The following is a 72089-nucleotide window of genomic DNA, read 5'->3' as shown; positions in this document are numbered from 1 at the left end:
AGGCGTGGAGCGCACGGCAGGCCCCGCCTCACATTTTAAACATCATACAAGGCTATCGAATCCCGTTTATACAAAAACCACCGCTGAGGAGGTTAATTCAATCCCGATTTCCAATCGACCAGTCTCCGGAAATAAAACTGGAAATTCTAAAAATGGCGGCTCAAAACATCATCGAACCTGCACCGAGCCTCACTTCGGGTTTCGAATCACATCTTTTTCTGGTGAAGAAGCACGACGGGTCCAACCGTCCAGTTTTGAATTTAAAGGCCCTGAACCGTTACATGAAACCAGGCAAATTCAGGTTGGTGAATATGTTCAAAGTTCCGGACTTTCTACAACCGGCCGACTGGATGATGAAGATAGATCTCAGTCAAGCTTATTTTCACGTACCTGTTTCGGTCTCTCATCGTTGCTTCCTGCGCTTCCTTGCAACATCCCCGGTCAGCAGTACTCCAACCGTATGGCAAATGACCTGCCTACCATTCGGTCTTGCGACTGCACCGAAGACTTTCGCTACCCTCACCAACTGGGTGGCACTAAAACTCCGGGCTCAAGGTATACGAGTACTTGTGTACCTCGACGACTTCCTGCTGGTGAACCAATGCCCGCGTACTCTGCTAGCACAGGCATCCTTCGCGAGGGCCCTCCTTCGCGAGCTCGGCTGGGTAATAAACGACAGGAAATCGTCCAGGACACCGTCACAAGGTCTGGAATTCCTTGGTATTCAGTGGAGTACAGCCGAAAACTTGAAATCACTGCCGGTCAAGAAAATTCACAAACTGCAAGCCTGCATACAACGAATGCTCTCCAGAGTGGTCTGGACTACTCTCGACCTGCAAGCGATGGTTGGTTGGTTGAATTTCGCAAGTTTCGTCGTTCCCTATGGCCGGCTCCATTTTCGGTACCTACTAAACCTCATGCAAACATCAGTCAGGGAGGAAATCCCCATGGTACCGACTCCTCATGCTCTAGAGGACCTCAGTTGGTGGAAGGCCAACTTAGCAACAGACAGCAAAATCTGGCCCCCACAGGCCACTCACTTTGTAGTCACGGACGCTTCAGATCTAGGCTGGGGTGCGTATGTGGACGGCCGTCATGTACAAGGTCCATGGAACAAGAAAGATTGCTCGCTCCCGTCGAATATGAAGGAGCTTCTAGCTATCTTCTTCGTCCTTCAAGAGCTTGTCCCGCAGTGCCCTGGAGAGACGGTGATCGTACAGAGCGACAATCGCACTGCCCTAGCTTACCTTCGAAACCAAGGGGGAACGCGATCTCAGAGTCTCATGAAAGTCACCAGGGGGATCTACGAATTCCTGATCAAGTATCACATCAATCTGAAGGTGAGCTACATACCGGGGCCGCTCAACGCAGTAGCGGACAGCCTATCTCGATTCGTGGGGTTGCCGGAGTGGCACCTGCTGCCTGCCGCCTGTCAGATAATATTCGACAATTGGGGCACCCCGACAGTCGATCTCTTTGCTTCACGGACGGCTCACGTAGTCCGCAACTATGTCAGCAGGGACCTACGCGACCTCAAAGCACTCTACCACGATGCTTTCAGCAAGAAATGGTCATTCAGCCTAGCATGGGTCTTTCCACCACCATGCCTGATGAATCAAGTGCTGATGGCCCTAAATCAGGCACAAGGCAGGTACATCGTCGTCTGTCCTCGATGGGAGAACGTACCGTGGAGAGCAGACCTCAAATCGCGGAAGCTGAGCCCACCGTTTATAATTCGTCACCTACACAAAAGGCTAGTGGACACAAGGACACACCTGCCACCCCTGCAAGTAAACAGGCTAGTATTGGAGGCATGGTTGGTACAGGGTGGGAGGACCTGCTCCAAGGCTGGTGCCCATCGCAACGTGCTCTGATCGAAGCCAGCTGGCGGCCATCAACGCTAAAAACATACAAGCAAGCCTGGGCCAAGTGGACAACTTGGTGCGAGAGCTCTGGTACTGACGTTAAAAACCCTAACGCCAGCGATATTTCAAGGTATTTGTCATGGCTCCATAATCAACTCGGACTCAAGTAAAATTCTATCCTAGTACATAAGAGCGCTGTAATCAACTTCTGCAATCCTCAAGACGCTTCGTCGCTTGGTTCACACGTCTTAATAAAGCAAACTCTTAAAGGTATAGCAAATACGACTAACAATACAAGGTCGAAACCAAAACCACCAGTATGGAATCCCCAGGTAGTCGTAGACTGGTTGATGCATAATAGTCCCGATGTAGACAGTTTGTATGATGTATCCAGGAGATGTGCCATCCTTCTACTGCTCGCATCAGGGAGGCGCATCCATGACCTCACGCTGCTCTCGGTTGCGGAGGGAAATGTCTTTATCGAGCAGAACACCATCACATTCTGGCCCGTATACGGCTCAAAAACAGACTCGCTGACACATCGGCAATCAGGCTGGCTGCTAACCGGTGGTGCGCCTACTAGCGTGGACCCGGTTCACTGGCTAACAATCCTGTTGAAGCTGTCCGCGACGCGGCGGGCACTGGGTGGAGTCACCAGCTTATTCGTGGCTACAGCCGGCCAACCGCGCCCGGCTAGCCGCACTATCATAGCTGGATGGGTCAAAAGCGTACTGCTAGACGCTGGCGTCGCCGACTCGCCTGGGTCGGTTCGCTCAGCGGTGGCGTCACTCAACTGGGTGCAAGAGCAGCCTCTTGAAGAAATACTCGCCAGAGGTAACTGGGCCTCGCAAAATACGCTCGCCACTTATTACAGAAGACCTCTAGCCCAACCTCTAGCGAATGTTCCTTCATTAGCTTCCTCATTTAAGCCGGCTTAATAATAGATATTATGTCATAATTCATATTATTCATCTTGATTGTATACCGACACTTTCTTAATTTGATTTGTAATAAGCATATCTAATGCTTTTTGTTTAATTATGTATCTTTAGTAATAATAAGAGAATAAAGAAGTATTTTCGTTTCTTGTTCCTTGTTTATTTACATGCAGCTTAGCATCTTACACATACTTACTTTGCTTACAGCAACATTGGATTGATAGGCACATACTTTGCCTAACATCACAATACATAGGTAGATTATCGGTTGGCATATAGAATTTTCTCCCTCACCATGCGATAATAAACACATCTCACCATAAAGTTTCCTGGGCTCCAGACGGTATGACAGACCGTATAATATACGTATTTTTCCTTACATAAAAATGCTTATTATACGTCTATACCGTCTGGAGCCCAGGAAAACATCTTCTGCATGGTGATGACGCAACTGAATGTTCAACTGTCATCGCGATATATTTATAACCTAGCGAAAGACACTGCATTTTAGCGGGAGAAAATGTTGCCAACTGAAATATTTTCCGCCATTCGCACTCGAGATAGTCAAATGCCTATCACCATAAAGTTTCCTGGGCTCCAGACGGTATAGACGTATAATAAGCATTTTTATGTAAGGAAAAATACGTATATTAAATCAATGCTGCCAAATCGAATATTGGGAAAAGAAAGTAGTGTTCTGATATTGATTTTACGTATTTATTAATAGGCAGCAACCCATTACCATACCACTATTTATTTTCTCATTATCGGAAAGAGAAATAAAAATCTTGAAAAAACTTATTTTCAATAAAAATTGCCTTCTTCCAACTGGCTGCTTTTCTTTTTCATAACCCATCTTTCAGACAGGATACACTCCACGCTGATCCACACTTTTTGTAGCAGTTTATCACTAACTGAACAGTAAGTATGGAGAACTGTCAAAATTTAGGGACACTCAACTGTGCCGCCACCTACATTTGAGCTTCTAGCTTTATCCTCATTATTCTATGCTGAAAATAGAAATAATAAATTTATAATTTACCCTACGTGTAATTCAATCCGTAACAAAATTTTGCACGCTCCGTCGCCGTCGTCCATTTGCACCAAAATCAACAAAGCATCAAATGAGCCCAGCTCCCCTGATGTCCTACAATTGAATTATGACCTGGCGAACCGGTAACGCAATCTAAAATGGCGGCTCAAAATACTATAAACAAACATACTCATGTCACGACCAATAATTGAATTCCTCGAGGGAACTTATGACGTGGTTGACAAAGTAACGAACACGTATGTTAGTCAAAAATGAGAGCTAATAATCAATACATGACAGTATACAAATATGACTACAGGTATTCTAATGCGAGATTGTTTCACACAAAATGGTCCGGCATAATCAGTGCCCACTAAGTATTTAAAAAGGGCGTGTCATGTTAACACGGTCATAAGGCAGAGAGCCCATGAGCTGAGTCACAAGATTTTAACTTTAATTTGAAACAAATGACACGTCTATGCAAAACATTCTCAAATTCCCTGTTTGCATTTACAATCCAAAACCTTTCATGCAAACTACTGAGTACTAACTTCTGTCCTGCATGCTTGAGTCGCAAATGCTATCTGATTATTATTAATTTTGTGATATTAGAGTGTTATGCCAAAATGGGTGTCGTTGAGAATTATGCTAAATTCGAGTTTTGCAATCGACCTCCCACTCAACATCCAAGAACGGAATCAAATTACTAATACTTGACTTTAAACAATCTTTATCTTTTAAAGCTTTAATTTATTTTTCAAAATGCCTTTGTTGATCTAATTGTATGATAGTATGCAGGGCAGATCCAGTTTTTTTAATATTTTTATTTTTACAATTGTTTATGAATCGTTTAACATAACCAAATATCCTTGTAAACTTTTCAATATCTAAATATTTTTCTAATATTTCATGAAATTGGATTACAAGAGCTTTACTTCAGGAATGTCAATATCAGAATTATTACATACTTTATCACAATGTTTGTACTTACTATCTTGCAAATATTGAGGTCCATGAAATCACAACTGTCTCAGATCAGTCTCCAATTACCGAGTAGAAATGCCGCGCGACAAACAGTCGGCTGGATTGTCATTAGTTTTAACATAACGCCATTGAAAATCTGTAGTCTGTTGTGATATCTTGTTCACTCTGTTAGCAACATATACGCTTAACTTAACAGGTTCAATCTCAAGCCAGGATAGTACAATTTGCAAATCCAAGTAAAAAAACGTCTACATCATATTTTAATGACAATGCGTCATGGATTTTTTTGGCCAGAATTGACAAAAGTAAGGCGCTATTTAATTCAAGTCGGGGAGTAGTTAATTTTTATTTTCAGGATTGATACGAGATCAAGCAACAACCATACATTAGAGGCATCCGCATAACCGACAAGTTCAATAGACGATGGTACATTAATATTTCTCGGGATAGAAATAGTAACGGTAGGAAAGCTAACCCACTGTGTATTAAGCGGTTCAGGTATATACTATATTCATCCCAATCTAACTCAGTAAAAGGAGATCAGTCAGAAAAAGTCTTTCCATATTTTGGCCGGCCCAAATGCGAAAGTGCCGGCCAGAGAAAATAAATGTGTCGAACCTTTAGAGTAGATTGCTCTGAACATTTTTTACTATGACACCAAACGTTTATGACCATTAGTTTGGCTTTAATTGTATTTTAAAAATCTCGATTTTTCATACATTTTGTAAAAAAATATAAGTCTGTTCTCAAAAACAGTGATACAGGCGTATTGTAAGGACCGTTAGAACATTTATTACTATGGCGCAAAACTTTTTTGACCATTCTTTGTTCGTCTCTCTCTGCGTTTTGGTTCAAATGTGAAAATGTCAGCCAGCGAAACAAAATGCGTCAAATCTTTTGGTAAACTATTTTTACTATAACACCAAATGTCGACTTTATACATTTTAACAATGACAACAAGCAGAGCTTTCCTAATGACTAGTTATTAGTCATTTAACTACTTTGCTTCTAAAGAGTGTATCACCATCAGCTCAGACGCAAACCTATTTTTGATTTATAAAAATGTGTAAAAGACGACCACCATATTACGCCTTTAGCAAGATAGTTTCATTATCGCCAGATAAAACATTTTTTCGCCAAAGAGTAGGTATCTATGAAAAATCCAGATGTTTGATAAATCTAATTAAGGAGAAAAAGTGGTCATAGACTTTTAATGTAATAAATACGATACGAGACGATCCTTTAAATAACGCGCCTGTTATATTTTATTTTTTAACAAAATAAATCAAAAATCGTCATTTTTAAAATCCAACAAAAGCCAAACTAACGGCCATACACGTTTATTGTCATAGTGAATAATGTTTACAGGTATCTTCTCGATAGCTTTGACATGTGTATTTTACTAACCGGCACTTTTCACATAGAAACTAAAACGTAAAGTCCAATAAAAGTCGAAATAATGGTCATTCAGATAAATTCTAAAGGATATACCAATATTGTTTCTTGGTCGGCACTTCACGTTTTCACCAAAATGTATGTAAAACACAGTTTCTTTTAATTCGAATAAAACCGAGGGTATTGACCCTACAGCTTTGGTGAGATCTAACAGAATCATTTAAAATATCACTATTAGGTATATGAACACCATTTGTGTAATAAAAACTGGCCTCATTCATTAATGCAATTAATTGATTTTTTATAGTAGAAAGCTCTACAAGATCATTACTTCCACACTTAAAGACCAAGTATAGAATAGACGGAGCGTATTTAAGACGAAAGAAAAACATAGGTTTTGTCTTTCGCACTCATATGAGCTGTCATAAGTTAAAAAGAGATAAATATACTATCGTCGTAACGTCTTTTGTACTCGCGTAGTTGTTTTTGTGTGAAGACCACTAGTGCCGTTCCATGTCTTTATCGACATTATTATCGGGTAAATATTTGCTGTTAGTCCAAGATCTAAAAATTTATACTTTACAAATTGAGTGATTAAATACAGAAATAACGCCCTAGTATCCATATCTGGGTGGGTAGAACCAGAAGTAAATTAGTTAAAACGATACCTATTCGTTCCCAGATAGAAAGATATCTATGAAGAACCGTACGGTACGACGACAGATTCAGAACCACTTATTCCACGTAATTATCATGGATAAACTTGTTGAAAGTCAATTAAAAATTTTGGAATCTACGTCATTTCGCAAGGTGTTATAGCCGAGGAAGTCAGGACGGTTCATCTAGTACAAATATACTATAGTATCATTTTAATACGACATTGCGGCCACTCTTTGGTTGCTATAAATCACGTACCTACCCCGGGAAAAAGGTTTGTTTCGCTCTAAATCATGCTTGATTCAAAAAATATTTTATAACAATGAAAAAAAAATAAAAATATGTATTAAGAGTATTCCCAAATTCAATTATAAATAATAAATTCACATAATTAAATCCACCACAGGCTTCGTCAAAAAGGAACTAAAAACAAGAATAAACCATAAATCCACAAAAGTTTCGTCAAAATACAAACCGAAATCAGCAACAAGCTTCGTCATTATTCGAAAAGCCCGCCCCGGATCATTCCTGGCTCAAACGTACCCATCAAACTGGCAGCATTCCCGCGCTGAATTGCCAGAGAGATACGCTGAACCAGAAATGAACCGGAGCGAGGGTCTTGCCCCCTTTCCCGCAGACGCTTCCCAAGTTCCCTAATAAAAGACAAAGCCTCATGTCCCCAAGGACCCGCAGTTTCAACCGCGAAGGGCAAAAACACGTAGTTACCCACCAAGTTCGTGTACTTAGCATGTTTCGCCCTCGCTGCCGTCTCCGCCGCCGCACCGGCCACTCGGACAGTACCCGTGAGATGCGACGCCGCAAACGTACTTACACACGTTGCATCCCACAACAAAGAACGCCCCTTCTGCCAAGGAACCAATGTAAGTCCATCCGGGCGTTTACCGTCCGTACGGCTTAACCCCGGCGGTTCCAAAAGACACGGCACGTTTGCGGTCGTCAAGGCCCGGCAGATGATATCATTCAAGGCACTGTGTCTGGAAAATCTTCCCGCAGCCCTCACACAGCCCAATGCGTGGTGCCCATCAGCCTCGACATGAACACCACAAACGCACCTATGAGGGATACACACATCACAACCCAGTCTATAAGCCACGGCCATACGTGTAGTGTCTCTGTCCAGTAGTGTCCCCAACTGCGGCGAAGGGAGAGCATGCAGCCAGGCGCCAGACTCCGGTTTTGCCGCTGCCCGCAAATGCGCCAATTCCGACCCGGAGGAACTCTGCAACAGACCCTCAAATATGACTTTGCAGCCCTTCTCGTCCCACTCCCTCTGTACTTCCGGATGCTCTGGAATCGTTTGATTAGGGTACAGTATAGCCCACTCAGCCAGAGCCTGATCAACATATGGCATCGAGAATCCGTCACCATCAACACCAAGTATTTGAGCGACCAAAACCCGAACACCATACGCAGAACCCAGGAAAGCTGTAACACCGGCATCCTGTACCCGACGAATACCAAGGCCGCCATGCCTAATCGGCAACGAAGCTTGAGACCACTGGGTGTCACTCAAGGATATATTTAACACATCCTCCAAAATATTCCGCACACATGAATCCATAGATGTCACTTGAGTTGGGCAAAGCCAAGTAGGAGATGTACGTACCGTGTAAGTCAACCTAGGCATAGCGAGGCAATTTCGCAAAAGTACTAAAGCGACACACATATGGAGCTGCTTTAAGTGCATCTTCCGCGAACTCAGAGCCGCCTCTTTCGTGGACAAAACAGTTGGCACTCCCTCAGCAAAGATCGGGGCCCCAAGGAGTGTCAAACTATTCGCACCCACGCTCTGTATTCCCGGTATTAGCTCCTCGAACTGCGAAAAAACCTCCGGCACATCCCGATTGCAGTAAAATTCACACTTTCGCGAATTAACCTCCAAGCCCATTGCCGCCAAATTGCGAAAAAGCTCCGGAATGTCACGCATAACGGTATCTGGACTCCCGCCAATAGTACCATCATCCAGATACCACACATTAAGTGGTGACTTAATTGCAGAAAACAATGAAATACACGTTTTTTACGTTTTTCATTGATTTGGCCGGGAATCGAATCGGCTCTCGATACAAGAAGCAGACAACCTTCTAGTATATTTCGGGAATTATCACAATGAAATTAAAGAATAAAAGCAGATACTTCTTTATAAGATTTTTATTTGACCACGAACCACTTAACAATTCCGATTTTTGGTGATAAAAAAATTATATTTTCTCTTGTTCACTTTGTTTAGAAGTGTATAGTGTCGGCTCTGGTACTCTTAGCTTTTTATTTATTTTATTTATTTATTTTTAGGGAAATTTACAGCAAAATAACACAAAATGTATACAATTTAAGTAACTACATGCCAACAAAAAATTTCCACATATATAAGTCTAAATAGTTAACTACATACTAAGAAAACGTAAACCGTTTGTTAACGGGACAAGTCCGACAACAGCAGCATTAACAAACAAATAGGAAACGAAATAATAAACGTGACAGTTTAGGATACAACAACATCTGAAATAAAACAATTCAACTAATCCTATCAGACACTATAAGCCTAACCTATTAAAATGGCTCTGGGTTAACAATCTCTTTACGGATGCAATGCTAGTGCAGAAAAGGTCAATGTCAAGATCAGTAGACGCCTTATTGAAACTATTGCATGCTCTAATTATAAAAGTGTTACTACGGTAGTTTGTAGTTGCAGGCTGCAACATTAGGAGTGGTCTCTGTCGAAAGCGTAGCTGGTTAGTGCGAATCCTAAGATTATTGAGTAATTCTGGGCTGTCAATCCTACCTCTAGCGACGTTCATCAAATAACAAATGTCAGCGATTTTGCGTCGCAATGCTAGGGGTAAAAAATGGTATTGCTTACAGCGATACTCATAGTCAGGAAGCTTTTTACGAGCTTTAAAGTCCAGAAAACGTAAAAATCTTTTCTGAACACATTCAATACGTCCTATGTGAGTTGCATATTGAGGGTTCCATACTTGGGAGGCGTACTCTAAGTGGCTACGTACGAAGGCACAGTATAATATTTTTATTGACTTAAGAGTCCGGAAAGCAGCGGAAGTCCTCATAACAAATCCCAAAGCTCTTGAGGACTTATTAATGATGTAGTCGAAATGGCCAGTAAATAACATTTTGCTATCATGTATAACACCAAGGTCTTTAATTTCGTTGACTTTAGAAACTTTTTTATTTAATAAAACATATTCAGAATCAAATACAATACACCTACGCGTGAATGACATGAAAAAACACTTAGACACATTCAGATCTAATTTATTATGAATGCAGTATGTTTCAAACCTGAATAAGTCAGCCTGAAGCTCAGTTATATCAGACGCATTATTTATTACCTTAAGTATTTTCATGTCATCAGCAAACAGTAAGATATCAGAGTTGCAGAAGCAATTTTTGATGTCCATAATGAAAATTACAAACAGCAAAGGCCCTAGTATCGATCCTTGAGGGACCCCAGAAGGAATGGTGGACCAGTCAGATGTAAATCCGTTAAGTACGACTGCTTGAGTGCGATTGTCAATATATGAAGCAAACCATCTAAACAAGTCACCGTGTATGCCAGCCGCCATCAGTTTCTCCAACAGCACACTATGGTCGATCCGATCGAAACATTTGCTATAGTCTGTATAAATTACATCAACCTGAGCACCATTCTCCATACCCTTAGTGATATAGTCGTTCGCTAGGATAAGGTTAGATACAGTCGAACGGTTCCTTAAAAATCCATGCTGTTCCTTTCCAAAGTAACACTTAAGAGCATTGTATACTTCACCATGTACTAACCTCTCAAATATTTTAGCAAACAGGCACAATTTAGAGATAGGACGGTAATTCTCAACATTGCTCTTGTTACCTTTTTTCAAAACAGGAGTAATAAATGCAGATTTCCAAATCGATGGGACCGAACCCTCATCCAGCGAACGCTTAAACAGTATACACAACGGTACCACCAGGGCTTCCGCACAACTAACAATGTAATGAGGCGGTATCATATCTGGGCCTCCGGACTTAGACATATCTAAGGACTTTAACAACGACAAGACATGACTTACATTAATCTTAATATTACTAATATAATTATTACTTAAATCCGGAATACTACGGGTTGAAGGAGTAACGCTAGGCACAAGGAAGGTTGAGTGAAAATAATCGGCGAAAAGATTACTAATACTCGGCCCGGTATCGGCTATTTTATCTTTGTAATAAATAGTTTTAGGGTAAACACTACTTTTATTTTTACTTTTAATATACGCCCAGAAGGATTTTGGGTTAGCTATAATGGAAGATTCAATTTTAGCTATGTACGTATCAAAGCAACTAACCTAACCTAACTTTACCTGCAAGAATGGCACATATTAACGTGGAGCACACAAATACACACATTGCACATAGAAGGAGGAATAAATCACAGGTACTTACAAAAATAGTTATGCATGCTAATTATTTAGTGCAATAAAAAATATTTGTATTGTATTTAATTTTTTTTTCTATTTGCATGGAAAAAATAAGTAAATAGTAGAATACAAAAATAAAATTCATCTATAAAGTTATAACTAAACTTAAACTTACCTTATGAGAGGTATGTGAGTGAATTATAGAGTTTCTATGTCTATGGAGTGAATATTGTTGGTACTGCATCACTATGTAATAATTTTGTTTGGTATCCTGCTCGATAGCAAGCAAGATATATCGAAATGTAATGAGCACAGGTGAAAATAAGAAAAACGCGTCCTTCAGAAGAGAGAATCATCTCGTTTCATGGTCTGAATCCAATTGTTTCTTAATTTCTGTCCTAGTAATATGTGCTGATCCCAAGATTTATACATCGTAGGGCTGGGTGTGCTGATATATATTCTATCTGCATGCCGTAGTACTTGTCTTTTTTAAACCTACCACACTGCTTTATTTACATACAATTTATTTGTAATAATGGAAGAGCGGGGCCTCCAAACACAGGCTATGTCGCTTAAATGGAGACCCTAATCCACCAGTAGTTAAGGCTTTATTGTAAAAGAAAATAAACATTTTTAATTTTTTTTTCATTTTTCTGGTTTCGTAAATTAGGATATTTAGGAAATATGTAATCTTCATCCAAATCGGAAACAGGTCGAAGAATAAATTAAAGATGAATAGAATAACACATCTAGATGTTACATTAAAACATAATAATATTATGTTGTCGACATCAAAGGACAACACTACTTATAATACTTTGAGTACATGATCTGTCAAAGCTGATTAACGTAAAATGTGAAATCAATTATTTGTACAAATGTCGACGGCTTTGCTGAAAATATGCGTCTGCATCGTATTTAGGGCTCAATAAACTTTTGAAAAAACAGACCATGTAATGTACTTCGTGCACACAAATATGAATAATGTGGTCGATAACTTACCCATGGTGAGACATTATTTGATCGTTCTCCATTATAACACCCATTCTACTCTCACAACCAATGGCTACGCAAGCCATGGTTCATAATGAATAACTATTTCACAGATTTTTTTAAAAAGTTGAAATAACATCCCAAAACACCGAAAAACTAACGCCAGGTTTGGTATCCAGCTGGCTACCACAACATCTCAAAACGGGAAACCTGACGTTCTAGACAGCGGCGTTTGTCTATATTTGTTTCTTTTTTTCACAGAGAATGTTGCCATAGGGAAGAAAGAGAGCTAGGTATGATAGTTTCATCGTCATTCTAAAATATTATCTGTCTATTCTATACTTGGTCTTTGTCCACACTGAACATCATCAACATATGTGGAATATTCCAATGCAAAGGAAGCTAATGGATATTTACTTTTAAAACGATGTGAAAGTTCCATGAGACCGTGTCGTTAAAAAGCTGAGCTTTTAAGCCCCACAGTTTGTAACTGAATGCATTTAATGAAATCATGTGTGGAGTCACGCCATAAAATGTTTTGTAAACAACAATAGGTATTTATTATCAACAAGCACTTGTCTATACGTGGACTTAATGTCACAAAGTAAGACATAATATTATGTTCTAAACAAAATCAAAATGTCAAAAAGTTCACTTTGATCAGTGGAGCCATTTAACAAAATATCATTAAGGCATAAACCATTTTTTTTGTTTTCATACTGGCGTCAAAGGATTGCAAACAGGGTGATGAGGCAGAAATGACACATTTCCAGAATTTAAATCATAACTGTCAATATTAAAATATATGACCCTGGTTTATGTAATCATTAATCATCATCATCAATTTAAGAGCCACGCTCTTGTCGGTGTAGCATTTTCCATCATCATCAAAAACACAACAACAATAATAATCATTAATAAACTTACTAGGTATAATGTTGATATAGAATACTGTCTTTAAGAAACGCCTTTCAAGGTTATAAAGTCTTTGTAATGCTGAAGAAAAAGAATCTCCTATAAGAATATCCTCTAGTTCCTGTTTCAAAGATAGGGCAACGGATTTTTTTTTATTTACTAAACTTACAGAAGCTTAGATAAGCATTCTTCTGCTAATTGGTGCTCAGAAGTCACTTCTTTAAAAACACTAGGCACATTTTCGCATTTCCAAAATTTGGAAATATTATCATTAATCTCATTTAATTGTTATCTTGTATATTAATACATAAATTGGAGGAAAAAACCTTGCCAGCAGACTCCCTGCCACCTTATAACCAAAACTTGTATTTCTTATTTTAAGTAGGGGCCGGACGATGTAACAGGAATCACGCTGCAGCACCTGAAAGAATAGGTATGTCACAACCCAATAGCAACAATATTTCATGACTTTTGTTAAAGTTTTTGTCAGCTAATTGCACATGAGCAGGGATGTTAAATTTGGAAATGTGAAAAGAATGTTGACTTAAATTACAGGTTATTTTTCTTACAACTCAGCAGGTAATATTCATGGAGAAGCTATTTGTTGTTGAATGTATACACACCTCACATTAGCCTTTGTTGAGACATTTATTACATTATATACACTTCACAATTTACTTTCTTTGCTAAATCGTCAGTTATAAAAGATAGCTGAGACCCAGAGTCAAGTAAAGCTCTTGCGTATATGGTCGTGCCACCTTTACCTTTTAACCTCACCACAGCAGTTGGGAGAAGGACATCTTGCGATTGTGCAGTACCCAACATAGATACCACACCATTGTCTACCTCTGGAGCATTGCCAACAGTAGCCACATGAGCATGGGGTGATAATGGTGCATGCACAAGCGTTTTGTGCTTTTGTTAACAAACTGCACATTTCAAGCGAAGGAAACATTTACCTCGATGCTGGTCTAAGCAAATGGTGCTCGGGTATCTTTCTACCTTTGTCAAATGTATCTGATGAAGATAGATATCTTAAATATAGTACACTCATAAAGTTTGCAGTACTTACATGATGGTGATGTGGAAGACTTGGTGGCCACACCAGTGACAACTTTACCACTGGACTTGGCACGCCTTGGGGATGGAACAATCCTCTCTTCGTCGCTATTTTCAATGGCAACGGCCAGTTTTCTGTAAATAACAAAAACTCATCCAGTATGGGCACCTCCTTTATGTTCTTTCTAAATAAAAACCCCTGTTGGAATATGTGACAACCTTTTTTTTATTAAAATATTCACAAGTAGGTGTGTCCCATGAATCAAAATCAGTAGGCAAATTTTTGCGCTGTGCACTTTTTAAAAGATGTTATATCTAAAATGCTTTATACATGGAAGTTTGTAATTGGAGAGCCATTGTTAGGTATATCTATCATGTAGAAGTTTAAGAGCATCATTATAATTTTTATCAGTAAGTGGCATAATTTTTATTATTATACTTTACGTACCGTAGTTGGACTCGGAGCCACTGCAGGGGTGCTGGATCTAAGTAGGCGATCCAAAACCGCAATACTATTAAAGTATTTGGTTTCATATTCGCCATCGCTATAGTCTTCTTCGTCATCATCGTCAAACAACACCAATAAATGTAAGTCTCGTAATCTTTATAGGCTTCGACAAGCTGTTTACGCTTTTCGTATAAAAGCTCATGAGAGCTCGTACCTATTGTGATTAAAACCCTTTGACGAATATTTTATAATCGAACAATTTGTGTTTATGTACAATAATAAAAAATGAACAAAAAAGGCGCAAAGTACACAAATAGCGATTTTAAATTGAAAGAATCCTGTACTGGTAAAATCTAGAATTGAAAGAAGAGTGACGAAAATGCCCGCGTTCGGATACAAACTTATACAGCCGATGAACAATTCCGCTTCAAGCGGTATTTCGCTAGACGATTTCTTCATACAAAAAATCTTCCTCGCTGCAGCGCTGCAAACATGATTTCGCGCCAATTTAATTTTCGCGGCAAATTGAGTTGGCGTCATTTTGCTGTCTTCTTTTTTCACGGATGCGATGTATATTGTTATCTCGTTCACACACTTAGGATATGCAGTGTACAGCGTTGCCAGACGTCCCGATTTTGGCGGGAATGAGAAATACTGAGAATAGGCTAGATCCAACAGTTTCCAACTAGTCAAATCAGTTACTTTTTACTAAACGTCAAAACACGAAATTATTATAGAATTTGTTTGAAAAAGCCAAAAGCACATTGTGACGTCACAGAAAAACGTGATAAATTGTCGGACTTATTATTACGTTTTTCTTGTTTTAAATTCAAAAATGAGTAAAATTGAAAAAAGAAAACGTTTTTCGTTACTTTTAGATGTGTCTTTATTTAGTAGGTAATCAGAATTTAATAATTTAACTTGAACCTAGTACACGACCCAATTTGAGAAAGCGCGGGGCGGATGGCACAGACAAGTGTGGACTGGAAATTTTGATTTTGATTTCCGTTTTTTTTTTTATTCAGAAGACGAATAAGACTCATCTATTTAACGATAGGGTAAATCTGATTAAAAATATAATATTTTTAGTAAAATACATTTTCAAAAAAATGTTTTACAGCCTTTTATAGAAGTAATCTTCTGATTTGCCACGATTTTAGGTAGTACCTAGTAACAAACAATAGGTTTTTCTTCAAAGTACTGTTTCGCGCGTAAAATACGCACCGACGACGCAATGAGTAATAACACCAATTTCTTTGAAGTGCACTTCCAGGCAGTAACGCAGGCATTAATCTTCTAATTTGAAAATCTTGTTTTCCTTCAGCTTCTTTGGCTAGTGGAATGTGGAAATCCAGCCTCCGCGTCAGCGCAATGAAAATGAAAGGCCGTTTCAACGGATCTTGTCGGTCAGCCGGAACAACAGACGAAGCACAGTTATATAAGTAACTTTTTCATCGTCCTATTTCCGAAGGACCAATTCTTCTGTTTAGCACGAAGATAAATTATTGAACTTCACTGATTTTATAAATTAATTTTGTGGAGTTAAAATAAAACCATCATTTTTGTATAATATAATTATAGTTGAACAGGAAGTTCTTTTCTTATCCCTACCACAGCTCGCAACAACAAACACTCTGGGACCCCGATACCGATCCCGTCGGCGAGGTCAATGATTTCCCTCAACTGAGCTGCTACCTCAGTCTGTTATCTTAAATATTATACCGAAAGCCTCCAGCGCTCCACAGCTGTTCGGCCAAGTCTACGCAAAGTCACGTAAAAATATCAAAGAAAAATATAATCGACAGGGATCTTATGGTATATGGCCAAAATGAACTTTTTTTGCTGCTGTTTTCCTAAAAAATGACAAAATATAATAACACTTGTTTGTTAGATGGTGCAACCCAGCGCCCTCCTGTCGATGCCGCCATCCAAATTCCACAAGATTAATGTCTCTTGGCGTACTGAAATACCACAAGAGTGCCAAGCATTTTTTTATATTTTATTTTATATATTTATAGCATTGGTATACAATTACCGTTCATTGAACATGAACGCTAAAAGGTGGGACGTAAAGTTGGAGCACGCTGCGTGCTCAACTGTCAACACGGAGAAGAGCGCGAAAGAAAGGTAAGACTAAGAAAGGTACCTAAGAGTACTTATTATATTGAATGTACCTACTCACATTGTGCATGCAATCATGGTAAATTGTATTATTGGCAGTAAAATCTACCGAAATTATTATTTTAGTTACATGAAATGCAATTAATTAAGCAGTTCAGTGTTTTTTTTAAGTTAGGCTTACCTATTTATTTATATTCTGAACCTTCATAGTTCAAAATTTTTTGTTTGCGATTTGTGTGTTAAATAAATATTAACTGATGATTACAAAAGCTTCTTTCGTAAGTTGTACTACCTACCTAAGTTTGTTAAATTATGTATTGTAATTGGCTTATTATTTACGTTAGTTTACGGTAGCAAAAGAAAATGGTATTATTATATTGAATATGCCGTGTTGCTTGATTTAAATAAACAGATAAAAAATGCAGTCAATACAGCTTAACTCACAATAGACTAGATGACGCAACCTAGTCAAATGAGATCAATGAGATACTTTTTTTCAAAACGTCAAAATAGTTTATTTAGGTACTTACACTGCGTTTTAGTATGAGAACATAAAAAGGTGACGTCATCAATAAACGTGGCCAAACATCGTACTCATTATTACGTACCTAATTCTTAATAAGTAGTAATCGAAAAATGAAATCATCTTAGACTAGCTTCTATACAATTGTATAATATGATTCTAATGTAATCTAGCCTACAAGATCCCACTGCTAGGCAAAGGCCTCCCCTTCCTCTTTCCATTTTTCGCGGTCCTGAAGGTACTCCGGCCAGTCCCTCCGGCAAGCGTCCAAGTCGTCACGCCATCTTTTTTGAGGTCTACCACGACGACTGCTTGTACCCGTCATGAGGCACCTAATGCGTGACGATCCGTACCCACCGCTCAAGGTGCATGCGACAAACATGTGTCTGCGACAATATGATTAGCATTTCATAATTTATCTTTGATTACTTTTTAAAATTACTTATGTATTTACTTTAAAATATTCGAGTAAGTATCTGCCTAAATTCCAAAGTTTGTTTTGCCGCTCAAACGTGACGTTTTATTTCTAAGTATTTGACTACAGGAATCCATAAAAATGTTTAAAAAAGGTATAAAAATCCATAAAGATTCCCTCAAAAGAAAAGTTATTTTACGAAAAAATCAACCACGCGTTGGCGGATCACACGGCTTGTCGTGGAAATTTCCTAATGGATCACGTTTCACGTTGTTTGTGTAAACAAACCATTTTTAGTTCTTTGTTTTAAAAATAAGAAAATAAACGTGTTAAGTCTATAAAGGAAAAGTATTTTAACGTCGAAAACTGCTGCTAATTCAGCCGTAGATTATGTATCTTCAGCTTCCACAACCGCCTTTAATTCGTCATAGTCGACCAAAGTCTTCGGACGAGCGCGAGGTTCATTTTTCAGGTCGAAATTTCCAGAATGGAAGCGAGCAAACCAATAACAGGTGGTGCGTTGGTTTGTAGTGTTAACTCCGTAAACGTCGTTGATATTGCGTGCCGCTAGTTCCGCGTTGCTGTCCCGACGTTACTCATATTCCATAACTAGCTTTTGCCCGCGACTTCGTCCGCGTGGCGTGTTATATAAGAGAGAGATCTTTGTGTGTGTGGGAGTGCATATCAAATTTCAAGCATCTAACTTATGCAGTTTAGATTTTTTCATACAATTTTTTTCCCAATAACTCCCATTTTTTAAAATACAGCCAAAAATAAACTTTATTTTTACTAAGGTATGCATGCATGCAATCAATTGATTGAATTGATTTTTTTTTAATTGATTGTTCATTGAGTTTTAATTTTAATACACACTTCCTCTATTCCCTTCAACGTTGCTGTGCCCTACAGGGTCCATGTTTTAGTTCCTATGCCTATGTAACACCCCATTGTACTACATGGAATGCAATAAATAATTTAATTGAATTGAATTGAAAACATCTATCTTACGCGGTTTCGATTTTTTCATACAAATGTTTTTTTCCCGCTAACTCCCGTTTCCGTAGGAATTTTGCAATATCCTGTTGCAACTAAGCTTTAAGTTAACTAAGGTACCTGCATGCCAAATTTCAAGCGTCTAACTTAAGCGGTTTAGATTTTTCATACAAAAGGATTTTCCCGCTAATTTCCGTTCCCGTGGGAATTCCGGGAATTCCTTTCTTAGTGCACCTCTACGGTACCTAAGCTATGTTCCTTCCAAATTTCAAATGCCTACGTTTAGCCGTTCAGGCTATGCGTTGATGTGTCAGTCACTGAGTCTGTCAGTTTCTCCTTTTATTTAGATTTGATTTTTTCATACAAATGTTTTTTCCCGCTAACTACCGTTCCCGTGGGAATTTTGTAATATCCTGTTGCAACTAAGCTTTAAGTTTACTAAAGTACCTGCATGCCAAATTTCAAACGTCTAACTTGAGTGGTTTAGATTTTTCATACAAAAGGATTTTCCCGCTAATTCCCGTTCTCGTGGGAATTTCGGGAATTCCTTTCTTAGTGCACCTCTACGGTATCTAAGGTACCTGCGTGCCAAAGTTCAAACATCTAACTTGAATGGTTTAGATTTTTTCATACAAAAGAATTTTCCCGTTAATTCCCGTTCCCGTGGGAATTTCGGGAATTCCTTTCTTAGTGCACCTCCACGGTACCTAAGGTACCTGCATGACAAATTTCAAACGTCTAACTTGAGTGGTTTAGATTTTTCATACAAAAGGATTTTCCCGCTAATTCCCGTTCTCGTGGGAATTTCGGGAATTCCTTTCTTAGTGCACCACTACGGTACTTAAGGTATCTGCATGCCAAATTTCAAACGTCTAACTTGAGTGGTTTAGATTTTTCATACAAAAGGATTTTCCCGCTAATTCCCGTTCCCGTGAGAATTTTGGGAATTCCTTTCTTAGTACACCTCTACGGTATCTAAGGTACTTGCATGACAAATTTCAAACATCTAACTTGAATGGTTTAGATTTTTCATACAAAAGGATTTTTCCGCTAATTCCCGTTCCCGTGGGAATTTCGGGAATTCCTTTCTTAGTGCACCTCTACGGTATCTAAGGTACCTGTATGCCAAATTTCAAACGTCTAACTTGAGTGGTTTAGATTTTTCATACAAAAGGATTTTCCCGCTAATTCCTGTTCCCGTGAGAATTTTGGGAATTCCTTTCTTAGTGCACCTCTACGGTACCTATGGTACCTGCATGCCAAATTTCAAACGTCTAACTTGAGTGGTTTAGATTTTTCATACAAAAGGATTTTCCCGCTAATTCCCGTTCCCGTGGGAATTTCGGGAATTCCTTTCTTAGTATACCTCTACGGTATCTAAGGTACTTGCATGACAAATTTCAAACATCTAACTTGAGTGGTTTAGATTTTTCATACAAAAGGATTTTTCCGCTAATTCCCGTTCCCGTGGGAATTTCGGGAATTCCTTTATTAGTGCACCTCTACGGTATCTAAGGTACCTGCATGCCAAATTTCAAACGTCTAACTTGAGTGGTTTAGATTTTTCATACAAAAGGATTTTCCCGCTAATTCCCGTTCCCGTAGGAATTTCGGGAATTCCTTTCTTAGTGCACCTCTACGATATCTAAGGTACCTGCATGCCAAATTTCAAACGTCTAACTTGAGTGGTTTAGATTTTTCATACAAAAGGATTTCCCTTCACTACTCTGCTCCTATTGATTGTAGCGTGATGAAAAGTATACTATAACCTGTCCAGGAGTGTGAAGAATAATTGTACCAAGTTTCATTAAAATCCGTCCAGTAGTTTTTGTTTCTATAAGGAACATACAGACAGACAGACAGACAGACAGACAGACAGACAGACAGACAGACAAAAATTTTACTGATTGCATTTTTGGCATCAGTATCGATCACTTATCACCCCCTGATAGTTATTTTGAAAAAATATTTAATGTACAGAATTGACCTCTCTACAGATTTATTATAAGTATAGATTACTCGAACTTTTAACGAATCCAAGATGACGAAACTAATCAGTAAACAAATTGTCTTTTTTACATTTGGAAAAAGAATTCCATATTTTTATAATAAGATTAATTTTAAATTAGAATTCTTAGTTCATCATATCCATCTTTGGACTTCGTATCAACAGTGGCTGCAAGTTGTCTTTGATTACTTGTGGCTCTGCCCACCCCATTAGGGATTACGGGCGTGAGTTTATGTATGTATGTGTGTAGAATTCTTAGTCAAACAAAAAAAAAATTTTGAAATGGCCAGTACTGCAGAACGACAATTTGATAGGTAAAGACCTAATATTATTATTTTAGCAGTATTTTACTGACGCTCGTCACTCATGGCAATAAGTACTTAGGTATTACTTGCATGCGGTGTAGATATAGATATATTTCCTTTTCTTTCATGTTAATATTGTTTAATTAATATTCACTGAGTTTTTATTTCAAGTATTTTCTACATTTATTTAGCAAAGCATGCGATGCATCACTGCTAATGATATGTGTGAACGTTAGGTCAGATATAGTTTGGCGGTCCCTCCTCTAATGACTGACTAAATTGTGGTTAAGTATGAAGCTATTTGTCGAACTTAGTGTATCAACAAGTGGCGTAGACTATGTAATACAATGTTCGCCGCTAAACACAGTTGAAGCATTCCAAATACACAACCTTCCCCCCGTTTCATCCCCACAACCACCCACCATCCTATGTTTTTTTTTTGTACGAAGCAGCTGCGGTCAGAATAATTTGCCGAAAAACTTATTGGGATATGTCAAAATTTAAAAAGTTCATAGTAAGTAATTAGAAAGGTTCTACGTTTTCCTTACTCACCGATTCGGGTAAATTGGTAAGTAAAGTCTGGAAAACAAACAGCTATTTTCTCAGTTGCCGTGCCTGTTTTGTATTACAATGATGGATGACCCTTGTTATTACAGCTAGGCACTAGGCACAACACATCTTCCACTTATTCCGATCAAAATAAAAGCAATATATATTTATCTGGCGGGTTAAAAAACCCACAATTCATCAAAAAAGCAATATTGCAATTTGACGAAGTTAGATCTTAGTTAGAAATTAAATCATTCTGTTAGTCTAGTAGTTTATCTTTTAATGTATATAATAAACAAATTCGGGTTAGTACATTATTTATAACATCTTACGGACGATTTGTTTTTGTAAATTTGTCTCCGCCCTGTTTACCAGAATAACTACTGAAATATGTATACAAAGCGTTATTGACAGAGCGTATAGGATGATTCAGACCATGATTCTATGAGTTGGTATCAAGTGGATTTTCCTGTTGGAAAATTCATGAACATTCTTTAGTGTTTTTTATGTATCAACTCAGAATCATGGCCTGAATCTTCCCGCAAAGTTTTCGTTACGATGTCACTAACACCCTGTATGTTAAGACAAAAAATATGTATAATTGCCTCATAGAATATTTTTTCTTGAGAACGGATTGACTGACTTCGATCTGGCACGAAAACGTCTGTCCAGACTAGTAAATAAATAAATAATAATTTTTTAAGTCGAATGTAACTCAACTTGCGTACCAATTCCCTAACGTAGGCATGACCCCTCTCATGACCGCTACTCACCCCCTCAAATCTGGCCTAGACTTGCTGTATTGATTTGTTGCCTGTCTGGCATGTTTGTTTACCTTATGGGGTGAAATCTATACTGTTTGTCAATATTTCATTTCAGGGACACGAGATGCGACCTATCAAAGGTGTAACTACTTATAGTAACATATTATACATCAATATATCAAAGTGTTAACAATTATAGTTTTTATTATTACATTATGAAAAATCTTAAGAATGTCTTAGAAGAAACTAGAATAATATTCACAAAGATAAAAATAAAACTAAAAAGTTCTGACTCCGACGAGATTTAAACCTACAGCTCTTGTACGACGCAATGACCATACATACATCGAAGAATTTCGCATGGACGGGTAGAGGACCCGGTGGTGTAATGGTTAACACGCTCGTCCCGACTTGACAAGAGCTGCGGGTTCAAGTCCCGTTCAAATCCGAATTTTTCGATTTAATTTTCTCTTTGTGTCTAAGCACAAGTGAGTGCTATAAAAACACAAAAAATCTTTAGAATAATATTGTTTCGAAACCGTGGCAGCATGTATCTTATGATTTTAGCATGCCCCTTAAATGGGCGAGGAAAAATAAATAAATTAAACACCGTGTGTATTATTTTCGTGAACTACAAATTAGACACACGCCCTTAGTACTATACACTGTAATTTGTACAAGAATCCGATATTCTTTATTTGCATACATAGAGCAACACGGCCCTCCGCGATTTTGCATACTAAGTATGATGGTGTAAGTTACGTATGAGCTTCAGAGTGTAGACCCTGTCGGTCGGGCACGACGAAATAGAAGTTTAAAAGAGAGAGGGGGAAGCTTTTCAAGTGCTGTAGTAGCTAAATAAATGTTAATCAGGATATTTTTTAAGGTCTGAAATACTTCAAAAAAGGTAGGTACTTCTCTTACTTGGACCCTATTGTTTTTTTATTAAGGCCCGGGAGCTTTTTGCATAAAGCCCGGGAGCTTGGTACTAAGGTGATGTTAGTATAATAGGGGGACCAAGGCAACCGTAATGCCACGGTCCCGCTATTATACTGAGGAAATCTGCGAGCGCGTCCAGCTTTTCATCCCTTTTGCCTCCCACCGATAGCAATGTGGTGTGAGGTAGCCTGCGCACTCACCCAGCGTTTCGAAATACTTCCATATAAAAGCTAGGTGCAATGCGCAGCATACACAGAACGCACACCTTTAAAACTATTTTTTTCAGTAAGTAACGTCATCGCTCTATCGATTGTATACACACAGTGTATCCGTCGAAAATATTAAATTAATAAATTATTGTCAATTTTAAACATGAATAATACTTTAAGTGAAAATAAATACCTACATTTACTTAAATACAGCAAGCACCTTGTATTGCTTATTTGACTTTCGCGACATACAGGGTGCAAGTGACATCGTAACTAACCGAATTCAGACCATGATTCTGAGTTAATAAATTAATTACAGTAAGTGGAACTTTTTTTTTTAATTATTTTGAATTCTATACTATTGCGATGGAAAATTCCACTTGATATTAACTCAGAATAATGAGCTGAATCATTATTCGTTACGATGTCACTAATACCCCTTACAAGTACAAGTACAGGTAGCTATGAATGTTAGTGACACCGTAACGAATACTGAGGGCGATGATTCAGACCATAATTCTGTCGGAAAATTCATGAAAATTTTTGTATTATTTTTTAATTATTTTCAGTTCTATACTTTTGCAACGGAAAATTCATCTTGATACAGAATTATGGTCTGAATGATACCTCAAAGTTTTCGTTTTCACTTTTGTCACTAATAACACCCGGTATATGCACCAGTAAGTAAAATTAGCAAGTAAGCAAGTAAAATTTCAACAATCAGACACATGAATACAGTACAATTTGGGCGGCCAAACAAAAAAACCCCGACCCCGATTAAAATAAATAAATATACATTACAGACTGATCACCCGATTGTGTGAATTGTAATATTATGACCCTTCGGAATGCACTTTAATCTCTTGGTCGCGGTTACTACTTACTGGTCATCAGCAGCCCGTTGCAGTCTACTGCTGGACATAGGCTTCTTCCCAAGGCGCGCCACAACGCCCTATCCTCGGCCGTTCTTATCCAGGCACCTCCAGCCAGGAGTCGACCCACACTGCGTTTCCGTAGAAGCGGGCTCCACTCCAGAACACGCATGCACCAGGGGTTTCGGTTCTGCGACTATTGTGGCCAGTCCACTGCTACTTCAGTTTGCTAACTTTCAGAGCTATATCGGTAACTTTGGTTCTCTGTCGGATTCTATCTCTCAATAATACGGCTCCTTAGTAATCCTGGCACCAGGCTTGCTGATGTTGATAATGCACTTCATAACCCACACGATAGAAGACCGGTACCTCTATCTTCATAAGGCCACAACAAACTGAAGTTTCAACAAAATCTGTTTAGTAGTTTTTTTGCGTGACACATTATAAACTTTCGCGTTTATAATATTACTTTTTCTCTCGTGCATCTTTTATAATATTACTAGGAGGTGGACGGAGCCACAATCGGAAGACATCTTCCTTGGACTTGGACAAAAGAACTGAATCTTGCGTTTATATTACATTGACAACAATCCTGTATTTCGACAGATACGGGCGCCGTGTACGCTTGCGGTGACAACAAGAGCGGTCAATGCGGAGTGGGAACGAATACTGCGCAAATACTGAAGCCTACACGAGTCCGCCATACGTAAGTTTTATCCCTTGTTGATAAGTTCAATCTTAGTGTTGTGCCTAAGTTTAATAAAAATCATTTATACTCAAAAACAAAGATAAAAGATGCATTATGTCTGTTATCCATGAAATTAGAAGGTTATTCGAAGGAAGAAATTTTTCATCTAACTCAATACGGCCTCCGTGGTCCAGTGGTTAAGCGTTGGGCCGACGATCCGGAGGTCCCGGGTTCGAATCCTAGTGGGGATATATCACAAAAATCACTTTGTGATCCCTAATTTGGCTGACATTACAGGTTGATCACCTGATTGTTCGAAAGTAAAAGGATCCGTGCTTCGGAAGGCACGTTAAGCCGTTGGTCCCGGTTACTACTTACTAATGTAAGTACGTAGTCGTTACATGAGTCTTGTCAGAGGCCTTTGGGGGCTCAATAGTAACCCTGACGCCATGGTTGATGAGTTTGGTTATCCTCCTACCCACCCGATAGAAGAAGAGTCCAATCACCTTGATGAGACTCCAAAGTCTTTTGATTACCGTTTATATGCCTATTAAATAAACGTATAAATATAACCGTACTGAATTATATCGAGGCCTTTGACCAACAGCCGTACGACGTCTACCCACGTAGATAGTATTCACTGCGCCTATTGGTCGAAACCCTCGATATAATTCGCCGTGCAGAGCCCAGCGCACCCAAGACGCTCGTTACAATCATGTTATAAGAAAACCAGGTATGCTCAATCCTAAGACAAGCCGCCATTGCTAGTCCATTGATGACGTACCACCACACCACCACCAACCACCTTCCTGATACTATGTATTAAAAATGAAACCAACGTTAATTCTTTTATAAAACAACTAAAGCTACTACTTATCACTAAAACTACTACTACTACCTACTACCTATCTCTTTTCATGCTTAATGCATATGCATCAACACCAGAGTGTAATCTGTTTGTGAGTATGTGGACGTATGTACTTCGTGAGTGTCGGAATCATCTTATTTTTCAATCAGCCTGCTATGTCCTGACCAAACCTCAGACAGTTTCACAAAACGATTTTTTTGTTAGATTTGACCTCACCGGGAGTCGAACCTCAACCACTGGACATCAGAGGGTGTTAATGATATTTCATGCTGTCGGTCGGTCGTCGAATTTTGTCGTAAAACTTGTTTTGTCCCAGGTCACAACACGGACGGGAAGTACTTCGTGACGAGCACGAAGCTTTCGTTCCACTTTGAGACGGTCCCGAAGCACGTCGCGATGTTCTTCGAGAAGACCAAGGATGGCCACGTGATGCCCGTCAAGGACGTGGACATTGTCGACTTCTCCTGCGGAAATAACCACACTGTAAGACCATATCAAAAACAAAAAAATAACGAAAAACGCCAAACACGCAAGGATTGTCCCAAACCCATTTATGTTTCAACTCGGATGGACAGCTTTTCTGCCTCGAATGTGACTAGGTGTTCAAAACAAAGTTCGGCTTTGCCAGTCACATTCGAGCTCACTATATAGCACACAGGACTATACAGGCTGTTAGTGACATCGTAACGAACATTCAGGGGAATGATTCAGACCATGATTCTGAGTTAATATCAAGTGGAATTTTTCGGCGCAAAATTCATGTTTTTTTTTAATATTTTCAATTCTATACTTTTGCGATGGAAAATTCCACTTGATATCAACTCAGAATAATCAGCTGAATCATCTCCGTCAGTATTCGTTACGATGTCACTTACACCCCGTACAAGTAGGTACATACGACAGCCATACAAGTAGTTGTGGGTGTTAGTGACACCGTAACGAATACTGAGGGGGATGATTCAGATCCTGATTCTGAGTTGATATCAAGTGGAATTTCCTGTCGGAAAATTCATGAAAATTTTAGTGTTTTTATTTTAAATTATTTTCCGCTCCATACTTTTGTGACGGAAAATTCCACTTCATATCTACTCAGAATCATGGTCTGAATCATCCCTCAAAGTTTTCGTTACGTTGTCACTAACATCCTTTACGTACAAGTTAAATAGAAAAAAGAAAATGTTTTTCGTTACTTTTAGATGTGTCTTTATTTAGTAATCAGAATTTCATAATTTACCTTTTTTTTTAAGTTTTATATCCCTCCAGTTACGAATAAATAAATAACCCTCCAGGCTCATTCGCCATTTTGGAACAACTGAGTTTACATAAACAGCCTATATACGTCCCACTGCTGGGCACAGGCCTCCCCTCAATCAACCGGAGGGGATATGGAGCATACTCCACCACGCTGCTCCACTGCGGGTGGAGGTGTTTTACGGCTAATAGCCGGGACCAACAGCTTAACGTGCCCTCCGAAGCACGGAATCATCTTACTTTTTCAGACAATCAGGTGATTCAAGCCTGAAAAGTTCTTACCAAACAAAGGACAGTCTCACAAAGTGATTTCGACCATGTCCCCATCGGGAATCGAACCCGGACCTCCAGATCGTGAGCCTGACGCTCTAACCACTAGACCACGGAGGCTGTTACTGAGTTTACTTTGACTAAAATGAAAAGACTGACAAACACACTGTTTGCAGGTGGCGATAGACTCGAAGAAGCGCGCGTTCAGCTGGGGCTTCGGCGGGTTCGGGCGGCTGGGGCACGCCGAGCAGAAGGACGAGAGCGTACCTCGGCTGATCAAGTACTTCGACTCGTCGGCGCGCGGCGTCCGCTCTGTGCACTGCGGCGCCACGTACAGCCTCGCCGTCAACGAACTCGGTACGCTATTTATTTATTTATAGGAAAACCAACAGCTACATAGTAAGTAAAAGTAAGTAAAATATTTATTTCCTCTACAAATAACATTGTTCTTATACTAGCTTACAATCATTTTATAACATGAACATTAATAATTATTGTAGAGGCTGGAGCCTAAACTAGGGTACCCTGTGTTATAGGTCTCCAGGCCTCCACCTCCAGGAATACGGTCATTAATAATGTTATAAATAGAGCAATACAAAGAAAGTAAATAAAAAAAAAATACGTCAAATAGTATAAACATAAAAATCACAAAAGAGCCAATTATAGTTTTCCACAGATAGACTTCGGTATATGTTGGTCATACAGCAACAATAGATAGCAAAATAAACTAGGTACCTATACAGACATAACAAACATATTTCACGCAAAATCAACTAGTCGCCCACAATGTCCGGGATAGAAATCTGCAAGCAGAAAAATGCCTGCGATCACGTAATTACAACGCATGATACTCCCAACCAACTAATATCTTTTTGCCAATTTCCACTTCACTGATGGTATACTACATACATACATACATAAACTCACGCCCGTAATCCCTAGTGGGGTGGGCAGAGCCACAAGTAATCAAAGACAACTTGCAGCCACTGTTGATACGATGTCGTAAGCTGGATATGATGAACCTTATGGTGATAAGGGATCAGCCTATCGCCCATAACATTAGTCCATCATGTTAGAGGACACAATCCCTCTGTCGGTTTTTACGACATGCCCGGGAAGACAAGCAGCTGAACGTTTTCTATGTTTTTTATTTGCTCCCAGAACAGCATAGAAGCACTGATGATGGTATACTACAGTTGAAGATATCAATATCAAGATCTTTTATTATGCCATTAAGGGTTCTGCCTGCTCGCCATAGAAAACTGTCCTATCATACTGTAATGTAGGTATTAGGTTAATTATCTTTTATAATATAACGTATTATGTAGGTAGTCTGCAAGAGCCAGTTTCGATTATAACGGTGTTACGAGATGTTGGTTTTATTTGGAGCTCCCTAATTCCCGACATAACAATTGGCGACGAGGATTATTTGCGACTGGAAGTGTAGCGGTGCAGAAGGAACATAAGGAAACTGAAAATGTCGGTGGGAAGGCTAGGAGAATTCGACGTGAAGTCCGGGAACTGGACGGCATACGTGGAGCGCATGGAAATGTACTTTGTGGTTAATTCTATCACGGAAAAGACAATTAAATTAGCCACATTAATTGCAGTGATGGGTGAAAGTGCTTATGAGCTGTTATCTGCTTTGGCGAGCCCTATTTCACCTTCAAAAATGTCCTATGATGAGGTGGTAAAATTAATGCGCGATCATTTACAACCGGCACCATCTAAATGGACGGAGCGGTACCTGTTTAGACAGCGAACACAATGCAGTGCTGAGCCGGTCAACGAATATGTGGCGGAGTTACGTAAATTAGCAAAAAGATGTTAGTTTGGGGCGGCGCTGGAAGATAATTTGTGCGACCAGTTGATTTGGGGCGTGCGCAGTGACATTATAAGACAGCGGTTGCTTTCTGAAAAAAAATTGACATTTGAAACGGCATTAAGTTTAACGGTTACATTAGATGCGGCGGAGCGGGATTCGGCTATTATGGAAAGCAAAAGGTCAAGTATTACAACACAAGTGAATCAAGTGATTAGTGGCAGCCGAGATAACGGTTTGTTTGCGTTGCACGCGCATCCTCGCCGGGCGAGCGGGTCTCGCGGGGGCAGAGGGGGCGGCATTGCAGCGCGTCAGCCGTCATCGAACTGTTACTGTTCATCGTGCGGCGCGTCGGATCACTTTGCAGTCAATTGCAAGTTTCAAAACTATGTTTGTTCAAAGTGTGGTATCATTGGACATTTGCGGAGAGTGTGCACGGTGCAGAGAGCGGGGCAGCAGGGGGGCAGTCGACCCCGTATGCAAAGGGGTGGACCTGGAGGCATGGGTAGCACACGGGCTCACTTTGTGCACGGCGAGGAGGCGCCGGAATGTAGAAGATGCACCGACAGTGGCGGCGCCGGCGCGGGGGCCATCGTTGAGGAAAATTATAACGACGACGATTATGAGGAGCCAGTAATGCAAATGTCATTGAGCAATTACAGACCGGTTAGTTTACCTATTTTAGTAGAAACACATGAAATTGTTATGGAAATTGATACAGGGTCAGCGTTGTCGTGTATTAGTAAAAGTACATATGATCGATTGTTCTCTCATTTACCTATTATGGAATGTCAATTGAGTCTTACTTTTTATGACGGTAGTAAAGTAAAACCGTTAGGTTATATTGAGACTACAGTGAATTACGACAGGTGTAGCAAAAAATTGGACTTATATGTCATTGAAAAGGGGGTTACATCATTGTTGGGGCGTCAATGGCTGTCAGAACTGAATATATCTATTCCGAAATTTTATGTAAATAATGTAAAAGAAAATAGTGGAAATGTAATGACGGAGGTCTATGAATTAATTTCCAGATACCCTAAATTATTTGATGGCGAGTTGGGGCGTTTCAATGGTGGCAAGGCGAGGCTACACGTGCGCACGGACGCGGTGCCGGTGTACTGCCGCGCGCGGCCGCTGCCGTACGCGCTGCGCGAGCGCGTTGACTCCGAGCTGGACGCTATGCTGGCGGCTGGCGTGGTCAAGCCCGTCGACTGCTCCGACTGGGCCACACCGCTTGTAGTGGTCAGCAAGCCCGACGGAGCCATTCGAATATGCGCAGATTATAAGGTGACATTGAATCGTTACTTATCGATCGACAAGTTTCCTGTGCCCAAGATTGACGATTTGTTAACTAATTTAGGAGGTTGTCAGTACTTTAGTAAAATTGACCTATCTCAAGCGTACAATCAAATTGAACTTGATAATGACTCTAAAAAGTATACGGTTATCAATACCCATAGGGGTTTGTTTATGTACAATAGATTGGTGTTCGGACTGGCTTCTAGTCCGGGAATATTTAGAATAGAATAGAATAGAAAAAGTTTATTATAAAAGGACGCCACACACAAAAAAAAGACAACAACATCATTATCAAATTTCCACTAAAACAATTACAAAAAAGCAAGACGGATGTTTGTCGAAATGACCATAAGGTGGTGGTGGACGTCCTGAGATAAAAGGGCCTCACTCAGCACAAGTCGCGGCGTGAACCACGACGCTGATATTATGTGGACCCTGTTGGATGACGCACGAACATCGTATTTCATAAACATGTGTTAATGGTGTATATATTCAAATTCAATTCCAAAATATACATTATAATATATACCAAATTATATTAATAGAATTAATAGAATTAGAGTGTACATAGACAAATATTATCGCAAAGATGTATACGTAAATACTTAAGGTTAGAATAAAAAAAAAAAGAAAGTTATTAATATAGGTAAAACTAGTAAACAAATGTAATAATATAAACAAATACGAATTCCATGAATGTGTATTGTGTAGTCTGTCTGTGTTAGTACCTATATGTATATTGCGCGCGCCGCACCCCGATTCTAGCTCGGTCGGTAAAGTAGTTTGGTTACTACTAGTACTTACAAACAAAATATTTTTTTTCATTCGACCGCCGCGCCGCCGAACGGGCACGACGTGTTCCTAAAGTAAAGCGAAATTATATATTTGTAATAGAATTGCGTATATTAATTAAAAAGAAAAAATAAAGTGAATCAAATAAAGCAAATATTATACATTAACCAAATTAGAAACAATAAATTACGTCCAATACACTCAACAACATCCATAGTAAATAATAGAAACGTGCAGTCGTTTGAAAACCCCAATAAACAATCCATGAGGTAAGCCAAAACAAAATAAGTCTAGTGTTTTATGCTAAAGTACCTACCTATACTATCCACTTATATTGTATAAGCATGTACTTGTTATTTTTGATTGACGGATAATATAAAGCCTGTGTACAATATTGCGATTACTTTTCAGACCATGCAAACATTACCCGAAGGAAAATAATAATAATCATGACAAAGGTTGTGTCGCCGCATCCAGCCCGCTAGGAGGACTCCGCCACGTTGACGTGTAGAAACCAATTAGGTAAAATATTAATTAGCTTAATAGTTGCATATCTAGGAGATAGCATTTGTACTTTGATTTAAAGCTGTAAATTGTTTCAGAGCTAATTAGAGCAAATTATTTCAGAGAATGATGATAAATCTTTTAGAAGATATACCTAATGTAGTTATATTTTTAGATGATGTTTTAATTGCAACTGAAACGAAAGAAAAGCATTTTAAAATATTAGATATGGTTCTGAATACTGAGAATTATTGAGGACAGAAGAGGCAAGATGATTGGACACCTAATAAGACACGACGAATTCATTAAAAACATCATAGAAGGAAAGCTAGAAGGAAAGAGAGGAAGGGGAAGACCAAGAAGAGCTTACATGGAACAGATTAAAGAAAAGGTTAACGTCGTGTCTTATAGGGAAGTCAAGGAATTGGCCTTTGATAGACTGGAATGGAAAATGCTACACCGACAAGAGCGTGGCTCTTAAATTGATGATGATGATGAGATATGGTTCTGCGTCGTTTGATGGAATACGGAATGAAAGTTAAAAAAGAAAAGTGTGCTTTTCTTGTAAGTAACGTCAAGTATTTGGGCTATGTAATCGATAAAAATGGAATACGGGCGGATCAGGACAAAATAAAAGCAATTGTGGAATTAAAAAGTCCCAGGGATGTTTCGGAATTGAGATCTTTTATCGGAATGGTAAATTTTTACAGCAGATTTATTAAAAACCTGAGTACTTACTTAAATCCGTTGTATAATTTACTAAAGAAATGTGTGAAATGGTACTGGGGCGAGGAACAAAAGCACGCTTTTTCCCAAGTTAAACGTTTGTTGAGTGAAACAATTATATTAACTCATTACGATGGGAGCCGACCCATGATAGTGACTTGTGACGCGTCAGCGCACGGGCTGGGGGCCGTGCTGGCGCAGCGCGACGCGGAGGGGCGCGAGCGGCCCGTGGCGTGCGTGTCGCGCGCGCTCACGCCCGCCGAGCTCAACTACAGCCAGATCCAGAAGGAGGCTTTGGCTATCGTGTATGCCGTGAAGAAATTCCATCAATATCTGTTTGCACGTCATTTTACTTTACGAACAGACCACAAACCATTGGTTACTATTTTCGGCCCCCATCAAGGTATACCGAATATGACATCTAGTAGGCTACAAATATGGGCATTAATTTTATCCGCGTATAACTTTGGTATAGAATATGTAAACACGGAAAAAAATGTGGCGGACGCTTTATCGCGGATGTTAATCTATACTTATAATAAATCTGTAGAGAGGTCAATTCTGTACATTAAATATTTTTTCAAAATAACTATCAGGGGGTGATAAGTGATCGATACTGATGCCAAAAATGCAATCAGTAAAATTTTTGTCTGTCTGTCTGTCTGTCTGTCTGTCTGTCTGTCTGTCTGTCTGTCTGTATGTTCCTTATAGAAACAAAAACTACTGGACGGATTTTAATGAAACTTGGTACAATTATTCTTCACACTCCTGGACAGGTTATAGTATACTTTTCATCACGCTACAATCAATAGGAGCAGAGTAGTGAAGGGAAATCCTTTTGTATGAAAAATCTAAACCACTCAAGTTAGACGTTTGAAATTTGGCATGCAGGTACCTTAGATATCGTAGAGGTGCACTAAGAAAGGAATTCCCGAAATTCCTACGGGAACGGGAATTAGCGGGAAAATCCTTTTGTATGAAAAATCTAAACCACTCAAGTTAGACGTTTGAAATTTGGCATGCAGGTACCTTAGATACCGTAGAGGTGCACTAATAAAGGAATTCCCGAAATTCCCACGGGAACGGGAATTAGCGGAAAAATCCTTTTGTATGAAAAATCTAAACCACTCAAGTTAGATGTTTGAAATTTGTCATGCAAGTACCTTAGATACCGTAGAAGTGTACTAAGAAAGGAATTCCCGAAATTCCCACGGGAACGGGAATTAGCGGGAAAATCCTTTTGTATGAAAAATCTAAACCACTCAAGTTAGACGTTTGAAATTTGGCATGCAGGTACCATAGGTACCGTAGAGGTGCACTAAGAAAGGAATTCCCAAAATTCTCACGGGAACAGGAATTAGCGGGAAAATCCTTTTGTATGAAAAATCTAAACCACTCAAGTTAGACGTTTAAAATTTGGCATACAGGTACCTTAGATACCGTAGAGGTGCACTAAGAAAGGAATTCCCGAAATTCCCACGGGAACGGGAATTAGCGGAAAAATCCTTTTGTATGAAAAATCTAAACCATTCAAGTTAGATGTTTGAAATTTGTCATGCAAGTACCTTAGATACCGTAGAGGTGTACTAAGAAAGGAATTCCCAAAATTCTCACGGGAACGGGAATTAGCGGGAAAATCCTTTTGTATGAAAAATCTAAACCACTCAAGTTAGACGTTTGAAATTTGGCATGCAGATACCTTAAGTACCGTAGTGGTGCACTAAGAAAGGAATTCCCGAAATTCCCACGAGAACGGGAATTAGCGGGAAAATCCTTTTGTATGAAAAATCTAAACCACTCAAGTTAGACGTTTGAAATTTGTCATGCAGGTACCTTAGGTACCGTGGAGGTGCACTAAGAAAGGAATTCCCGAAATTCCCACGGGAACGGGAATTAACGGGAAAATCCTTTTGTATGAAAAAATCTAAACCATTCAAGTTAGATGTTTGAACTTTGGCACGCAGGTACCTTAGATACCGTAGAGGTGCACTAAGAAAGGAATTCCCGAAATTCCCACGAGAACGGGAATTAGCGGGAAAATCCTTTTGTATGAAAAATCTAAACCACTCAAGTTAGACGTTTGAAATTTGGCATGCAGGTACTTTAGTAAACTTAAAGCTTAGTTGCAACAGGATATTACAAAATTCCCACGGGAACGGTAGTTAGCGGGAAAAAACATTTGTATGAAAAAATCAAATCTAAATAAAAGGAGAAACTGACAGACTCAGTGACTGACACATCAACGCATAGCCTGAACGGCTAAACGTAGGCATTTGAAATTTGGAAGGAACATAGCTTAGGTACCGTAGAGGTGCACTAAGAAAGGAATTCCCGGAATTCCCACGGGAACGGAAATTAGCGGGAAAATCCTTTTGTATGAAAAATCTAAACCGCTTAAGTTAGACGCTTGAAATTTGGCATGCAGGTACCTTAGTTAACTTAAAGCTTAGTTGCAACAGGATATTGCAAAATTCCTACGGAAACGGGAGTTAGCGGGAAAAAAACATTTGTATGAAAAAATCGAAACCGCGTAAGATAGATGTTTTCAATTCAATTCAATTAAATTATTTATTGCATTCCATGTAGTACAATGGGGTGTTACATAGGCATAGGAACTAAAACATGGACCCTGTAGGGCACAGCAACGTTGAAGGGAATAGAGGAAGTGTGTATTAAAATTAAAACTCAATGAACAATCAATTAAAAAAAAATCAATTCAATCAATTGATTGCATGCATGCATACCTTAGTAAAAATAAAGTTTATTTTTGGCTGTATTTTAAAAAATGGGAGTTATTGGGAAAAAAATTGTATGAAAAAATCTAAACTGCATAAGTTAGATGCTTGAAATTTGATATGCACTCCCACACACACAAAGATCTCTCTCTTATATAACACGCCACGCGGACGAAGTCGCGGGCAAAAGCTAGTGAAACATAAAGAAACCCAAGTGAGCGAGTACAATGAGCTGCCCGAGCAAACATACCTACACTTCGCATCGGATGCTTTATTATTAGATTATACACAAATTAGACGGGAAACCGCAAATGATTGTGAATTGAGCAGGGTGCTTAGTTACATAAGAGACGGATGGCCTCATAAAATGGATATGAAAGAACTGCAACCCTTTTTCACTAGAAAAAACGAGTTGTATGAGGAAATGGGCTGCATCATGTGGGGTTATCGTGTAGTCATACCTAGGTCATGTACAGGGAAAGTTTTAAAAGAGTTACATGATTCTCATATGGGGATTGTAAAAACGAAGCAGGTAGCGCGTAGTTACGTGTGGTGGCCAGGGTTAGACGAGGTAGTGGAGGACGTGTGCCGCGCATGCGCCGTGTGCGCCAGTGTGGCGGACGCCCCGCCTGCGCACACGCCGCGCAGCTGGCCATGGCCTGCACGTCCCTGGACCAGATTACATGGACTTTCTTGGCCCATTTAATGGAATTTTGTACTTCGTTACTATTGATGCAGGGTCAAAGTGGATTGAAATTTCGAAAATAAACAATACATCGGCAAAAAGTGTAATTATCAATTTACGAGATATGTTTGCTAGATTTGGCTTACCAAAGCAAATAGTAAGTGATAATGGTCCACCATTTAGTAGCGCAGAATTTTCATTGTTTTTGAAAAGTAATGGTATTGAGCATATTACGGCGGCGCCATATCACCCCGCATCTAATGGCGCGGCGGAAAATGCGGTGAAAACTTGTAAAAAAGTAATAAAAAAAGCGTACGCTCAAGGGGTAGATGTCGAAACAGCTTTAAATAGGTATTTGTTGATGTAGGAATACTGAACACAGTACAACAGGTGTAAGCCCAGCCAAATTGTTGCAAGGACGATCGCTACGCACCAGACTGGACTGTTTGAAGCCAGACCGTGATTGTCACGTCCAAGCCGCTCAACGACGACAAGAGAGGGCGGTAGGAGGGGTTGTGAGGGAGTTTAAAGAGGGAGCAGGGATATGGTATCGCAGCTATCGTCCAGGCAAAGATAAGTGGTTGGCAGGGAAAATAGTAAAAAAGTTAGGCACTACAAACTATGAGTTAGAAACGTCAGAGGGCTCTAATATACATAGACATGTCGATCAGATAAGAGTGCGTTCTTTGTCATCAATTAGTTGTCCTCCGCGGAGCAGCGGCCTGTCGCCTCAGTCTGTATTGGTATGTCCGAGTGGCTCGGCGGACAGCGGCGGTGCTGGCGGCGCCGCCGGCAGCGTAGCGGCTGGCGAGCGGCCGCGTGCTTCAGATGCGCCGGACCCTGCCCTCATTGATACGCGTACTCGACCTTTAAGAACTCGTAGGCCACCAAGATATTATGGTTTTGAAATAGATTAAGATGGTATTAGATTGTTAAGGAATAATAAGTTATATAATTTAGCTACTGTTTTGAGTTAGTTATTTTGTAATAAGATGTGTATATTTTAAGTTATACCTATATAGTACTTGTAATGTTTATGATTAATAAATAAATATAATGCGAGGGACACACGCGGCGCGCGGGGAGATGCCATCGAGCAGCCGTACGCAGCGGACGTGTGTCTTCCCCGACATTGACAAATAAATATTACTTGTTTGTAATACCCCCTATCAACGGTACCTAAGGCAGTACGTCACACGTGGCGACAGGATACCAAGTAAGTGGGTTTTTGTAAAAAGAAAAGAGGGAACATTGTTATGATCCGGCACAAAACCCTAAGTAAATTATAATATTGTGCAAAAGATCCCACTAAGCGTATAAATGTTAAATAATGAAGGTACTTACAAAAAATCCGTGTTTGTTTATTCGTCCTCTTATCCCAACAATAATGTATTATTACCTACGTAAGACTATACACACTTTTTTAATGCACGAAACCGACGACGATGACGTCATTTACTTGATTTTTTTACTTTACTTCGATTAGATCAGATATTGCATTTTTATCTAAAATAACTCGCATATTTATTTCTAAATTATGTTGACGTCTAAATTCGATCTTGTAGTTGTTATGTACCTACTTATACACTTACTTTTGACTATTTTTTATTTACCGATTCTTTTATTTATGGGCGGAGAGGACGATATAACAACACGTCAATTACAATTAATTCCTTAAACAAAAGTACCTAAATAGAAACCGTTGCATGCGATCATACACTACAAAGGCGTTGTAGGTAACAACGTTAAGTGCCATGCTAAATAAACTACAATGTTTTAATTAGCACAATAATACATACATACCAAATAAATAATAAAAATAATAAGTTCCGTACCAATCGATGTTGTGGGTGATTGGCACAAGTATGTATGCAATAAAAGAGTACAAAGTGTCACTTAAAAATAAAAACTTAGTTTTTAAAAGTCGAGAAAGTCATCTGCCTACTTCGATTTTAATCAGATTCATAATAAATCTTAAATGGAATTCCTACAGTTTAGATTTCTCTCATTAGGTTTAATAGTAACTATTCATTAATAAAATATTATTAAACATACTTTTAACTAAGATATTTTATACATATACCTATGTACTGTTATGGTATATAATACTATGTAGGTATATACCTAGTATTCATCACTGAAATATTAAAATTTTGTTGTAGGTTGCCCCAAAATGTCTCAGTCTCAGTTACCCCCGCTAGAACATTTTGATTGCGATAGCGATAACGCATCCTTAGGAGTTCGATGGGAAAAATGGAAGCGGTCCTTAGATATTTACCTTTTTGCTGCGAATATTAATGATTCTAAGAAGAAGCGCGCCACTCTGCTACACATGGGAGGACCTACTCTCCAAGACATATATTTTAATATCCCGGGCGCACATATTCCCGTTGAACCTCAACCAGACGTTCCTGGTGATCAGACGTCAGATGTTTACAAAACAGCGATCGATAAGCTTGATGATTACTTCATGCCCAAACAAAGCTCAGTTTACGAGCGTCATGTATTTCGACTTTTAAAGCAAGATGCAGGGGAGAAGTTCGAGAAATTTGTTTTAAGACTGAGGACACAAAGTTCAAAATGCAAATTCAGTAACGAAGAAGATAGTTTAATTGATCAGATAACAGAGAAATGTGCGTCAAATGATTTACGCAAGAAAATACTAAAGTTAGGTGACACTGTTACTCTAGATAAAATTATTACCGAGGCAAACCTTCTCGAATCGGTTCAAAGACAATTAACCGATTTTAGTGATAGTACTCAAACAATAAATAAAATTGAGATAAAAAGAAATAATGATTCTGGCATGAAGTGCTCTCGATGTGGTTCTCTGAAGCACAAAAATGACAAATACTGTCCAGCAAAAGATAAAGAGTGTTTAAAATGTGGCTATGTTGGGCATTTTAAATCTCAATGCAGGACTCGCGCTAGCAAGAGAAAAAATACTAATTTCAATGACAATAAGCATTCTGCTAAGAGATCAAGAGCTGATCTGACCAATAATAATGCGACATTTAAGCCACATTCTAATCCTGATGTAACGTCACAAAACATAAACTATATATTCTATATGGATGATGATACTAAGGTTAATTGCTATATTGGAGGTGTCAATTTAGAGCTTCATATTGATTCGGGTAGCATTTCAAATATAATTAGTGACAAAACTTGGATACAACTTAAAAAACAGGGTATTCAGGTTACAAATCAGATTGCCAACCCAAATAAAACGTTTATGGCTTATGGCAGTGACAAACCTTTGACAGTCCTAGGTTCATTTGAAGCGCAGATATCTTTAGGACCAGAGTCGAAAAAAGATATATTTTATGTCATCAAGGACGGCAACCGTGACCTTTTGGGCAAAGATACTGCCATTGCACTCAAGGTTCTCAAATTAGGAATTAATAATATTAACTCGGTAAGTGATGAATGTACATTCCCGAAGTTCAAAGACATGCAGTTGGACATTTCCATTGACAAAACAGTTTTGCCGGTTAGCCAACCCTACCGCAGAGTTCCAATTCCTATCGAGGAAAAAGTTAACAAAAAACTCGATGAACTAGTTAATCTTGATATTATAGAACCCGTTGATAAACCTTCTGGTTGGGTTTCTCCCATTGTTCCAGTTTTAAAAAGTAATGGAGATGTTCGACTATGTGTTGATATGAGGTGCGCAAATAAGGCTATTATTAGAGAAAATCACCCTCTCCCCACTATGGATCAATTACTACCTCGATTCGGATCTGCTAAAATTTTCTCGAAGCTGGACATTAAAGATGCATTTCATCAGATTGAGATTGCCGAAGAGAGTCGAGACATAACGACCTTTATTACAAACCGTGGTTTATTTCGCTATAAGAGACTCATGTTCGGTATCTCATGTGCTCCGGAGCTTTTTCAAAAAACATTGGAAAGATTATTATCTAAATGTCAAGGCGTGGTAAACTTTATTGATGACATAGTTGTGTTCGGCAAGGATGAATTAGAGCACCGCGAAAGGCTCAACCACGTTCTGCGTGTTTTGAAAAATGCAAATGTGCTCCTTAATCAGGAGAAATACATAATGAATGTCAAGCGCATAAGTTTTTTAGGTCATGAACTATCTAGCGAAGGAATAAAACCACTGGATAGTTATGTCAAAGTAATTGAAACCTTTAGACCCCCAAAGACAGTAGAAGAAATTCAAAGCTTTTTAGGATTGGTAAATTATGTTAATAAATGGATTCCAAATTTTTCAACACTAACCGAACCCATTCGCAGACTACTTTCCTTAAAACTTGGCCAAAAGTCAGACGTATCAAAATATTGGAAATCAGACCAGTCTCACGCGTTCACTGAATTAAAATCTTGTCTTAAGAATGTAAAATCTCTTGGTTTTTACGATCCCACTGCAAAGACTCAGGTCATGGCCGATGCGAGTCCTGTAGGGCTGGGGGCAGTTCTAGTGCAAATCGGTTCGACAGGGCCTCGTGTAATCGCTTACGGCAACAAGAGTCTGTCTGAAGTCGAGAAGCGTTACTGCCAAACCGAGAAAGAGGCCTTAGCTTTAGTATGGGTAGTGGAACACTTTCACATGTATTTGTATGGGAAAGAAAGCTTCGACCTCGTGACAGACCATAAACCGCTGGAAGTGATTTTTGGGCCGCGATCTAAGCCATCCGCAAGAATTGAGCGATGGGTCTTGCGGCTACAATCCTACAATTTCAGAGTTGTATATCGACCGGGTAAAGTCAATATAGCGGATCCATTATCGCGATTATGCATAGAAACTAAATCCTCATCTTTTGATGACGAGTACCATATTCACCAAATTGTCGAACATGCGCGACCTGTAGCCTTACAAATGCGTGCGTTGGTAGAAGCCTCTCAGACAGATGAAGAAACTCAGCTAATATTAAAAGCATTAAACACAAATATTTGGGATTGCCGCGTAAATAACTATAAAATTTTCCAACCAGAACTGTGGACGTATGAGGGTCTTCTACTTCGTGGCGATAAAATCGTAATACCTTTAAAACTAAGACAACAAGTAGTAGATGCTGCACATGAAGGCCATCCGGGCATAGTAGCTTTGAAGGGTTGGTTGCGAACAAAAGTTTGGTGGCCTAAGATAGAAAGGGATGCAGAAAGTAAGGTGAAAAGCTGTAAGGGCTGTACTTTAGTGTCTGCCGGTAATCCACCTTTGCCTTTAAAGCGGCGCGACTTACTTTCTCAGCCATGGCAAGAGATAGCAATTGACTTTTTGGGTCCTCTACCTTCCGGTCATTATTTATTCGTGGTAATTGACTACTACAGCCGGTATAAAGAAATAAAAATTATGAAATCAATCACTGCTAAAGACACTACTTATAAAAAATTTAAAAGAAATTTTCTCAAGATTAGGTTCCCCATTGACCATTACCGCTGATAACGGTAGACAGTTTATTAGTGATGAGTTTAAATTATTTTGCGCAGAGTTAGGAATTAAAATATTTCATACTACACCTTATACTCCTCAGCAAAATGGCGAGGTGGAACGCCAAAATAGGGATATCCTTAAAAGGCTTAGGATTAGTCAAAGTTTAAAATCTGATTGGCAAAATGATCTTCTTGATTATCTCATAATGTACAACAGTACACCCCATACAACAACAGGGAAAACACCTTCTGAAATTTTCTTTTGCAGGAAATTTAGAGATAAAATTCCATCACTAGAATTAGGCGTGCCCTCAAATGATTTAGAAATCAGAGATCGTGATACAGAAATGAAAGAGAAGGGGAAAAGATATGCAGATTTAAAAAGGAAATCAGGTGAAAATGAGTTGTTTATCGGAGACAAAGTATATGTTAAAAACTTAATCAAAGAGAATAAACTTACCAGCCAGTTTAGTGCAGTACCCCACACAATAATCAGCTCTAATGGATCTGAATACGATGTCAAGAATGATGAAACAGGGCAGCAATATAAAAGAAATATAATTCATTTAAAGAGAGTAGAAGGAAAATGGCGCATATGTGATTCAGAGAAGGACAAAAATGAAGAACTGGAAGAGATTACAGAGGAAGCAAAAGAAACGGAAAACCTCCCAAATGAAGAGTTGTAGTTGAAAGCTAGTTGATTAGAGTTAACTTTGAAAGATTATTTATTGTTTAAAATTTTAGAAATACAATTTAATTTTTAGGAAAAAAGAGAGGTGTAATGTTTATGATTAATAAATAAATATAATGCGAGGGACACACGCGGCGCGCGGGGAGATGCCATCGAGCAGCCGTACGCAGCGGACGTGTGTCTTCCCCGACATTGACAAATAAATATTACTTGTTTGTAATACCCCCTATCAACGGTACCTAAGGCAGTACGTCACAGTACTGTAGAGGACTTTCAAGATGATTTTGTAAGATTCGTTAGTAAGGAGTATTTTAATATAGATATTAGAATAAGGGTGGAGGTGTAATGTAGGTATTAGGTTAATTATCTTTTATAATATAACGTATTATGTAGGTAGTCTGCAAGAGCCAGTTTCGATTATAACGGTGTTACGAAATGTTGGTTTTATTTGGAGCTCCCTAATTCCCGACATAACACATACTACAATAGGCTAGTTTCCAACTGGGGGGTTAAAATGGCCACATCGAAGCAACTCATCTAAGAAACCAATATTGCTATTTGTTTGTTTGCACTGCGCACTTACTTTTATATGTGCAAATGTCAAATTGCAACATTGCTTTCTTAGATGAATTGCTTCGATGTGGCCTTTTTAACCCCAGAGGTCAAATCAGTTACTTTTTACTAAACGTCAATACCCGATATTACTATGGAATTTGTATGAAAAAGCAACCTGTGAAGTCATGGAAATACGTGACAAAATGTCGTACGTATTATTAAATTTTTCTTTATTAAAATTCAGAAATAAGTTAAATAGAATAAAGAATCTCTATTGTCAGTCACCTTTAGATCTGTCTTTATTTAGTAATAAAAATTTCATAATTAATCTTTGATCTAGGAAACTGTAATTTAAGAAAATCTGGGGCCCTGTTCGGTTTTTTCTTCCACCTGCTTCATTATACGTCATAAATTGTGTAAATTATGTGCATGCTAAGATTTAATACCTGAATTAGGGACTTTCCAGACTACGATCCTCAAAAACAATATAGATGGCACTGTAAGAGTTTCCTTCGTTTAACCTTCTCATTTCATGGATAACAGACAGATTCATCTTTTATCTTTGTTTTTGGCTGTAAATGATGACCCTTTTTATTACACCCACCTATTATTATGCTTCTGCCAATACGTTGTATTTTTGAAAAATAGGTGATTATCATGTTGAATCTGGACAGCGCCATCTAATAGCGTCATAACGTTGAATCTACGTTGTTTTGTTTTTACTGCAGACATTTTTTTCTTTACTTTTATTTTTAAATAGGTTATTTTAATTCAGCATGCTTTATTCCGGCATGGGATAGCGAATTGTTAGTTATTATTATTTTTTACATATTTTTTGTGTATCATTTGTTTTTAATAAGTTTAGTGCTTACGTTTGTTTACCTTATTTGTAGTGTTTGTGTGTAGTGTAGTATTGTGTGATTAATGCTATCAGACCGATTTAAACTATGTCTATTTGTGGAAACCTATAATCGGCTCCCCTGTTTCGTATATATTTTTTATATAATAAATCATCATCATCAGCCGTACGACGCCCACTGCTGGGCATAGGCCTCCCCCAAGGATCTCCACGACGATCGGTCCTGCGCCGAGCTGTGCTGCTGTGGGTAGGCCCGCTACAAGGTGGACCGACGATCTGGTGAAGGTCGCGGAAAGCCGCTGGATGCGGGCAGCGCAGGACCGATATAATAAATAAATATATAATTATGGGGGAACGTAGCCCTGAAAGTGTATCTTTGAGCACAAAATGTTATGCATGAAAATGTAACCATCATCTGCACTTGTACCGGTTCAGAGCGAGTTAATGTTTATAAGTAGTATTAAAAAAATTGTTGTAAACAATCGTATGTGTTGCTACAGGTGCCCTCTTCTTGTTCGGTCAAACGAAGCGCACTGGAGAGGCTAACATGTATCCCAAGCCAGTACAGGATTTGCACGGTAAGCTCTTAACACCTGCATACATAAAACTGTATTGCCCTTCATAAAAAAAAAATCTACAAAGCTTAATATAAATGCATAAGCGGCGTTTTAAATAATAGAGGTAACTGTGTACTAATCAACTTGCAATGTAAGCATTTAAAAAATGAAAATAATCCAAAAGCAACCGTGATGGTTGAAAAATTCCACTTCCCTTTTCTTTCTTAAGTTTTTTTATTGGCAACTAGTGTTGCCAATGTCAACCAAAATATCTTTAATCAATATGACAATGACATTAAGTGAATAGACTATGCCTAATTAAAACACATAATAACGGGTTCTTACCGCGTTTGAAATAGGGATATGAGACTCCCGATATTATATGATAATAACCGCGATATTATTGATTGACTTATTCGGGCAACCACCAAACTAATTTCACAAGATTTATTAATTCCGGAATGCGTCGTTTTGACGTAACGTCAAAAACGTTAAAATTTGTATGACGTCATCAATAAACGTCAAAAGCGTACTCCATGTTATGTAATTATTAATCGAAATTTGTTTACCAGTCAAAAAAAAAAAAATGAAATCGATTTTTTGATCAACCTTAATAGTTACAACAACGTATTTTAAAACGACATACGGTCTTACGACTTCAAACTGGGTTCTATTTTTAAACGGTTTTATTTAGCTCACCCCGTTTGTTTTATTCTTGGGTCAAATTTAGTAATTCAAATTTCACCCTCTTCCTGTCAACCGATTAATCTGAAATTTTGTATACACTTTGGATTTTGGTGACAATACAATTATGTTTATTCATTATCATTATAAATCCAAGATGGCGGCCGCTACAAAATGGCGGATAACGTAGGTTTTATCAATCCCATCAATATGGGTATCAAATGAAAGGGCTCAACAAGCAGAATACAATATACTAAAAAAAAATTAAATCGAAAATGGCGGCCGCTACAAAATGGCGGATAACGTAGGTTTTATCAATCCTATCAATATGAGTATCAAAATGAAAGGGCTCAACAAGCAGAATACAATATACTAAAAAAAATTAAATCCAAGATGGCGGCCGCTACAAAATGGCGGATAACGTAGGTTTTATCAATCCGTCGGATAACGTAGGTTTTATCAATCCCATCAATATGGGTATCAAATGAAAGGGCTCAACAAGCAGAATACAATATACTAAAAAAAAATTAAATCCAAGATGGCGGCCTCTACAAAATGGCGGATAACTTAGGTTTTATCAATCCCATCAACATGGGTATCAAATGAAAGGTCTCAACAAGTAGAATACAATTTACTATGCAAAATTAAACGGTTTTATATTTAGCTCACCCCGTTTGTTTTATTTATTCTTGGGTCAAATTTAGTAATTCAAATTTCACCCTCTTCCTGTCAACCGATTAATCTGAAATTTTGTATACACTTTGGATTTTGGTGACAATACAGTTATGTTTATTCATTATCATTATAAATCCAAGATGGCGGCCGCTACAAAATGGCGGATAACGTAGGTTTTATCAATCCCATCAATATGAGTATCAAATGAAAGGGCTCAACAAGCAGAATACAATATACTAAAAAAATTTGAATCCAAGATGGCGGCCGCTACAAAATGGCGGATAACGTAGGTTTTATCAATCCGTCGGATAACGTAGGTTTTATCAATCCCATCAATATGGGTATCAAATGAAAGGGCTCAACAAGCAGAATACAATATACTAAAAAAAATTAAATCCAAGATGGCGGCCGCTACAAAATGGCGGATAACGTAGGTTTTATCAATCCTATCAATATGAGTATCAAAATGAAAGGGCTCAACAAGCAGAATACAATATACTAAAAAAAATTAAATCCAAGATGGCGGCCGCTACAAAATGGCGGATAACGTAGGTTTTATCAATCCGTCGGATAACGTAGGTTTTATCAATCCCATCAATATGGGTATCAAATGAAAGGGCTCAACAAGCAGAATACAATATACTAAAAAAAAATTAAATCCAAGATGGCGGCCTCTACAAAATGGCGGATAACTTAGGTTTTATCAATCCCATCAACATGGGTATCAAATGAAAGGTCTCAACAAGTAGAATACAATTTACTATGCAAAATTAAACGGTTTTATATTTAGCTCACCCCGTTTGTTTTATTCTTGGGTCAAATTTAGTAATTCAAATTTCACCCTCTTCCTGTCAACCGATTAATCTGAAATTTTGTATACACTTTGGATTTTGGTGACAATACAGTTATGTTTATTCATTATCATTATAAATCCAAGATGGCGGCCGCTACAAAATGGCGGATAACGTAGGTTTTATCAATCCTATCAATATGAGTATCAAATGAAAGGGCTCAACAAGCAGAATACAATATACTAAAAAAAATTAAATCCAAGATGGCGGCCGCTACAAAATGGCGGATAACGTAGGTTTTATCAATCCCATCAATATGGGTATCAAATGAAAGGGCTCAACAAGCAGAATACAATATACTAAAAAAAAATTAAATCCAAGATGGCGGCCTCTACAAAATGGCGGATAACTTAGGTTTTATCAATCCCATCAACATGGGTATCAAATGAAAGGTCTCAACAAGTAGAATACAATTTACTATGCAAAATTAAACGGTTTTATATTTAGCTCACCCCGTTTGTTTTATTCTTGGGTCAAATTTAGTAATTCAAATTTCACCCTCTTCCTGTCAACCGATTAATCTGAAATTTTGTATACACTTTGGATTTTGGTGACAATACAGTTATGTTTATTCATTATCATTATAAATCCAAGATGGCGGCCGCTACAAAATGGCGGATAACGTAGGTTTTATCAATCCTATCAATATGAGTATCAAATGAAAGGGCTCAACAAGCAGAATACAATATACTAAAAAAATTTAAATCCAAGATGGCGGCCGCTACAAAATGGCGGATAACGTAGGTTTTATCAATCCCATCAATATGGGTATCAAATGAAAGGGCTCAACAAGCAGAATACAATATACTAAAAAAAAAAAATCCAAGATGGCGGCCGCTACAAAATGGCGGATAACGTAGGTTTTATCAATCCCATCAATATAGGTATCAAATGAAAGGGCTCAACAAGCAGAATACAATATACTAAAAAAAAATTAAATCCAAGATGGCGGCCGCTACAAAATGGCGGATAACGTAGGTTTTATCAATCCTATCAATATGGGTATCAAATGAAAGTGCTCAACCAGTAGAATACAATGTACTATATAAAATTAAAATCCAAGATGGCGGCCTCTACAAAATGGCGGATAACTTAGGTTTTATCAATCCCATCAACATGAGTATCAAATGAAAGGTCTCAACAAGTAGAATACAATTTACTATGCAAAATTAAACGGTTTTATATTTAGCTCACCCCGTTTGTTTTATTTATTCTTGGGTCAAATTTAGTAATTCAAATTTCACCCTCTTCCTGTCAACCGATTAATCTGAAATTTTGTATACACTTTGGATTTTAGTGACAATACAATTATGTTTATTCATTATCATTATAAATCCAAGATGGCGGCCGCTACAAAATGGCGGATAACGTAGGTTTTATCAATCCCATCAATATGAGTATCAAATGAAAGGGCTCAACAAGCAGAATACAATATACTAAAAAAAATTAAATCCAAGATGGCGGCCGCTACAAAATGGCGGATAACGTAGGTTTTATCAATCCGTCGGATAACGTAGGTTTTATCAATCCCATCAATATGGGTATCAAATGAAAGGGCTCAACAAGCAGAATACAATATACTAAAAAAAATTAAATCCAAGATGGCGGCCGCTACAAAATGGCGGATAACGTAGGTTTTATCAATCCTATCAATATGGGTATCAAATGAAAGTGCTCAACCAGTAGAATACAATGTACTATATAAAATTAAAATCCAAGATGGCGGCCTCTACAAAATGGCGGATAACTTAGGTTTTATCAATCCCATCAACATGAGTATCAAATGAAAGGTCTCAACAAGTAGAATACAATTTACTATGCAAAATTGAAATCTAAGATGGCCGCCGCTACCAAATGGCTTATAACAATTTTTTATCAATCCCACCAATATGGGTATCAAATAAAAGGGCTTGACAAGAAGAATACAGTGCACTATATAACCTCAATATTTAAGATGGGCGCAGCCACTAAATGGCGTATAATAATAAGATTAAAATTTAGAAATTGAATCTGGGATGACGGCTGAAAGAAGAATGTTGCCTTTAATACTATCATGGGCTTCTACAATACATAAAATGCAGGGCAGCACTGTGGATCACGCAGTCGTATACTTAGGTGCGAAACTGTTTGAAGAAGGTCAAGCCTACGTGGCTCTTAGTAGAGTAAGATCTTTGCAGGGACTACGTATAGAAGAGTTGGACTGCAATAAACTAACGGGCACGAAACCTTGCAATAATGAAGCACTAAATGAATTAAACAGAATGCGAAATAAAAACTAAAAACTAGAAAATAAAAATAGGTAAAAAAACTTTTTAAGTTAAACGGTTTTATGTTAAACATACATTGCAATGTTTAAGCTAAATGTACTAAAAACAAAAAAATAATAAAATAGATACAATCGTGGGAATTATAAACATATGCATAGACTAGACTAAAATAAAACCGTGGGGCACGTCAATTGTCTACAATCGTTGATTAAAATGTTTGTTTTGTAATGTTACACTATAATTAGGCAGTTGTTCAACCGACAACGATGGACGTGTGATAAGTAGGGCTAGAATGTGGAAACAAGCTAGCAAGCTCGATTATAAGCGAGTTTTAGGGTTTCATAGTGGTGAGCGAGTAGTACTTTTATCATATGTTTTGTCGATTAAAGACAAACTACGAGCAGTGAAACGATTCCTCGCCAGCCAGCAGTGTGAATATCCAACGATAAACTAGTTGAAACATCTCTTTTATTTACATGGAGTGTAAAACTATTGGAATTTCCATGAGCAAGAAAATAGTAAGTAATTTCCTCACCGTCTGCGGGCCAACTGCCTAACGACGAATTAAACGATTCTTCTATCGCACATTAAGTCGATAATTTGTAGACAATTGACGTGCCCCACGGTTTTATTTTAGTCTAGTCTATGCATATGTTTATAATTCCCACGACTGTATCTATTTTATTATTTTTTTGTTTTTAGTACATTTAGCTTAAACATTGCAATGTATGTTTAACATAAAACCGTTTAACTTAAAAAGTTTTTTTACCTATTTTTATTATATTAGCATTTTATAATTTATCTTTGAGTCGCTAAGCTTATTCTATTGATTACTTAAAGTATGTGAAATGATCGCAGTCATTGAACCGAAATTGCCTTTTTATATGCAAAATATTGTAACCATTTTCGTTTTATTGTTTTTGATTTTTGGTCATTGCAACCATGCCAAGTCAAAAATACACCAAAAAAAACGCATAATAGCATTTCACTGGACTACGATTCATCATCATCATCCCATTAACTTCCCCACTGCTGGGGCACGGGCCTTCCCTATGGATGGATAGGGAGATCGGGCATTAAACCGTCACGCGGGCCCAGTGCGGGGATATTATCGACTGCTAATGCAGCCGGGACCAACGGGCTACAATTATTTCGTATAAATTAATACGCAGCTATGTAAGCCTCCGCCCTGGTGGAATCCGAACTTTAAGCGAGGTATTTCTCATTCCAGGCTGGAACATCCGGAGCATAGGGTGCAGTAACACCTCGATTGTGATCGCGGCGGACGACTCCGTTATCGCCTGGGGCATATCACCCACCTACGGCGAGCTGGTAACATACAATTAATTATTTCATACATACAACTTTCTACTTCATACTTATTTACTTATAAAAAGGTACACCAACAGCTTATAATATGATAAAATATTAAATACCACTGAAACGGTATGTTGTAATATCATTGCTAATTACAGGGCACAGGGGAGATAAACAAGTCGACCGCGCGGCCCAAAGAGGTGACAAAGATGGAGGGGCTGAATGTGACCCAGGTCGCGATGGGCTACTCCCACTCCCTGCTGCTCTGCGACGACGCCAACGACGAGGTCAAACAGAAACTGGAGACCGTACCCCTCTTCGAACCCTAAACACCACAAAAACACGTTCACTTTCATCTTTTCAATACAATTTTTATTCTAATCAGATACCTTTCTGATACACAGAACTGTAACTGAACTGTGCGATTATCTAACGCTGGGCGATTGTACAAAATTATCTTTTTAAATTATTGTAACTGATGTAAACTTATGTCCATTTTGACTTTTTAAGCTAAAGTACAGAACCTCTAGTATGGAACTAACAATATAATAAACGCGCACAAATGGAGCGCGGCGATCGGTTGTACTAACTGTCAAAGTGTTCATAATGATACAACATACTGTCACTAGATGGCACTTATGTTAAGCTTATGCTGCTAGCGACGTCTAGTTACTCTATGGCGAAATAGAGTAACCCAAACGACAAAAAAGGTGGCGAGCATCGGTACTCAATCTAAAATGTTTGGAAGGCATCAGTCATGCCTGTAGATAGTAACCAGTACTAACAGATAATAATTTAGTTGTTGTTCCAACCCACACTGGAACAGAGTGGTGGAGTATGCTCCATACCCCTTCCAGATTGAGAGGTCTGTGCCCAGCAGTGGAACATATATGGCTATTTATGTGTTTATTTATAGAATTTGTGTGATTGTTTGGTGTCAATTATGGCACTTAGTGTGACTCTTCATGAAAATGTTGTTGCCCTTCACTTCTGAAGATTCATCATATTTTAGAGCTCTCAAAGTAAAATAAAATTTGGTTCATTGTATGCGATTGCGACAGGGCTAGCTGCTTCAACTATTACAATAGATTAGAACAAGAGGTGTGTACACCTCAATAATCAACGTTAAGACGTGCAGTTAACGCTATCTACCTAAACAAATGCGACCAACACTGTCTTCTAGTTGTCTATTTCACCACTTACTAGTAAACAAATACGCCAAATACGACCTGCTTAGTAATGCTATCAGCAAAATAAGCATACAATACACGATAATACTACATATAGAAGAGACACTCTTCGCCCCGCGCCGTTATGAACTTGTTTTACCTCACCCCCCGTTGCGGTTCACTTTAGACTAAGCCGTTAAGTGGCAAGGAAGCGCGCGTGGGCCGTGTCTAGCGCGCACACTGTATTTATGTATGTATGAGTAAGAACCACATTTTTGTATGGAGTATCTGAGATGTGACATAGGTTAGAAATGTACCATGCAGTGAAACAGGACCTAAACCTTGCCTTGTGATTATGCACGTCACTGCCATAAAGTAATAGTAGAATTGTCAATTTTAAACAAATTTAAGATTATGGTATCAAAGTTATGCGTATTCCAAATGACTCGTTTACCTAACCTGAAGATTTGACAGGTCCGGTGACACGCGACTGCCTGTCTGACCTTCTAACCGCGTATTGTTTATTTGTCCTGCCTACATTAGCCAATTAAAATACACGATGGGAAGAGAGTTAGTGGTAAGCAGTGAACGTGTTTATGTAAAAAAGATGGAATTCAATGCCTACCTTGTCCAAACTAAATAACTCCAGAAAGACTTATAGACTTGCTTCACCATGGAACAACTGTTACACGTTTAAGAGTAACCCTTGTGGATTACGTTATTTGACTGATAGACTAGCTGGAGTATCAACAACCGTCCACCGACCAATACTGCTTCTCCTCGTGGGATGAGACGCGAACGATTATTTTTCTTAGTCTAATCAACACCTGACTAGGTCACAATAGTATTACAAACACAAATAATAATAATAATAATAAAACACTTTATTGCACACAAATTCATAAAACATTTACAGGATAAACTTATTCTAAGGTGGGCAAAGGCGGCCTTATCGCTAAGAGCGATCTCTTCCAGACAACCTTCGGCAGAGGATATAGTACACTTGTACAGCTGCAGTGTAGCGCGCAAAAAAGTAAAATAAAATAAGAGAAAGAAAAAATAAATAAATAAAAAATATATATAATTACATATAACATCATATATATATATATATATATATATATATGTATAAATATATACATACAATGATACATATAAGTAAAAATAGAATATTAGTTGCAAGACGATGATTTAGCCAAGAAATAATAGTGCAATTTAGATTTGAAAATAGCCAATGACTTTGAGTGCCTGATATCAGGAGGCAAATCATTCCACAAGTGCGTGGACTTCACAGTAAAAGAATCTCTGTAGTATCCAGACCTTGAGAAAGGAGCCTTCAGCACATTGTCCATCCGCGAACGAAGTTCACGAGAACAGTCGCTACCTAAGAACTGGAAACGTTCCTTTAAGTAGGGAGGGGATCGAGGGTCATACAGCACATTATAGAGCAGAACCAAGACATGCTCATCCCGCCGTAATCTAATTGGGAGCCATTTAAGTCTACTCCTGTATTCAGACACGTGATCAAACTTACGCAACCCAAAAACAAACCGAATGCACAGGTTCTGAAACCGTTGAAGCTTATTTAAAAGCTCTTCATTAAGGTCAATCAGACAGACATCAGCGTAGTCCAGGATAGGTACAAGGAGCGATTGCGCAAGTTCAACCTTGGTCTTCACGGGGAGTAGATTTTTCCATCTTCTTAGTGACCCTGTAGCAGCAAAAATCTTCCGACTGGTTTCAGCAATATGGTCAGACCAAGAAAGCGTATTATCGAAAAGGACACCCAGATTTTTGACAGTTCTGCTATAGGGCAAGGTGACACCATTGAAGATCACAGCTGGAATGTCAACCATGTTCAAACGCGAGATCTGTCGCGAGCCCCCTATAACGATAGCTTGCGACTTGTCAGGATTAACCGTAAGGCCATGACTACGGCTCCAACAGTGCACAGCCGCAAGGTCTACATTAAGTTGAGCAATCGCTTCGTCGAGCTCTTCGACAGTAGCCTGTACATAAATCTGCAGGTCGTCAGCATACAGATGATAGTTACAGGAGAGGATAGGGGTAAGGAAATTAATAAATATGGAAAAGAGGAGTGGGGAGAGGACACCACCCTGAGGCACACCAGCAACAACATCGTTAAAGGCAGAGACTCTGTCATCAGCTCGAACGCGCTGCCGGCGACCTACCAAGTAGCTGCGAAACCACCCAACCACCGAATCCGAGACAGACAGAGACTTTAGCATTGCTAAAAGGATGTCAAAATCTACAGTATTGAAAGCATTACTAAAATCGAGCAATGCGATAACAGTAAGCTTTTGATTCGACATCCCCAACCGTATGTCATCGGAGACTTTGGCGAGCGCTGTCACAGTACTATGCCCCGGGCGGAAACCGGACTGGAGAGGACTCAGCAAATCATGTACGTTCACAAACACGCTCAATTGATGGTGAACTAGTCGCTCAAGGACTTTGGATAGGAAAGGCAGGATAGATATGGGACGATAGTGGGATAGAGATGTAGGATTACTAATTTTAGGAACTGGAATAACCGAGGCTTGACGCCAACAGCGTGGAAAATTGCCGGTACTGAGCGAGAAGTTAAAAATGTGACAGAGCACCGGAACTACCACCTCCTTACTGAGAAGGATCATCCTGCGACTAACGCCATCAACGCCCTCAGCATTGGATTTAATGGCAGTGATATTATTCTCAACCTCCCGCTCAGATACCAATCTAAAAACAAAAGGAACATGTAAAGGAGTGGGTATATCAGAGATCGACTTTAAGGTCGCTTGTTTGACAGAGCAAGAAATAGGGGAAGTGGAGACAAAGTGAGTGCTTAGGGAGTTCAGGTCGACGGTAGGTGATGCAGTTGATTTGGTCTTCCCTATGCCAAGTGAGTTCAAAAATGACCACACTTTGGCTGGATCCCCATTCTCAACAGATGAGTGTATGTGACGACGCTGCGCATCCCTGCACATTCTACTGCATCGATTGCGCAGCTCCCTATATCTGGAACTGTTCCCATCTGATGGATCATTTCTGTACTTAACCTTAGCAGCATTGCGCCTCCCCATCAGCACTCTGATCTCGTCAGTCAACCACGGAGCTGGAAGATGTTTGAGCTTAACCGGACGAAGAGGAGCGTGGAGATCAAATAATTGGATAAGTAGAGAATTGAATATCTCCAACTTCTCGTCTACAGTCGCAGCATTAAACACAGCATCCCAGTCAATGCTGCCAAGGTCAGACAGAAACCGAACAGAATCAATATTTTTAAAACTGCGCTGCATAACGACTCGGGGCTTGGGCTTGGGACACCGGATTTTATAGGAGAGGAAAATGAGATCGTGATAGGAGAAGGCTTCAGCAGGGAACTGCCCATGGGCTATGACATGGTCAGGGGAGGATACAATGGCAAGATCTAAAAGATCTAAAAGGGAGGGGATACAACCAGGCGAATGGTGGGTAGCGGATAGAGGAAGAATATTGAGGTTCATGGAGTTGACAACTGAGCACAACCGGGCAGAACGAGAGTCTTGCTTTAAAAGGCATGTATTAAAGTCACCCATGATAATGGTGTGATCAGCTGCGGGCACCAGAACCTCCAGAAGGGATTCGAGCTTGGAAAAGTAGTCGATGTGGAGAGAAGGACTATAAAATGCACCCAGGAGTACCTTGAGGTGACCAAATAATACCTCGACAAAAATATGTTCCGAGGATTCTGAATATTCAGCTGGAGATTTGCTTAGAATATTAAAAGGTAAGTGACTTCTAAGATAGATAGCAACTCCTCCACATCGCCTACCAGTCCTGTCGTTACGGATAAGATGGAAACCAGGAAGGGAGTAGGAAGTAGAGGGCAGGCAGGGTTTAAGAAACGTTTCCGACACCAGAATAGCCTGGATGTTCTTATTGCTGGCAAAAGAGGCTAGCAAGTCAGGGTAGTGTGCTGGAATGCTCTGTGCATTAATGTATACCACATTAAAATTTTTGGTCAAGGCTGAAAAGGTAGACTCCAGCAACGAATCCAAGGACTCAGAGACACTGTGGAAGGTGCCCTCCGAATTATCAGACAAAGAGGAGAGAGAAAAGAAATCACAGCTATCCGCCGATACGCTTTCATCATTATCATCATTTTGCAACATACGCAACATAATAGATATTATATATATGTATATAAATTAAAAAAATAATAATAGTAACAAAAAATAAAAATATTAATAATATAATAGAGCAACTAATTATAAGATAATAAATATGATTGTAAGAATATTAATAGATAAATTAATTTAATAATATTCCACTCGCCGACAGTGTGAAGAGGAACGCTCTAAAGGACGGCTAACTAAACAACAGCACACGTGTGACAAAACATCAATAAAATAAAAATAAGTTCAGGTGCCAATAGGACTGAATACAAAACAAAAAAAGAATTAGCAAAAACGAAACGCATCAATCATAATGACATTGACATTAAAAAGAAAAAAAAAAAAAAAAAACTAATACGAATACATGTCAGTGATTATAACCTAACATAAAACAAAACAAAACTAATGAAAAGAAAAAGCGGTTATGAGCAAATAAACAAACGCAATAGAGGGTGAAAAATAACAACACCGTAAAAAGAAATGAAGTCTACGGAACGGTAGCCACATTTGCAGTCGGTGCGGGTAAAACTAAAAGTTCGGCCAAAGATTCCACCCTTTGCTTGGCACTATCAGGAGTCTTGATAAAAATGAATCCATCCCGCGTCCAGCAATTAGAGATGCCGTACTTATCTCTCGCCGCCATGAAGACACTGTGCCGAGACTTGGTTAGGAACTCAGAAACGGTGATCTTTGACCCCTTCAGTGCAGTCTTGGTGTTCCAGATACTATCCCGCATAGCCATGTCCGTGAATTTTAAAACAATGGGCCGAAGCTTACCACTATTATTTGTGACTTTGCCCATGCGATGACACGTACGAAGACAGTCCACATTAAAATTGGGGACTTTAATTTTGGCGGATAATGAAGAAGTCACCACACTAGCGATGTCCTCATTTTTCTTTTCCGGTACACCATGAACTAGTAGCATTTTGCGACGTGACTTCATCTCGATACGATCCACTCCTCTTGCAAGCGCTTTAACCTCACCACGCAACACGTTAAGGCCGTTACAAACAAAGGCCTTAAAGGTCTGGAACTCAGCATTGAGGGCAGCAATGGTCGAAGGATTTTTGCGCGTTGCTTGGTTTAGCTCTGCTTGAAATTCTGCCATTTTTGTGTCGAACATCTTGATCATTTTATCCATACTAGTGTGTACCTGTGCATGGTCCATAGTGATGAGATGCTGGAGGTGATATTGGTGAAAGGAGAAATACACTGCAGGCGAGTGGCACTAACTATGCACTAATAATTTGCATAAATAAATTAAATTATTGTATTGTACTATTTTTAAATTAAAAAATATTTGGGAGCTAATAGAAGTTGTTGTGCTCTTGGCGACTACCCGCAGAAAAAAAAAGAAAGAAAAACAAATCGTTTGAACACGTTTTCATTCACACGCCTCGAATTTGAATGATATTATTTTAGTTAATTTTATGTGAGAAGTTGATCATTCGCTTAGTTTTTAAGTTTATTTCTAAGCAGACTTTTAAATAGCAATAAGTTAGTTGGTTTACGATCAAACTGGATGCATGATTTATGTCACATGACCGTTTTAGCGACCAATAATTTGTATATTTGCAGAATGAACAAGGTACAAATTATAATAACATTCACCATTTTTAAAAGTAAAATATGTTATTCAAATACAGCTTGGCGAAAAAGAGAAACTTGAAAAATACTTTTTAAATTAGTTGCGCACTGATCTCAATCAAAAAATATACTAGTATTGCTAATGAGGCAACAGAGCGCGGTGTCATTCTAATTCTTTGCCGAGCTGTATGTTTTTTCCAATGGAATTATGCTTTAAGATGGTTAAAGCTTTCAATTTTCGAATTATTCGGTTTATACGAATTAATTACCGATTAATTTAAGCTTCATAATTTATAGATAACTTTTAAATATGTGTAATTCGATATAAGTAATGAATAACGAAACATTTCGCGTTTATACAAGTCAGTTATTGTTCATACTGAAACTGATATTCGGAAAGCTGTTCTTCACATAATAGTTCAACTATCAACGAATTATCTTTGTACTTTAATGACAAAATATCCTGTTATACTAGTTGTAAATGTTTCCTACAATGTTTTCGTGTTATATATATTCACAAGTGCCTGGCATTATAGGTACATAACAAACATTAGATTTCAGTATGAACAATAACTGTGGTTTTCGATCAACGTAATCAGACTTTAAATAGATGTATCTGTATAATTAAGAAATGTATGTTACGTTGTAAGCTCTGCGTGTACACCACCGCTCGAAGACTGCGATAGTGTGCAGTGTTTGTTATAAACGTGTTGTATCATAGTTACGAATTAAATGTGTAGACAAATGTGTCTTCAATGCGCCGGGGACATTGCTGTATCTGTGAAACTAGACTACATAACCATACAGAAGGAAGAGTTTGATTTTGTAACAAGTAGAGCCGCTAGACCACGGCGCGAGGAGCCCGGCCACCCACCGTCTCGTGTCCCCTTGCTGCGGGCGCCCTCCACACCCTGTATACGACATAGATTGTAACTACCGTGCAATTAAGCACGTTTACCCTTTTGAGTTGTTAATTTACATACGAGTATATCGAATTTACTGAACTTTTTCTACGATTTTTAAAGATTTATTTTTAATTATGACTAAGGTTCAATCTTCGTACTTATAAAGTGGTAATGTAACAATTAATGTTAAGATTTGATGGAGGACGTAGATCGGCAGTGGCTGTGATTAGCACCATTAGCAATGCGGTAAATTGAAAACAGCTTATTCACACCAAATGTATATTTAATTCCTCAAGAATTATTACACTTGTCACACACGATAATGTCAGTCACATAAGTATTAAAAAGTAGTCACAAAAGTATTAAGAAAAACAGAACGATGAAGCGAACCGTCATGGACGGTGGTCGAGCAGAGAGAGGGAAGAAGTGGAGGGCAGACAATTCGTCTCTAGTCCCCGAAGGCATTGCCAGTGTCAAAAAAACATTAAATAATATAAGGCCTTCCATTCACAGTACAATTATTAGTTGGGAGACCATAGACACATTAACACTTCCCCTTATGGCTCACAATGTCATAAATATAACATAACAAACAATATGAAACATCAAAAAAAAATAACTCTACATTGGATGTCATGACTCTACATTTTAATCAAAGAGACTCTACATTTTCTAAAACGTGACTCTACATTTAGATTAAAGAGACTCTACATTTTACAAAAAAAATGTGACTCTACATTTATATGCAACAATTAATTAACAATTAAAAGTATCATTTACACAATACAAAGTCAAATTATTACATACTGCTACACACATTCATGGCATTTACAAAAGATTCATGTTTAACTTTACTTAATGGTTTCGTCAAAACATCTGCAATCATTTTATCAGTAGGTAAGTATTTTACACAAATAGAATTCTTAGTAATAAGGTCCTTAACATAATGGTATCTCAAGTCAATGTGTTTTGTGCGCTTATGACAATATTCTTTAACTTGTAATAACTTTTGCGCACTCTGGTTATCATTGTAAACAGTATATTTCATTTCTTTACAGTAACTAGGTACAATTTCTGAAAGCAAATTTTGAATAAAAGAAATATCTTTACATACATCACTTATGGCAACGTATTCGGCTTCAGTAGACGACAACGCTACACATTTCTGTTTACGTGATTCCCAATTGACCGTATTATTGCCTAACATAATGACAAAACCAGTATAAGACTTTCTGTCGATTACATCATTGGCCCAGTCTGCATCAGTAAAGGCATTTAAAAACCAATCCCTACTTTTATGGAAACATAAAGAGTAATGAATTGTACCTGCTAAGTAACGCAGTATACGCTTAGCTGCTAACCAATGAGTTCTATCGAAACAGTTATTAAACTGGCTCAGCTGGCTACACGCAAATGATATATCTGGACGTGTACATACGGACAGATACATCAGGCAGCCAAGTAGCTGACGATAGTTATAAATGTCATCCTGTAAACTGATATCTTTTTCAGACTTTAACAGCTTACAGTTAACCTCCATGGGTGTAGACACGGCCTTACAATTTACCATACCAAATCGTGCAAGCAATTTACGAATATATTCACTTTGGTCAAGTTTTAAAATGCCCTTAACTTTATCCCTAGTGATATTCATACCTAGACAGCTCTGAAGTGTTCCTAAATTCTTTACATTAAATTCTTTTTCAAGAACAAAAACCAACTTATTTTTATTAGAGCTGTTAGAACTGTAAAATACATAAAAGTCATCCACATATAAAGCTATGATATCCAGATCATTATCAGTACATTTAAAATAAACACAAGGTTCACACTTTGACTGAATAAAATCATGTTTACAAAGTAGATTGTGTATTTTACAATTCCACATTCTGCTTGCCTGTTTAAGGCCATAAATACTTTTCTTTAGTAAACAAACCTTGTTAAGATATTTATCACAAAAACCTACTGGTTGTTCCATGTAAATTACTTCATTTAGATCGCCATTTAAGAATGCTGTAGCAATATCCAAATGATCTATGTTTAAATCATATTGATTAGCGATAGAAAACAGTATTCGCATAGTGGAGTGACGTACAACAGGTGAAAAAGTTTCATTATAATCTATTCCTTCACGTTGTGTAAAACCCTTGGCAACAAGACGTGCTTTAAGACGATCAAATTTACCTGAAGCATCGAATTTTACTTTATAAACCCACTTGCACTTAACAACATTTTTATTAATAGGTCTATCTACCAATTCCCATACATTGTTATTAACAAGGGCGTCGTACTCACATTTCATGGCGTTCTTCCACTCTGCACTGCAAGAAGAGCTTATAGCCTCTTCATATGAAAGTGGTTCGTCGATAAGAGGATTCCCTCTAACTAAAAGACTCATATCATAGTCATGGTATCTAATAGGGTGTACATTCCGAGTAGAGCGAGTAGGACGTCCAGAGTGCGAAGCGACGGTCACTGGACTAGTCGCGGCTACCTCCACATTAGAAGTCTCGCGCGGCTGACTCAAAGGCTCGAAGCCCATGTCGCCTGCAGACGATTCAGTGGAACAGGACTCATCCTCACTCCCCGTACAGTATTCTCCGTCTGAAATTGATATGGAACCACTATTAATTATATTTTCATTATTATTCATCTTCAATTCATTATTATTTAATCCATTTATTATATTATTAGATTCATTCATATTTGTATCACAGTACTGTTTCATATCACAGTCAAAATTATAAAAATTAATTTCCTCTCGTTCGTTCGTTTCAGAAGGTTTCAAATTGGTTTTATAAAACTTATTTTCAATAAATGCCACGTTACGCGAAATGATGACTTTAGTAGGACATAAGGGATCAGCTAGACGATAACCTTTAGAAGTATTGCTATATCCCACAAATATATATTCCTTCCCCTTAGCGTCTAGCTTGTCACGTTTATGCTCAGGTACGAGCGAAAAAGCAGTACAGCCAAAAACCCTGAGGTGGCTGAGATCTATTTTCAATCCAGACCAAATTTCCTCTGGTATTTGTCCGGACAAAGCAGCTGTGGGAGACCTATTTTTTAAATACAAAGCTGTCATGACAGCTTCTCCCCAAAAACGCTTTCCGAGACCACAATGCTGTAACATGCAACGGACTTTCTCAAAGAGTGTTCTATTAAGACGCTCAGAGATGCCATTTTGAGCAGGTGAATAAGGAACAGTAGTCTGGTGAATAATACCCTCTCGTTGCAAAAATTGAGAGAATTTTTCATTACAATATTCACCACCATTGTCAGTTCGCAGGCATTTAATAGGCAAATTAAGCTGTTTTTCAACTAAGGCTTTAAAAATAACAAAACAATCAAATACCTGATTCTTATTCTTCATTAGGTATCCGAAGCTTTTCCTCGTGAAGTCATCAGTGAATGTGACTAGGTATCTAGCTCCACCCCAGCTAGCCTCCGGCATCGGTCCACACACGTCACTGTGTATGAGCTGTAGTGGTCCTGTAGTCTTGCTTGAGCTTGCCAAAGGGAAAGGTTCGGCCGTGAGCTTCCCCTTCAGGCATGCTTCACACTGGTGTGCTTCTTCCTGAAATACGACACCACACACATGCAATCTTAACCTACACATACCTGTCATGTTTAAGTGGCCAAGCCGTTGATGCCAAACATCCGCATTGGATAAGGCACTGGCAGCAACTACAGCACTCTGTGAGTCTTGCCTATTTTGCAGGAGCAAAGAGTGCTTCCTATTGAGTAAGTTACCATCACATACACAACCTTCCAATTTATAAATGCCATTAGTGCAAGCTAATTTAACCAAATAATTATTGCCAAAAGTTTTACAACCATTATCATATAAAAAACAACCTTCATTATTAAATTGTACTTTGTAACCATACTGACATAATTTAGAGACTGATAAGAGATTTGCAGACAAATTAGGGACAAACATAACATCTTTAAAGGTTTTTACCTGTTTGTTTATAATAATGTTCATGTCACCAATGCACGTACTTATCATCTGCTGGCTATTAGCCACAGAAATATGTTGCACATGTGTTTCTCTTGTGTTGAATAATAAGTCCTTATTGTTACACATGTGATTAGATGATCCACTATCAATGTAAACTTCAGTACTATTCTGAGCGAAGAATGCAGTAGGCTGCTGCTGAATTTCCTTCTTCTTCATGAATTTTTCTTTCTTCAACTTATAACATTTCGGCTTAATATGACCAACTTTGCCACAATGTTTGCAGATTGGTGGTGTTTGCCGTCTTGATACCGTTTAGGCGCAGAATGTCCAATTCGCAAAATGTCCAGTTCGCAAAACGTCCAATTCGCAGAATGTCCAGTTCGCAAATGGTCCAATTCGCAAAATGTCCAGTTCGCAAATTGTCCAATTCGCAGAATGTCCAATATTCATCGTAACGTGATTAATTTACTAATTAAAAAAGTTGGGTTCTAATGCTAAGTCAAGTTATAAGTATATACATATAAGTGGTCCACTGATTGTAATTTTAAACCTACAGGACTCTCTCCTTTAAATCAACAGGACTTTAAAAGAGTCAAACTTTTTAGGGAACTGAATGTCCTTTGAGGAAATACATTCCTTCACTGGTGACTTTTAAGTAAGCAAGACAATTAACAAATATAGTTTTCATCTCATAAACTTTGCCTATTGGTTCACTTGTTTGATTAAAAGTCACCATTTTAAATAAGTATTATAATAAAGCTTGTAGGTTATCACGTAATCTTTTTGCTCGGGATATTGTGAAAGTAACGGGTACAAACTGATATTTATTTTGTCTATCATTACTGCAGTCAACCAACAGACTTGTGATTTGGTAAATAAAGTTGTCTTTTAATCTGACTAGTTTTTAATTTAAATACCTCTTAAAACTATATAATAACAAAAAAATCTGATAAAAATAAAGCAGTACCTAGAATTTAATCAATGCTAACATTACTGAGAAATCAGATCTTCGCTACCTGCTGTAGTTATCGAGATACAAAAAAAGAGGTCCTAGAATAAGGATTTCGTAGGCGCTGTCACAAAAAATCTTTGTTAGTGAAATCAGATCCTCCCTAGGTGCTATAACAAAACAGTGATGCTAAGGAAAGCCTTATCGGGGCACTGCCACCAAAAAATGCTTATAACTTTGAAACGGCAGACCGACAAATTTCTGATATTTGGCGAAAAAATTTCGCCATTTTTCTGTGTAGTCAGAATCCCTGTCCGTCATGTTGCCAGGGCCAGGAAAAGAGACATGACTACCTTTGTCCTTTTGGGGTATGCATCTACGTGATAAGAAATGAAAGAACATCTAAGTACATACTTAATACGGTTTATTTATTTATTACAATTATTTAAAAAATCAATCAGATCAACATTGCCAGATGATCTGTGTTAATAATAAAAAAATAAATTAGTACACTTACAAAATGAATTGTAATGTATTGCAATCTCATAATCATCGAAGTCGTATACTTATCCATATTTATTTATTTATTTATACACAATTTACATAGTCATTACAGGCAATCCCAATTCAACTATGTAACATTATTAAGTAACGAAAACTTTGAGGGATGACTCAGAGTTGATATCAAGTGGAATTATCCGTCGCAAAAGTACAGAACTGAAAAAATACTAAAATTTTCATGACTTTTACAACAGGTAATTCCACTTGATATCGACTCAGAATCATGGTCTGAATCATCCTCTTCAGTATCTGTTATGGTGTCACTAACACCCTACCTGTACTTGTATGGCTACCTGTATTTATTTGTATGGGGTGTAAGGAGACATCGTAACAGATACTGAGAGGGGTGATTCAGTTGATTACACTGATTATATCAAGTGGAATTTTCCATCGCAAAAGTATAGAATTGAAAATTATCAAAAAAGTCTAAAAAATCATAATGAATTTTGCGACGGAAAATTCCACTTGATATTAACTCAGAATTATAGTCCCTTAGTATATTCGTTACAATGTCATTAATACCCTACATAAAATTACCACTCGCCGCTCCTTCGAAACCTTTTATTTCTCCTACTTTTAGTAAGAAACATCAACTGTATCTCAAAAAACGCAACAGCTCCACAGCTGAAATATTCACTAATTATGCATTTCTACATTGTTTGAACTTTCTACCTACTCCACTCCAATGCCAGATGATCTGTGTTAATAAGTAAAAAAATAATTTCTTAAGTACACTTACAATATGAATTATAATGTATTGAAATCTCATTAATCATCGAAGTCTATTATAATCTACTTATACTTATCCACATTAAATCCAGATTATTATTAAGAATCAGACAATGTGCGCGCGCGAAGTGTTCGTGCGTGTCTTATTAATATTCAATATTTAAGTCAATATGGCAAAAGTGACCTTAGAAGCTATTGAAAAACGAATTCAGAAGGACTTAGCACCTATGGATCAAAAAATAGTGCTAGAATCATCGGAATTAAAGAAGATTGAAGAAAAAAAATCTCAAATCGAAAACAGAAAGCCGAGCACTTTGACGCGTGGTAACTTAGACACATCACCACCAGCAAGCCAATCCACACCTAAAAATGCGACTCATAAGGCGTCAGTAAGATTAGATAGATACTGACTGATACATGATAACAGAGATGGAAATAATTACAATATACAGAGCTAATTAATGTATACGGAGTGTTAGTGACATCGTAACGAAAACTTCGAGGGATGATTCAGACCATGATTCTGAGTTGATATCAAGTGGAAATTTCCGTCGCAAAAGTACAGAAGAAAATTTTCATGACTTTTTCAACAGGTAATTCCACTTGATATCGACTCGGAATCATGGTCTGAAGCATCCCCTTCAGTATTGGTTATGGTGTCACTAACACCCGTACGTACTTGTATGGCTACCTGTATTTATTTGTATGGGGTGTAAGGTGACATCGTAACAAATAGTGAGAGGGGTGATTCAGTTGATTACTCTGATTAATATCAAGTAGAATTTTCCATCGCAAAAGTATAGAATTGAAAATTATCAAAAAAGTCTAAAAAATCATCATGAATTTTGCGACGGAAAATTCCACTTGATATTAACTCAGAATCATAGTCTGAGTCATCCCCTTAGTATATTCGTTACAATGTCATTAATACCCTACATAAAATTACCACTCGCCGCTCCTTCGAAACCTTTTATTTCTCCTACCTTTAGTAAGAAACATCAACTGTATCTCAAAAAACGCAACAGCTCCACAGCTGAAATTTTCAGTAATTATGTATTTCTATACGTACATTGTTTCGTCGTCCCGTGATCATGGCACTTGCGCTTCGCCTATCTTGGCTTTTAGTTTAGTGTTGGGTTTGTTAGTAGTTTGCCTTCACGCCAGCGGATTCGGCAACATCTGCTATAATATTTAAAAACAGTAAATAAATATCCTTTATTAAAACAGGTAGCGCAATCAATTTTGTGCGAGTATTTAATTGAATAGAAATTAACATTACCTATTTACGGATGTTTAGTAGTACTCAGACGGCGACGAGTTGAGCGACGAGTTAGGCGACGGCTATTGTTGAGCGAATGAACGGGAGACGGGGCCGGCCATTCTCCGAGTGACCGGGTAGGCGACGGAGCCGGCCATGGTCCGAGTGACGGGGTAGGAGACGGAACCGACCATGGTTCGAGTGACGGGGTAGGCGACAGGGCCGGCCATGGCGACCGGTAGGGTGCCGGCACGGGAGACGGGGCCGGCCATTCTCCGAGTGACCGGGTACGCGACGGAGCCGGCCATGGTCCGAGTGACGGGGTAGGAGACGGAACCGACGATGGTTCGAGTGACGGGGTAGGCGACAGGGCCGGCCATGGCGACCGGTAGGGTGCCGGCACGGGAGACGGGGCCGGCCATTCTCCGAGTGACCGGGTAGGCGACGGAGCCGGCCATGGTCCGAGTGACGGGGTAGGAGACGGAACCGACGATGGTTCGAGTGACGGGGAAGGCGACAGGGCCGGCAATGGCGACCGGTAGGGTGCCGGCACGGGAGACGGGGCCGGCCATTCTCCGAGTGACCGGGTACGCGACGGAGCCGGCCATGGTCCGAGTGACGGGGTAGGAGACGGAACCGACGATGGTTCGAGTGACGGGGTAGGCGACAGGGCCGGCCATGGCGACCGGTAGGGTGCCGGCACGGGAGACGGGGCCGGCCATTCTCCGAGTGACCGGGTAGGCGACGGAGCCGGCCATGGTCCGAGTGACGGGGTAGGAGACGGAACCGACGATGGTTCGAGTGACGGGGAAGGCGACAGGGCCGGCCATGGCGACCGGTAGGGTGCCGGCACGGGAGACGGGGCCGGCCATTCTCCGAGTGACCGGGTAGGCGACGGAGCCGGACATGGTCCGAGTGACGGGGTAGAAGACGGAACCGACGATGGTTCGAGTGACGGGGAAGGCGACAGGGCCGGCCATGGCGACCGGTAGGGTGCCGGCACGGGAGACGGGGCCGGCCATTCTCCGAGTGACCGGGTACGCGACGGAGCCGGCCATGGTCCGAGTGACGGGGTAGGAGACAGAACCGACGATGGTTCGAGTGACGGGGTAGGCGACAGGGCCGGCCATGGCGACCGGTAGGGTGCCGGCACGGGAGACGGGGCCGGCCATTCTCCGAGTGACCGGGTACGCGACGGAGCCGGCCATGGTCCGAGTGACGGGGTAAGAGACGGAACCGACGATGGTTCGAGTGACGGGGAAGGCGACAGGGCCGGCCATGGCGACCGGTAGGGTGCCGGCACGGGAGACGGGGCCGGCCATTCTCCGAGTGACCGGGTACGCGACGGAGCCGGCCATGGCTCGAGTGCCAGGGTACGAGACGGAGCCGACCATCGTCCGAGTGACGGGGTAGGAGACGGAACCGACCATGGTTCGAGTGACGGGGTAGGCGACAGGGCCGGCCTTGGCGACCGGTTGGGTGCCGGCACGGGACACCGGATCGGTGGCAGGGTCAGCGACGAGTTGGCTGACGGGGCGGGCGTCGACTTGGGCGAATGGACGGGAGACGGGGCCGGCCATTCTCCGAGTGACCGGGTAGGCGACGGAGCCGACCATGATCCGAGTGACGGGGTAGGAGACGGAACCGACCATGGTCCGAGTGACGGGGCAGGCGACACGGCCGGCCGTAGGTAGTGCGATGGGTCGGGCGAACAAACGGGAGACGGGGCCGGCGGCGAGTTGGCCGACGAGGAGGGCGACAGTGCCGGCGACGGGTTGGGCGACGAGGTGAACAACGGCTCAGGCCACGGGGCGCGCCGTGTACGGATGGTTCCTGCAAAGAATCAACCTTCTATAACATTTAAAAAAATAAACACAACAAACAAATTTAAAAAAATATATCTAGAAATCTAAAACTTATAGAGACTCGCGCTACTAAGTCTATGGTTATACTCGTAATTATACTACTTATACCTACCAAATTTTCCAAACAACATAAACATATTGACTGTCTACTAAAGTATACTATCTATACTTCACAGCGTTCGAAAGTAAGTTTAAATATGGTTTCTCGAACTAACACTTACGACTTCATTCAGCCAAACATGCTTGTTGATGATTTCTCTATAATAAACTTTAAACACAATCCGGAGGTCCCGGGTTAGAATCCCGGTAGGGAAAAATGACAAAAATTACTTTCTTATCCCTAGTTTGGGGCTCTAATCCCTAGGTCACTAACATCCTGTATTTGTAAGCATTATAACGCATCTCCCGAAACTCAGGCAAGAAGTATTTGTGATAGAAAACATACACATGTAATTTGTACATTTGACACCTGTATTGTTTTTTACAATACAAAAATCACTTTAATGCACCAAAAACTATCTTACCTGGCTTTTTATCCGATTTAGCGACTCCTATTGGTAAATCACGACGTTTAAAGCACTCGCCATCCTGACTCGACGTCGGTGAAGGCGGTGCACGGGATGGGGTTGCTAAAAATAATAAAGAAATATATTACATGAGAATATCGGCGGCGCAATTATTAGTTACGTGGAGCGGTAGTGAGTATTTTGTAATTATTTAATTCTTTAATTTTTGTACCCGGAAGTATTCCACGCAAAATTATTATTTTTACGTCACTCTAGCGAAATAAACCACATTGCGTCAACTATAAACAAACATTATGACGCAGTTGTTTATAATCGACTAAAATATCGATTACATGAAAATAGTCGCCTCGACTCCCGAGTAAAATTTCGCGCGGATGTTCTTCTCCAAAAGCGTAGACGGAAGATGAGTCATCACGACCAGTCATTCAAAGTTAACGAGTGGCGACGAGGTCGGCGCAGGCGCATGGCCAAGGTACCTGACTCACGCTGTCATTCTCACGCTGACAAACGACTTGGCATTTTCATAGTAATACACGTGTGCTTTTAGATATGAACATGAAAATGTTTCCGACACTGCTGTGTTAGCCTCACTTGTGTTAACGTATGTATGAAACTGAGATTAATTTAAAAAAAATAAAACATTAAATATTTTCATGAATTTTCCGACAGGAATTTCCACTCGATATAAACTCAGAATCATGGTCTGAATCATCCCCCTCAGTATTTGTTACGGTATCACTAACACCCATACCTATTTGTAAGGCTACCTTTATGTACTTGTAAGGGGTGTAAGTGAGATCGTAACGAATACTGAGAGGAATGATTCAGCTCATCATTCCGAGTTAACATCAAGTGGAATTTTGAAGTAAAGAATTTAATAATAAGTATAATTTTCTATTCAATGTACCATTTCTTTATATTAGAAATGCGCGGAAGCAGGCGCGGTTTTGTTAAAAAACAAAATGCAAGATATATGAACGCTCCGCACGCTCCGTAAACGTAAACCGCTCCAGTAGAAGCACAGCTTTAAGTTCTTTTCTCTATCTACTTGTTGATGAACAAGAACGACATTACGAACACTTTTGCTAATGATATAAAAGCTTGCAGTTACATACCTGGTGTGGCTTGCAACGCCGTCGTGTTTTGGTTATTTACTTTGAAATACTTCATTGGGCGCTCATCTTCTCGATTGCCCTTTGAACTTTCACTTAAAGAACCAGCTATTGAGCTCGTATCGTCGTCTTTAATATGATTGGGTTCTTCCAATCTAGCAGTTAGTACGCGAGTGTCGTTGTGTGTCGTACTTCTTTTTCCTTCTCGCCCTGAAGACGCGTCACAGCCTTTGGCGAGGTCGCGGCCTCCTGAGGTTCTGTGAACCCCACTACCCTCTGACGTGGCTCTACTGCCAGTCTCTCGTCCATTCTGACTGCCAGTCTCGAAATTATGACTCAAACGTTCCACTAATACCACAGGGAAGTATGCGTGTAAATCTGAAATGAGCAAAGTGTTTTCATACAATACCAACAATTACGAGCAGACCAAAGAACTTACAATTACAAAAAACACCCTCACACACATCGCACACCCTCATACATACACACGAACTAGCACGGAAAATATATTAAAATAGTGGAGAACATAAAGCCGGAGCTAACAGACTTCTAAAATAATAGTAATTGCATCTTGTATTAGAACTCCGCTCAAACTGTTATGGATATTATTGTGTCAATGGGAGATAGCTGGTACTTATAGCATAGGTTGTACCTATTGTACCAGCAGTGCTAAAATTTTGATTCTGTTACTATTAGTTATGTACACGAACGTACAGAAAACACTTATACATGTTAATTGATTTTTTGACACTAAGCTACAAGTGATGTATAGTTCATAAGTTGCAAAGAAAGCTGATAAAATTATCTATAAGTAGAATATTTTTAAATTCTAAAGTTTAGAAAAAAAAATATTTAAAATTGTAGTACTTAGTTTTGCAGGCGAGTGTATATTTGAATCGTGAATATAGCATATTATTATACAAACTCATGATATTGATTTGTTTTTTTTTAAACTATTTTCATTTCCATACTTTGGCGGCGGAAAATTCCACTTAATATCAATTCTCAATTATCCCTCAAAGTTTTCGTTACGATGTCACTAACATCCTGTATTTGTAAGCATTATAACGCATCTCCCGAAACTCAGGCAAGAAGTATTTGTGATAGAAAACATACACATGTAATTTGTACATTTGACACATATATTGTTTTTCACAGTACAAAAATCACTTTAATGCACCAAAAAATATCTTACCTGGCTTTTTATCCGATTTAGCGACTCCTATTGCTAAATCACGACGTTTAAAACACTCGCCATCCTGACTCGACGTCGGTGAAGGCGGTGCACGGGATGGGGTTGCTAAAAATAATAAAGAAATATATTACATGAGAATATCGGCGGCGCAATTATTAGTTACGTGGAGCGGTAGTGAGTATTTTGTAATTATTTAATTCTTTAATTTTTGTACCCGGAAGTATTCCACGCAAAATTATTATTTTTACGTCACTCTAGCGAAATAAACCACATTGCGTCAACTATAAACAAACATTATGACGCAGTTGTTTACAATCGACTAAAATATCGATTACTTGAAAATAGTCGCCTCGACTCCCGAGTAGAATTTCGCGCGGATGTTCTTCTCCAAAAGCGTAGACGGAAGATGAGTCATCACGACCAATCATTCAAAGTTAACGAGTGGCGACGAGGTCGGCGCAGCAGGCGCATGGCTAAGGTACCTGACTCACGCTGTAATTCTCACGCTGACAAACGACTTGGCATTTTCATAGTAATACACGTGTGCTTTTAGATATGAACATGAAAATGTTTCCGACACTGCTGTGTTAGCCTCACTTGTGTTAACGTATGTATGAAACTGAGATTAATTTAAAAAAAAAACATTAAATATTTTCATGAATTTTCCGACAGGAATTTCCACTCGATATAAACTCAGAATCATGGTCTGAATCATCCCCCTCAGTATTTGTTACGGTATCACTAACACCCATACCTATTTGTAAGGCTACCTTTATGTACTTGTAAGGGGTGTAAGTGAGATCGTAACGAATACTGAGAGGAATGATTCAGCTCATCATTCCGAGTTAACATCAAGTGGAATTTTGAAGTAAAGAATTTAATAATAAGTATAATTTTCTATTCAATGTACCATTTCTTTATATTAGAAATGCGCGGAAGCAGGCGCGGTTTTGTTAAAAAACAAAATGCAAGATATATGAACGCTCCGCACGCTCCGTAAACGTAAACCGCTCCAGTAGAAGCACAGCTTTAAGTTCTTTTCTCTATCTACTTGTTGATGAACAAGAACGACATTACGAACACTTTTGCTAATGATATAAAAGCTTGCAGTTACATACCTGGTGTGGCTTGCAACGCCGTCGTGTTTTGGTTATTTACTTTGAAATACTTCATTGGGCGCTCATCTTCTCGATTGCCCTTTGAACTTTCACTTAAAGAACCAGCTATTGAGCTCGTATCGTCGTCTTTAATATGATTGGGTTCTTCCAATCTAGCAGTTAGTACGCGAGTGTCGTTGTGTGTCGTACTTCTTTTTCCTTCTCGCCCTGAAGACGCGTCACAGCCTTTGGCGAGGTCGCGGCCTCCTGAGGTTCTGTGAACCCCACTACCCTCTGACGTGGCTCTACTGCCAGTCTCTCGTCCATTCTGACTGCCAGTCTCGAAATTATGACTCAAACGTTCCACTAATACCACAGGGAAGTATGCGTGTAAATCTGAAATGAGCAAAGTGTTTTCATACAATACCAACAATTACGAGCAGACCAAAGAACTTACAATTACAAAAAACACCCTCACACACATCGCACACCCTCATACATACACACGAACTAGCACGGAAAATATATTAAAATAGTGGAGAACATAAAGCCGGAGCTAACAGACTTCTAAAATAATAGTAATTGCATCTTGTATTAGAACTCCGCTCAAACTGTTATGGATATTATTGTGTCAATGGGAGATAGCTGGTACTTATAGCATAGGTTGTACCTATTGTACCAGCAGTGCTAAAATTTTGATTCTGTTACTATTAGTTATGTACACGAACGTACAGAAAACACTTATACATGTTAATTGATTTTTTGACACTAAGCTACAAGTGATGTATAGTTCATAAGTTGCAAAGAAAGCTGATAAAATTATCTATAAGTAGAATATTTTTAAATTCTAAAGTTTAGAAAAAAAAATATTTAAAATTGTAGTACTTAGTTTTGCAGGCGAGTGTATATTTGAATCGTGAATATAGCATATTATTATACAAACTCATGATATTGATTTGTTTTTTTTTAAACTATTTTCATTTCCATACTTTGGCGGCGGAAAATTCCACTTAATATCAATTCTCAATTATCCCTCAAAGTTTTCGTTACGATGTCACTAACATCCTGTATTTGTAAGCATTATAACGCATCTCCCGAAA

The 72089-nt window shown here is 39.0% G+C and overlaps 4 protein-coding genes and 1 long non-coding RNA gene across 6 annotated transcripts; 4 read left to right on the top strand and 1 right to left on the bottom strand.

The window, feature by feature from the left end:
- Positions 1-26075: 26075 nt before the first annotated feature.
- On the top strand, positions 26076-50426 carry LOC126381179 (protein RCC2-like). Its single transcript, XM_050030699.1, has 6 exons — positions 26076-26084; positions 26191-26451; positions 27666-27846; positions 44058-44135; positions 49823-49923; positions 50067-50426. Exons 1-6 carry the CDS (start codon positions 26076-26078, stop codon positions 50235-50237), a joined length of 801 nt encoding a protein of 266 aa, XP_049886656.1. The 3' UTR covers positions 50238-50426.
- On the top strand, positions 29465-30826 carry LOC126381189 (uncharacterized). Its single transcript, XM_050030710.1, has 2 exons — positions 29465-29977; positions 30346-30826. The coding sequence occupies exons 1-2, from the start codon at positions 29480-29482 to the stop codon at positions 30352-30354; spliced, it is 507 nt and encodes a 168-aa protein (XP_049886667.1). The 5' UTR covers positions 29465-29479; the 3' UTR covers positions 30355-30826.
- On the top strand, positions 31418-43765 carry LOC126381193 (uncharacterized). Its single transcript, XR_007568711.1, has 3 exons — positions 31418-31674; positions 31817-31927; positions 43722-43765. It is a non-coding gene; the product is annotated as an uncharacterized LOC126381193 (long non-coding RNA).
- LOC126381182 (uncharacterized protein K02A2.6-like) lies at positions 37128-42393 on the top strand. Of its 2 annotated transcripts, XM_050030703.1 has the most exons (3): positions 37128-37271; positions 38218-39473; positions 41721-42393. In XM_050030703.1, exons 2-3 carry the CDS (start codon positions 38229-38231, stop codon positions 41727-41729), a joined length of 1254 nt encoding a protein of 417 aa, XP_049886660.1. In that variant the 5' UTR covers positions 37128-37271; positions 38218-38228; the 3' UTR covers positions 41730-42393. The 2 variants fall into 2 exon arrangements, with proteins under 2 accessions (XP_049886660.1, XP_049886659.1); XM_050030702.1 differs by having other exon boundaries at positions 38218-42393.
- Positions 50427-55721: 5295 nt separating the features above from the next.
- LOC126381178 (uncharacterized) lies at positions 55722-56517 on the bottom strand. The gene has a single exon (XM_050030698.1). It carries the CDS (start codon positions 56403-56405, stop codon positions 55722-55724), a length of 684 nt encoding a protein of 227 aa, XP_049886655.1. The 5' UTR covers positions 56406-56517.
- Positions 56518-72089: the final 15572 nt, after the last annotated feature.

This window comes from Pectinophora gossypiella, unplaced genomic scaffold, assembly GCF_024362695.1.
Source record: "Pectinophora gossypiella unplaced genomic scaffold, ilPecGoss1.1 Pgos_39, whole genome shotgun sequence".
NCBI lineage: Eukaryota > Metazoa > Arthropoda > Insecta > Lepidoptera > Gelechiidae > Pectinophora > Pectinophora gossypiella.
Note: the sequence above shows the minus strand (reverse complement) of the source record. Positions and strands in the feature narration are given on the sequence as shown.

What these genes read in the sequence shown, in the direction of transcription:
- LOC126381179 (XM_050030699.1), top strand. An exon ending in CCTGCGGAAATAACCACACT is followed by an intron (nt 26,452 to 27,665) that starts GTAAGACCATAT and finishes CACTGTTTGCAG; the next exon opens with GTGGCGATAGACTCGAAGAA. An exon ending in CACCCACCTACGGCGAGCTG is followed by an intron (nt 49,924 to 50,066) that starts GTAACATACAAT and finishes TGCTAATTACAG; the next exon opens with GGCACAGGGGAGATAAACAA.
- LOC126381189 (XM_050030710.1), top strand. Translation starts at nt 29,480, where the DNA reads ATGGAAAGCAAAAGGTCAAGTATTACAACACAAGTGAATCAAGTGATT.
- LOC126381178 (XM_050030698.1), bottom strand. Translation starts at nt 56,405, where the DNA reads ATGGACCATGCACAGGTACACACTAGTATGGATAAAATGATCAAGATG.
- LOC126381182 (XM_050030702.1), top strand. Translation starts at nt 38,229, where the DNA reads ATGTCTCAGTCTCAGTTACCCCCGCTAGAACATTTTGATTGCGATAGC.